Source organism: Ursus arctos, unplaced genomic scaffold (genome assembly GCF_023065955.2).
Source record: "Ursus arctos isolate Adak ecotype North America unplaced genomic scaffold, UrsArc2.0 scaffold_31, whole genome shotgun sequence".
Taxonomy (NCBI): Eukaryota; Metazoa; Chordata; class Mammalia; order Carnivora; family Ursidae; genus Ursus; species Ursus arctos.
This window is the reverse complement of record NW_026622997.1, coordinates 36,031,578-36,100,342: the sequence shown is the minus strand read 5'-3', so window position 1 is coordinate 36,100,342 and position 68,765 is coordinate 36,031,578.

Below are 68,765 nucleotides of genomic sequence, written 5' to 3'. Positions count from 1 at the left end.
AAACCGCCGGGTTGAGGGAAGGGTTCAGACTGTGCCTGGGCCCTGTGGTCTCTTCCAGGTCAGTGTATGGCATTTCCTTCCCCTTGCCACAGGCACCTGGGAGCATGTCTGCACGTGGAGAAAGACTTTCCCGTGGGAAGCCGGGTTTTGTCAAACGGGTCCCAGTGCTCTGCTCCTCTCTTTTCACTCCTGCTGCCAGAAGCCCAGGGAGGATGGGAGGGCTTAGAACATGGCTGGGCACTGTGGTTTCTTCCAGAGAAGTGGAGGGCATTTGCTTTACCTTGCCACAACCACTTGGGATAGGGTCTGCACCTCAGGAAAACTGTCTCCGTGGGAAGCCGGCTTTTTGCAAAGGGGTCTCAGGGCCGTGGGCCTCGGCTGTCCCTCCGGCTCCCCAAAGCACAGGGACGAGGTGAGGGGTTTAGACCATGCCTGGGCAATGTTGTTTCTTACACCTGGGTGTGTGGCATTTTGTTGAGCTGGCTACCCCCTCTTGGGATTGGTTTTCCACAGCAAGCGCCTATTGTTCGTCGGAAGCCGTTTTTGCCTCAGGGGTCTCCGGGCTGTGTTCGTTGGGGTTGAACTCCTGCTAGCAAAACCGCCTGGTTGAGGGAAGGGTTCAGACTGTGCCTGGGCCCTGTGGTCTCTTCCAGGTCAGTGTATGGCATTTCCTTCCCCTTGCCACAGGCACCTGGGAGCATGTCTGCACGTGGAGAAAGACTTTCCCGTGGGAAGCCGGGTTTTGTCAAACGGGTCCCAGTGCTCTACTCCTCTCTTTTCACTCCTGCTGTCAGAAGCCCAGGGAGGATGGGAGGGCTTAGAACATGGCTGGGCACTGTGGTTTCTTCCAGAGAAGTGGAGGGCATTTGCTTTACCTTGCCACAACCACTTGGGAGAGGGTCTGCACCTCAGGAAAACTGTCTCCGTGGGAAGCCGGCTTTTTGCAAAGGGGTCTCAGGGCCGTGGGCCTCGGCTGTAAATCCGGCTCCCCAAAGCACAGGGACGAGGTGAGGGGCTTAGACCATGCCTGGGCAATGTTGTTTCTTACACCTGGGTGTGTGGCATTTTGTTGAGCTGGCTACCCCCACTTGGGATAGGAGTTCCACAGCAAGCACCTATTGTTCGTCGGAAGCCGTTTTTGCCCCAGGGGTCTCCGGGCTGTGTTCGTTGGGGTTGAACTCCTGCTAGCAAAACCGCCGGGTTGAGGGAAGGGTTCAGACTGTGCCTGGGCCCTGTGGTCTCTTCCAGGTCAGTGTATGGCATTTCCTTCCCCTTGCCCCAGGCACCTGGGAGCATGTCTGCACGTGGAGAAAGACTTTCCCGTGGGAAGCAGGTTTTTGTCAAACGGGTCCCAGTGCTCTGCTCCTCTCTTTTCACTCCTGCTGCCAGAAACCCAGGGAGGATGGGAGGGCTTAGAACATGGCTGGGCACTGTGGTTTCTTCCAGAGAAGTGGAGGGCATTTGCTTTACCTTGCCACAACCACTTGGGATAGGGTCTGCACCTCAGGAAAACTGTTTCCGTGGGAAGCCGGCTTTTTGCAAAGGGGTCTCAGGGCCGTGGGCCTCGGGTGTCCCTCCGGCTCCCCAAAGCACAGGGACGAGGTGAGGGGCTTAGACCATGCCTGGGCAATGTTGTTTCTTACACCTGGGTGTGTGGCATATATTGAGCTGGCTACCCCCTCTTGGGATTGGTGTACCACAGCAAGCGCCTATTGTTCGTCGGAAGAAGTTTTTGCCTCAGGGGTCTCCGGGCTGTGTTCGTTGGGGTTGAACTCCTGCTAGCAAAACCGCCGGGTTGAGGGAAGGGTTCAGACTGTGCCTGGGCCCTGTGGTCTCTTCCAGGTCAGTGTATGGCATTTCCTTCCCCTTGCCACAGGCACCTGGGAGCATGTCTGCACGTGGAGAAAGACTTTCCCGTGGGAAGCCGGGTTTTGTCAAACGGGTCCCAGTGCTCTGCTCCTCTCTTTTCACTCCTGCTGTCAGAAGCCCAGGGAGGATGGGAGGGCTTAGAACATGGCTGGGCACTGTGGTTTCTTGCAGAGAAGTGGAGGGCATTTGCATTACCTTGCCACAACCACTTGGGATAGGGTCTGCACCTCAGGAAAACTGTCTCCGTGGGAAGCCGGCTTTTTGCAAAGGGGTCTCAGGGCCGTGGGCCTCGGCTGTCCCTCCGGCTCCCCAAAGCACAGGGACGAGGTGAGGGGCTTAGACCATGCCTGCGCAATGTTGTTTCTTACACCTGGCTGTGTGGCATTTTGTTGAGCTGGCTACCCCCACTTGGGATAGGAGTTCCACAGCAAGCACCTATTGTTCGTCGGAAGCCGTTTTTGACCCAGGGGTCTCCGGGCTGTGTTCGTTGGGGTTGAACTCCTGCTAGCAAAACCGCCGGGTTGAGCGAAGGGCTCAGACTGTGCCTGGGCCCTGTGGTCTCTTCCAGGTCAGTGTATGGCATTTCCTTCCCCTTGCCACAGGCACCTGGGAGCATGTCTGCACGTGGAGAAAGACTTTCCCGTGGGAAGCCGGTTTTTGTCAAACGGGTCCCAGTGCTCTGCTCCTCTCTTTTCACTCCTGCTGCCAGAAGCCCAGGGAGGATGGGAGGGCTTAGAACATGGCTGGGCACTGTGGTTTCTTCCAGAGAAGTGGAGGGCATTTGCTTTACCTTGCCACAACCACTTGGGATAGGGTCTGCACCTCAGGAAAACTGTTTCCGTGGGAAGCCGGCTTTTTGCAAAGGGGTCTCAGGGCCGTGGGCCTCGGCTGTCCCTCCGGCTCCCCAAAGCACAGGGACGAGGTGAGGAGCTTAGACCATGCCTGGGCAATGCTGTTTCTTACATCTGGGTGTGTGGCATTTTGTTGAGCTGGCTACCCCCTCTTGGGATTGGTGTTCCACAGCAAGCGCCTATTGTTCGTCGGAAGCCGTTTTTGCCTCAGGGCTATCCGGGCTGTGTTCGTTGGGGTTGAACTCCTGCTAGCAAAACCGCCGGGTTGAGCGAAGGGTTCAGACTGTGCCTGGGCCCTGTGGTCTCTTCCAGGTCAGTGTATGGCATTTCCTTCCCCTTGCCACAGGCACCTGGGAGCATGTCTGCACGTGGAGAAAGACTTTCCCGTGGGAAGCCGGGTTTTGTCAAACGGGTCCCAGTGCTCTGCTCCTCTCTTTTCACTCCTGCTTTCAGAAGCCCAGGGAGGATGGGAGGGCTTAGAACATGGCCGGGCACTGTGGTTTCTTCCAGAGAAGTGGAGGGCATTTGCTTTACCTTGCCACAACCACTTGGGATAGGGTCTGCACCTCAGGAAAACTGTCTCCGTGGGAAGCCGGCTTTTTGCAAAGGGGTCTCAGGGCCGTGGGCCTCGGGTGTCCCTCCGGCTCACCAAAGCACAGGGACGAGGTGAGGGGCTTAGACCATGCCTGGGCAATGTTGTTTCTTACACCTGGGTGTGTGGCATTTTGTTGAGCTGGCTACCCCCACTTGGGATAGGAGTTCCACAGCAAGCACCTATTGTTCGTCGGAAACCGTTTTTGCCCCTGGGGTCTCCGGGCTGTGTTCGTTGGGGTTGAACTCCTGCTAGCAAAACCGCCAGGTTGAGGGAAGGGTTCAGACTGTGCCTGGGCCCTGTGGTCTCTTCCAGGTCAGTGTATGGCATTTCCTTCCCCTTGCCCCAGGCACCTGGCAGCATGTCTGCACGTGGAGAAAGACTTTCCCGTGGGAAGCCGGTTTTTGTCAAACGGGTCCCAGTGCTCTGCTCCTCTCTTTTCACTCCTGCTGCCAGAAGCCCAGGGAGGATGGGAGGGCTTAGAACATGGCTGGGCACTGTGGTTTCTTCCAGAGAAGTGGAGGGCATTTGCTTTACCTTGCCACAACCACTTGGGATAGGGTCTGCACCTCAGGAAAACTGTTTCCGTGGGAAGCCGGCTTTTTGCAAAGGGGTCTCAGGGCCGTGGGCCTCGGGTGTCCCTCCGGCTCCCCAAAGCACAGGGACGAGGTGAGGGGCTTAGACCATGCCTGGGCAATGTTGTTTCTTACACCTGGGTGTGTGGCATTTTGTTGAGCTGCCTACCCCCTCTTGGGATTGGTGTTCCACAGCAAGCGCCTATTATTCGTCGGAAGCCGTTTTTGCCTCAGGGGTCTCCGGGCTGTGTTCGTTGGGGTTGAACTCCTGCTAGCAAAACCGCCGGGTTGAGGGAAGGGTTCAGACTGTGCCTGGGCCCTGTGGTCTCTTCCAGGTCAGTGTATGGCATTTCCTTCCCCTTGCCACAGGCACCTGGGAGCATGTCTGCACGTGGAGAAAGACTTTCCCGTGGGAAGCCGGGTTTTGTCAAACGGGTCCCAGTGCTCTGCTCCTCTCTTTTCACTCCTGCTGCCAGAAGCCCAGGGAGGATGGGAGGGCTTAGAACATGGCTGGGCACTGTGGTTTCTTGCAGAGAAGTGGAGGGCATTTGCATTACCTTGCCACAACCACTTGGGATAGGGTCTGCACCTCAGGAAAACTGTCTCCGTGGGAAGCCGGCTTTTTGCAAAGCGGTCTCAGGGCCGTGGGCCTCGGCTGTCCCTCCGGCTCCCCAAAGCACAGGGACGAGGTGAGGGGCTTAGACCATGCCTGGGCAATGTTGTTTCTTACACCTGGCTGTGTGGCATTTTGTTGAGCTGGCTACCCCCACTTGGGATAGGAGTTCCACAGCAAGCACCTATTGTTCGTCGGAAGCCGTTTTTGACCCAGGGGTCTCCGGGCTGTGTTCGTTGGGTTGGAACTCCTGCTAGCAAAACCGCCGGGTTGAGGGAAGGGTTCAGACTGTGCCTGGGCCCTGTGGTCTCTTCCAGGTCAGTGTATGGCATTTCCTTCCCCTTGCCCCAGGCACCAGGGAGCATGTCTGCACGTGGAGAAAGACTTTCCCGTGGGAAGCCGGGTTTTGTCAAACGGGTCCCAGTGCTCTGCTCCTCTCTTTTCACTCCTGCTGCCAGAAGCCCAGGGAGGATGGGAGGGCTTAGAACATGGCTGGGCACTGTGGTTTCTTCCAGAGAAGTGGAGGGCATTTGCTTTACCTTGCCACAACCACTTGGGATAGGGTGTGCACCTCAGGAAAACTGTCTCCGTGGGAAGCCGGCTTTTTGCAAAGGGGTCTCAGGGCCGTGGGCCTCGGCTGTCCCTCCGGCTCCCCAAAGCACAGGGACGAGGTGAGGGGCTTAGACCATGCCTGGGCAATGTTGTTACTTACACCTGGGTGTGTGGCATTTTGTTGAGCTGGCTACCCCCACTTGGGATTGGTTTTCCACAGCAAGCGCCTATTGTTCGTCGGAAGCCGTTTTTGCCCCAGGGGTCTCCGGGCTGTGTTCGTTGGGGTTGAACTCCTGCTAGCAAAACCGCCGGGTTGAGGGAAGGGTTCAGACTGTGCCTGGGCCCTGTGGTCTCTTCCAGGTCAGTGTATGGCATTTCCTTCCCCTTGCCCCAGGCACCTGGGAGCATGTCTGCACGTGGAGAAAGACTTTCCCGTGGGAAGCCGGGTTTTCTCAAACGGGTCCCAGTGCTCTGCTCCTCTCTTTTCATTCCTGCTGCCAGAAGCCCAGGGAGGATGGGAGGGCTTAGAACACGGCTGGGCACTGTGGTTTCTTCCAGAGAAGTGGAGGGCCTTTGCTTTACCTTGCCACAACCACTTGGGATAGGGTGTGCACCTCAGGAAAACTGTCTCCGTGGGAAGCCGGCTTTTTGCAAAGGGGTCTCAGGGCCGTGGGCCTCGGGTGTCCCTCCGGCTCCCCAAAGCACAGGGACGAGGTGAGGGGCTGAGACCATGCCTGGGCAATGTTGTTTCTTACTCCTTTTTGTGTGGCATTTTGTTGAGCTGGCTACCCCCTCTTGGGATTGGTTTTCCACAGCAAGCGCCTATTGTTCGTCGGAAGCCGTTTTTGCCTCAGGGGTCTCCGGGCTGTGTTCGTTGGGGTTGAACTCCTGCTAGGAAAACCGCCGGGTTGAGGGAAGGGTTCAGACTGTGCCTGGGCCCTGTGGTCTCTTCCAGGTCAGTGTATGGCATTTCCTTCCCCTTGCCCCAGGCACCTGGGAGCATGTCTGCACGTGGAGAAAGACTTTCCCGTGGGAAGCCGGGTTTTGTCAAACGGGTCCCAGTGCTCTGCTCCTCTCTTTTCACTCCTGCTGTCAGAAGCCCAGGGAGGATGGGAGGGCTTAGAACATGGCTGGGCACTGTGGTTTCTTCCAGAGAAGTGGAGGGCATTTGCTTTACCTTGCCACAACCACTTGGGATAGGGTCTGCACCTCAGGAAAACTGTCTCCGTGGGAAGCCGGCTTTTTGCAAAGGGGTCTCAGGGCCGTGGGCCTCGGCTGTCCCTCCGGCTCCCCAAAGCACAGGGACGAGGTGAGGGGCTTAGACCATGCCTGCGCAATGTTGTTTCTTACACCTGGGTGTGTGGCATTTTGTTGAGCTGGCTAACGCCACTTGGGATAGGAGTTCCACAGCAAGCACCTATTGTTCGTCGGAAGCCGTTTTTGCCCCAGGGGTCTCCGGGCTGTGTTCGTTGGGGTTGAACTCCTGCTAGCAAAACCGCCGGGTTGAGGGAAGGGTTCAAACTGTGCCTGGGCCCTGTGGTCTCTTCCAGGTCAGTGTATGGCATTTCCTTCCCCTTGCCCCAGGCACCTGGGAGCATGTCTGCACGTGGAGAAAGACTTTCCCGTGGGAAGCCGGGTTTTGTCAAACGGGTCCCAGTGCTCTGCTCCTCTCTTTTCACTCCTGCTGCCAGAAGCCCAGGGAGGATGGGAGGGCTTAGAACATGGCTGGGCACTGTGGTTTCTTCCAGAGAAGTGGAGGGCATTTGCTTTACCTTGCCACAACCACTTGGGATAGGGTCTGCACCTCAGGAAAACTGTTTCCGTGGGAAGCCGGCTTTTTGCAAAGGGGTCTCAGGGCCGTGGGCCTCGGGTGTCCCTCCGGCTCCCCAAAGCACAGGGACGAGGTGAGGGGCCTAGACCATGCCTGGGCAATGTTGTTTCTTACACCTGGGTGTGTGGCATTTTGTTGAGCTGGCTACCCCCTCTTGGGATTGGTGTTCCACAGCAAGCGCCTATTATTCGTCGGAAGCCGTTTTTGCCTCAGGGGTCTCCGGGCTGTGTTCCTTGGAGTTGAACTCCTGCTAGCAAAACCGCCGGGTTGAGGGAAGGGTTCAGACTGTGCCTGGGCCCTGTGGTCTCTTCCAGGTCAGTGTATGGCATTTCCTTCACCTTGCCCCAGGCACCTGGGAGCATGTCTGCACGTGGAGAAAGACTTTCCCGTGGGAAGCTGGTTTTTGTCAAACAGGTCCCAGTGCTCTGCTCCTCTCTTTTCACTCCTGCTGCCAGAAGCCCAGGGAGGATGGGAGGGCTTAGAACATGGCTGGGCACTGTGGTTTCTTCCAGAGAAGTGGAGGGCATTTGCTTTACCTTGCCACAACCACTTGGGATAGGGTCTGCACCTCAGGAAAACTGTCTCCGTGGGAAGCCGGCTTTTTGCAAAGGGGTCTCAGGGCCGTGGGCCTCGGCTGTCCCTCCGGCTCCCCAAAGCACAGGGACGAGGTGAGGGGCTTAGACCATGCCTGCGCAATGTTTCTTACACCTGGGTGTGTGGCATTTTGTTGAGCTGGCTAACGCCACTTGGGATAGGAGTTCCACAGCAAGCACCTATTGTTCGTCGGAAGCCGTTTTTGCCTCAGGGGTCTCCGGGCTGTGTTCGTTGGGGTTGAACTCCTGCTAGCAAAACCGCCGGGTTGAGGGAAGGGTTCAAACTGTGCCTGGGCCCTGTGGTCTCTTCCAGGTCAGTGTATGGCATTTCCTTCCCCTTGCCCCAGGCACCTGGGAGCATGTCTGCACGTGGAGAAAGACTTTCCCGTGGGAAGCCGGGTTTTGTCAAACGGGTCCCAGTGCTCTGCTCCTCTCTTTTCACTCCTGCTGCCAGAAGCCCAGGGAGGATGGGAGGGCTTAGAACATGGCTGGGCACTGTGGTTTCTTCCAGAGAAGTGGAGGGCATTTGCTTTACCTTGCCACAACCACTTGGGATAGGGTCTGCACCTCAGGAAAACTGTCTCCGTGGGAAGCCGGCTTTTTGCAAAGGGGTCTCAGGGCCGTGGGCCTCGGCTGTCCCTCCGGCTCCCCAAAGCACAGGGACGAGGTGAGGGGTTTAGACCATGCCTGGGCAATGTTGTTTCTTACACCTGGGTGTGTGGCATTTTGTTGAGCTGGCTACCCCCTCTTGGGATTGGTTTTCCACAGCAAGCGCCTATTGTTCGTCGGAAGCCGTTTTTGCCTCAGGGGTCTCCGGGCTGTGTTCGTTGGGGTTGAACTCCTGCTAGCAAAACCGCCGGGTTGAGGGAAGGGTTCAGACTGTGCCTGGGCCCTGTGGTCTCTTCCAGGTCAGTGTATGGCATTTCCTTCCCCTTGCCACAGGCACCTGGGAGCATGTCTGCACGTGGAGAAAGACTTTCCCGTGGGAAGCCGGGTTTTGTCAAACGGGTCCCAGTGCTCTACTCCTCTCTTTTCACTCCTGCTGTCAGAAGCCCAGGGAGGATGGGAGGGCTTAGAACATGGCTGGGCACTGTGGTTTCTTCCAGAGAAGTGGAGGGCATTTGCTTTACCTTGCCACAACCACTTGGGAGAGGGTCTGCACCTCAGGAAAACTGTCTCCGTGGGAAGCCGGCTTTTTGCAAAGGGGTCTCAGGGCCGTGGGCCTCGGCTGTCCCTCCGGCTCCCCAAAGCACAGGGACGAGGTGAGGGGCTTAGACCATGCCTGGGCAATGTTGTTTCTTACACCTGGGTGTGTGGCATTTTGTTGAGCTGGCTACCCCCACTTGGGATAGGAGTTCCACAGCAAGCACCTATTGTTCGTCGGAAGCCATTTTTGCCCCAGGGGTCTCCGGGCTGTGTTCGTTGGGGTTGAACTCCTGCTAGCAAAACCGCCGGGTTGAGGGAAGTGTTCAGACTGTGCCTGGGCCCTGTGGTCTCTTCCAGGTCAGTGTATGGCATTTCCTTCCCCTTGCCCCAGGCACCTGGGAGCATGTCTGCACGTGGAGAAAGACTTTCCCGTGGGAAGCCGGTTTTTGTCAAACGGGTCCCAGTGCTCTGCTCCTCTCTTTTCACTCCTGCTGCCAGAAACCCAGGGAGGATGGGAGGGCTTAGAACATGGCTGGGCACTGTGGTTTCTTCCAGAGAAGTGGAGGGCATTTGCATTACCTTGCCACAACCACTTGGGATAGGGTCTGCACCTCAGGAAAACTGTCTCCGTGGGAAGCCGGCTTTTTGCAAAGGGGTCTCAGGGCCGTGGGCCTCGGCTGTCCCTCCGGCTCCCCAAAGCACAGGGACGAGGTGAGGGGCTTAGACCATGCCTGGGCAATGCTGTTTCTTACATCTGGGTGTGTGGCATTTTGTTGAGCTGGCTACCCCCTCTTGGGATTGGTGTTCCACAGCAAGCGCCTATTGTTCGTCGGAAGCCGTTTTTGCCTCAGGGGTCTCCGGGCTGTGTTCGTTGGGGTTGAACTCCTGCTAGGAAAACCGCCGGGTTGAGGGAAGGGTTCAGACTGTGCCTGGGCCCTGTGGTCTCTTCCAGGTCAGTGTATGGCATTTCCTTCCCCTTGCCCCAGGCACCTGGGAGCATGTCTGCACGTGGAGAAAGACTTTCCCGTGGGAAGCCGGGTTTTGTCAAACGGGTCCCAGTGCTCTGCTCCTCTCTTTTCACTCCTGCTTTCAGAAGCCCAGGGAGGATGGGAGGGCTTAGAACATGGCTGGGCACTGTGGTTTCTTCCAGAGAAGTGGAGGGCATTTGCTTTACCTTGCCACAACCACTTGGGATAGGGTCTGCACCTCAGGAAAACTGTCTCCGTGGGAAGCCGGCTTTTTGCAAAGGGGTCTCAGGGCCGTGGGCCTCGGGTGTCCCTCCGGCTCACCAAAGCACAGGGACGAGGTGAGGGGCTTAGACCATGCCTGGGCAATGTTGTTTCTTACACCTGGGTGTGTGGCATTTTGTTGAGCTGGCTACCCCCACTTGGGATAGGAGTTCCACAGCAAGCACCTATTGTTCGTCGGAAACCGTTTTTGCCCCTGGGGTCTCCGGGCTGTGTTCGTTGGGGTTGAACTCCTGCTAGCAAAACCGCCGGGTTGAGGGAAGGGTTCAGACTGTGCCTGGGCCCTGTGGTCTCTTCCAGGTCAGTGTATGGCATTTCCTTCCCCTTGCCCCAGGCACCTGGCAGCATGTCTGCACGTGGAGAAAGACTTTCCCGTGGGAAGCCGGTTTTTGTCAAACGGGTCCCAGTGCTCTGCTCCTCTCTTTTCACTCCTGCTGCCAGAAGCCCAGGGAGGATGGGAGGGCTTAGAACATGGCTGGGCACTGTGGTTTCTTCCAGAGAAGTGGAGGGCATTTGCTTTACCTTGCCACAACCACTTGGGATAGGGTCTGCACCTCAGGAAAACTGTTTCCGTGGGAAGCCGGCTTTTTGCAAAGGGGTCTCAGGGCCGTGGGCCTCGGGTGTCCCTCCGGCTCCCCAAAGCACAGGGACGAGGTGAGGGGCTTAGACCATGCCTGGGCAATGTTGTTTCTTACACCTGGGTGTGTGGCATTTTGTTGAGCTGCCTACCCCCTCTTGGGATTGGTGTTCCACAGCAAGCGCCTATTATTCGTCGGAAGCCGTTTTTGCCTCAGGGGTCTCCGGGCTGTGTTCGTTGGGGTTGAACTCCTGCTAGCAAAACCGCCGGGTTGAGGGAAGGGTTCAGACTGTGCCTGGGCCCTGTGGTCTCTTCCAGGTCAGTGTATGGCATTTCCTTCCCCTTGCCCCAGGCACCTGGGAGCATGTCTGCACGTGGAGAAAGACTTTCCCGTGGGAAGCCGGGTTTTGTCAAACGGATCCCAGTGCTCTGCTCCTCTCTTTTCACTCCTGCTGCCAGAAGCCCAGGGAGGATGGGAGGGCTTAGAACATGGCTGGGCACTGTGGTTTCTTGCAGAGAAGTGGAGGGCATTTGCATTACCTTGCCACAACCACTTGGGATAGGGTCTGCACCTCAGGAAAACTGTCTCCGTGGGAAGCCGGCTTTTTGCAAAGGGGTCTCAGGGCCGTGGGCCTCGGCTGTCCCTCCGGCTCCCCAAAGCACAGGGACGAGGTGAGGGGCTTAGACCATGCCTGGGCAATGTTGTTTCTTACACCTGGGTGTGTGGCATTTTGTTGAGCTGGCTACCCCCACTTGGGATAGGAGTTCCACAGCAAGCACCTATTGTTCGTCGGAAGCCGTTTTTGACCCAGGGGTCTCCGGGCTGTGTTCGTTGGGGTTGAACTCCTGCTAGCAAAACCGCCGGGTTGAGGGAAGGGCTCAGACTGTGCCTGGGCCCTGTGGTCTCTTCCAGGTCAGTGTATGGCATTTCCTTCCCCTTGCCGCAGGCACCTGGGAGCATGTCTGCACGTGGAGAAAGACTTTCCCGTGGGAAGCCGGGTTTTGTCAAACGGGTCCCAGTGCTCTGCTCCTCTCTTTTCACTCCTGCTGCCAGAAGCCCAGGGAGGATGGGAGGGCTTAGAACATGGCTGGGCACTGTGGTTTCTTCCAGAGAAGTGGAGGGCATTTGCTTTACCTTGCCACAACCACTTGGGATAGGGTCTGCACCTCAGGAAAACTGTCTCCGTGGGAAGCCGGCTTTTTGCAAAGGGGTCTCAGGGCCGTGGGCCTCGGGTGTCCCTCCGGCTCCCCAAAGCACAGGGACGAGGTGAGGGGCTTAGACCATGCCTGGGCAATGCTGTTTCTTACATCTGGGTGTGTGGCATTTTGTTGAGCTGGCTACCCCCTCTTGGGATTGGTGTTCCACAGCAAGCGCCTATTGTTCGTCGGAAGCCGTTTTTGCCTCAGGGGTCTCCGGGCTGTGTTCGTTGGGGTGGAACTCCTGCTAGCAAAACCGCCGGGTTGAGGGAAGGGTTCAGACTGTGCCTGGGCCCTGTGGTCTCTTCCAGGTCAGTGTATGGCATTTCCTTCCCCTTGCCCCAGGCACCAGGGAGCATGTCTGCACGTGGAGAAAGACTTTCCCGTGGGAAGCCGGGTTTTGTCAAACGGGTCCCAGTGCTCTGCTCCTCTCTTTTCACTCCTGCTGCCAGAAGCCCAGGGAGGATGGGAGGGCTTAGAACATGGCTGGGCACTGTGGTTTCTTCCAGAGAAGTGGAGGGCATTTGCTTTACCTTGCCACAACCACTTGGGATAGGGTCTGCACCTCAGGAAAACTGTCTCCGTGGGAAGCCGGCTTTTTGCAAAGGGGTCTCAGGGCCGTGGGCCTCGGCTGTCCCTCCGGCTCCCCAAAGCACAGGGACGAGGTGAGGGGCTTAGACCATGCCTGCGCAATGTTGTTTCTTACACCTGGGTGTGTGGCATTTTGTTGAGCTGGCTAACGCCACTTGGGATAGGAGTTCCACAGCAAGCACCTATTGTTCGTCGGAAGCCGTTTTTGCCCCAGGGGTCTCCGGGCTGTGTTCCTTGGGGTTGAACTCCTGCTAGCAAAACCGCCGGGTTGAGGGAAGGGTTCAAACTGTGCCTGGGCCCTGTGGTCTCTTCCAGGTCAGTGTATGGCATTTCCTTCCCCTTGCCCCAGGCACCTGGGAGCATGTCTGCACGTGGAGAAAGACTTTCCCGTGGGAAGCCGGGTTTTGTCAAAAGGGTCCCAGTGCTCTGCTCCTCTCTTTTCACTCCTGTTGCCAGAAGCCCAGGGAGGATGGGAGGGCTTAGAACATGGCTGGGCACTGTGGTTTCTTCCAGAGAAGTGGAGGGCATTTGCTTTACCTTGCCACAACCACTTGGGATAGGGTCTGCACCTCAGGAAAACTGTCTCCGTGGGAAGCCGGCTTTTTGCAAAGGGGTCTCAGGGCCGTGGGCCTCGGCTGTCCCTCCGGCTCCCCAAAGCACAGGGACGAGGTGAGGGGCTTAGACCATGCCTGGGCAATGTTGTTTCTTACACCTGGGTGTGTGGCATTTTGTTGAGCTGGCTACCCCCTCTTAGGATTGGTTTTCCACAGCAAGCGCCTATTGTTCGTCGGAAGCCGTTTTTGCCTCAGGGGTCTCCGGGCTGTGTTCGTTGGGGTTGAACTCCTGCTAGCAAAACCGCCGGGTTGAGGGAAGTGTTCAGACTGTGCCTGGGCCCTGTGGTCTCTTCCAGGTCAGTGTATGGCATTTCCTTCCCCTTGCCACAGGCACCTGGGAGCATGTCTGCACGTGGAGAAAGACTTTCCCGTGGGAAGCCGGGTTTTGTCAAACGGGTCCCAGTGCTCTACTCCTCTCTTTTCACTCCTGCTGTCAGAAGCCCAGGGAGGATGGGAGGGCTTAGAACATGGCTGGGCACTGTGGTTTCTTCCAGAGAAGTGGAGGGCATTTGCTTTACCTTGCCACAACCACTTGGGATAGGGTCTGCACCTCAGGAAAACTGTCTCCGTGGGAAGCCGGCTTTTTGCAAAGGGGTCTCAGGGCCGTGGGCCTCGGCTGTCCCTCCGGCTCCCCAAAGCACAGGGACGAGGTGAGGGGCTTAGACCATGCCTGGGCAATGTTGTTTCTTACACCTGGGTGTGTGGCATTTTGTTGAGCTGGCTACCCCCACTTGGGATAGGAGTTCCACAGCAAGCACCTATTGTTCGTCGGAAGCCGTTTTTGCCCCAGGGGTCTCCGGGCTGTGTTCGTTGGGGTTGAACTCCTGCTAGCAAAACCGCCGGGTTGAGGGAAGGGTTCAGACTGTGCCTGGGCCCTGTGGTCTCTTCCAGGTCAGTGTATGGCATTTCCTTCCCCTTGCCCCAGGCACCTGGGAGCATGTCTGCACGTGGAGAAAGACTTTCCCGTGGGAAGCCGGTTTTTGTCAAACGGGTCCCAGTGCTCTGCTCCTCTCTTTTCACTCCTGCTGCCAGAAGCCCAGGGAGGATGGGAGGGCTTAGAACATGGCTGGGCACTGTGGTTTCTTCCAGAGAAGTGGAGGGCATTTGCTTTACCTTGCCACAACCACTTGGGATATGGTCTGCACCTCAGGAAAACTGTTTCCGTGGGAAGCCTGCTTTTTGCAAAGGGGTCTCAGGGCCGTGGGCCTCTGCTGTCCCTCCGGCTCCCCAAAGCACAGGGACGAGGTGAGGGGCTTAGACCATGCCTGGGCAATGTTGTTTCTTACACCTGGGTGTGTGGCATTTTGTTGAGCTGGCTACCCCCACTTGGGATAGGAGTTCCACAGCAAGCACCTATTGTTCGTCGGAAGCCGTTTTTGCCCCAGGGGTCTCCGGGCTGTGTTCGTTGGGGTTGAACTCCTGCTAGCAAAACCGCCGGGTTGAGGGAAGGGTTCAGACTGTGCCTGGGCTCTGTGGTCTCTTCCAGGTCAGTGTATGGCATTTCCTTCCCCTTGCGCCAGGCACCTGGGAGCATGTCTGCACGTGGAGAAAGACTTTCCCGTGGGAAGCCGGTTTTTGTCAAACGGGTCCCAGTGCTCTGCTCCTCTCTTTTCACTCCTGCTGCCAGAAACCCAGGGAGGATGGGAGGGCTTAGAACATGGCTGGGCACTGTGGTTTCTTCCAGAGAAGTGGAGGGCATTTGCTTTACCTTGCCACAACCACTTGGGATAGGGTCTGCACCTCAGGAAAACTGTTTCCGTGGGAAGCCGGCTTTTTGGAAAGGGGTCTCAGGGCCGTGGGCCTCGGGTGTCCCTCCGGCTCCCCAAAGCACAGGGACGAGGTGAGGGGCTTAGACCATGCCTGGGCAATGTTGTTTCTTACACCTGGGTGTGTGGCATTATATTGAGCTGGCTACCCCCTCTTGGGATTGGTGTACCACAGCAAGCGCCTATTGTTCGTCGGAAGCCGTTTTTGCCTCAGGGGTCTCCGGGCTGTGTTCGTTGGGGTTGAACTCCTGCTAGCAAAACCGCCGGGTTGAGGGAAGGGTTCAGACTGTGCCTGGGCCCTGTGGTCTCTTCCAGGTCAGTGTATGGCATTTCCTTCCCCTTGCCACAGGCACCTGGGAGCATGTCTGCACGTGGGGAAAGACTTTCCCGTGGGAAGCCGGGTTTTGTCAAACGGGTCCCAGTGCTCTGCTCCTCTCTTTTCACTCCTGCTGTCAGAAGCCCAGGGAGGATGGGAGGGCTTAGAACATGGCTGGGCACTGTGGTTTCTTCCAGAGAAGTGGAGGGCATTTGCTTTACCTTGCCACAACCACTTGGGATAGGGTGTGCACCTCAGGAAAACTGTCTCCGTGGGAAGCCGGCTTTTTGCAAAGGGGTCTCAGGGCCGTGGGCCTCGGCTGTCCCTCCGGCTCCCCAAAGCACAGGGACGAGGTGAGGGGCTTAGACCATGCCTGGGCAATGTTGTTTCTTACACCTGGGTGTGTGGCATTTTGTTGAGCTGGCTACCTCCACTTGGGATAGGAGTTCCACAGCAAGCACCTATTGTTCGTCTGAAGACGTTTTTGCCCCAGGGGTCTCCGGGCTGTGTTCGTTGGGGTTGAACTCCTGCTAGCAAAACCACCGGGTTGAGGGAAGGGTTCAGACTGTGCCTGGGCCCTGTGGTCTCTTCCAGGTCAGTGTATGGCATTTCCTTCCCCTTGCCCCAGGCACCTGGGGGCATGTCTGCACGTGGAGAAAGACTTTCCCGTGGGAAGCCGGGTTTTCTCAAACGGGTCACAGTGCTCTGCTCCTCTCTTTTCACTCCTGCTGTCAGAAGCCCAGGGAGGATGGGAGGGCTTAGAACATGGCTGGGCACTGTGGTTTCTTCCAGAGAAGTGGAGGGCATTTGCTTTACCTTGCCACAACCAGTTGGGATAGGGTCTGCCCCTCAGGAAAACTCTCTCCGTGGGAAGCCGGCTTTTTGCAAAGGGGTCTCAGGGCCGTGGGCCTCGGCTGTCCCTCCGGCTCCCCAAAGCACAGGGACGAGGTGAGGGGCTTAGACCATGCCTGCGCAATGTTGTTTCTTACACCTGGGTGTGTGGCATTTTGTTGAGCTGGCTAACCCCACTTGGGATAGGAGTTCCACAGCAAGCACCTATTGTTCGTCGGAAGCCGTTTTTGCCCCAGGGGTCTCCGGGCTGTGTTCGTTGGGGTTGAACTCCTGCTAGCAAAACCGCCGGGTTGAGGGAAGGGTTCAGACTGTGCCTGGGCCCTGTGGTCTCTTCCAGGTCAGTGTATGGCATTTCCTTCCCCTTGCCACAGGCACCTGGGAGCATGTCTGCACGTGGAGGAAGACTTTCCCGTGGGAAGCCGGGTTTTGTCAAACGGGTCCCAGTGCTCTGCTCCTCTCTTTTCACTCCTGCTGTCAGAAGCCCAGGGAGGATGGGAGGGCTTAGAACATGGCTGGGCACTGTGGTTTCTTCCAGAGAAGTGGAGGGCATTTGCTTTACCTTGCCACAACCACATGGGATAGGGTGTGCACCTCAGGAAAACTGTCTCCGTGGGAAGCCGGCTTTTTGCAAAGGGGTCTCAGGGCCGTGGGCCTCGGCTGTCCCTCCGGCTCCCCAAAGCACAGGGACGAGGTGAGGGGCTTAGACCATGCCTGGGCAATGTTGTTTCTTACACCTGGGTGTGTGGCATTTTGTTGAGCTGGCTACCTCCACTTGGGATAGGAGTTCCACAGCAAGCACCTATTGTTCGTCTGAAGACGTTTTTGCCCCAGGGGTCTCCGGGCTGTGTTCGTTGGGGTTGAACTCCTGCTAGCAAAACCGCCGGGTTGAGGGAAGGGTTCAGACTGTGCCTGGGCCCTGTGGTCTCTTCCAGGTCAGTGTATGGCATTTCCTTCCCCTTGCCCCAGGCACCTGGGGGCATGTCTGCACGTGGAGAAAGACTTTCCCGTGGGAAGCCGGGTTTTCTCAAACGGGTCACAGTGCTCTGCTCCTCTCTTTTCACTCCTGCTGTCAGAAGCCCAGGGAGGATGGGAGGGCTTAGAACATGGCTGGGCACTGTGGTTTCTTCCAGAGAAGTGGAGGGCATTTGCTTTACCTTGCCACAACCAGTTGGGATAGGGTCTGCACCTCAGGAAAACTCTCTCCGTGGGAAGCCGGCTTTTTGCAAAGGGGTCTCAGGGCCGTGGGCCTCGGCTGTCCCTCCGGCTCCCCAAAGCACAGGGACGAGGTGAGGGGCTTAGACCATGCCTGCGCAATGTTGTTTCTTACACCAGGGTGTGTGGCATTTTGTTGAGCTGGCTAACCCCACTTGGGATAGGAGTTCCACAGCAAGCACCTATTGTTCGTCGGAAGCCGTTTTTGCCCCAGGGGTCTCCGGGCTGTGTTCGTTGGGGTTGAACTCCTGCTAGCAAAACCGCCGGATTGAGGGAAGTGTTCAGACTGTGCCTGGGCCCTGTGGTCTCTTCCAGGTCAGTGTATGGCATTTCCTTCCCCTTGCCACAGGCACCTGGGAGCATGTCTGCACGTGGAGAAAGACTTTCCCGTGGGAAGCCGGGTTTTGTCAAACGGGTCCCAGTGCTCTGCTCCTCTCTTTTCACTCCTGCTGCCAGAAGCCCAGGGAGGATGGGAGGGCTTAGAACATGGCTGGGCACTGTGGTTTCTTCCAGAGAAGTGGAGGGCATTTGCATTACCTTGCCACAACCACTTGGGATAGGGTCTGCACCTCAGGAAAACTGTCTCCGTGGGAAGCCGGCTTTTTGCAAAGGGGTCTCAGGGCCGTGGGCCTCGGCTGTCCCTCCGGCTCCCCAAAGCACAGGGACGAGGTGAGGGGCTTAGACCATGCCTGGGCAATGCTGTTTCTTACATCTGGGTGTGTGGCATTTTGTTGAGCTGGCTACCCCCTCTTGGGATTGGTGTTCCACAGCAAGCGCCTATTGTTCGTCGGAAGCCGTTTTTGCCTCAGGGCTATCCGGGCTGTGTTCGTTGGGGTTGAACTCCTGCTAGCAAAATCGCCGGGTTGAGGGAAGGGTTCAGACTGTGCCTGGGCCCTGTGGTCTCTTCCAGGTCAGTGTATGGCATTTCCTTCCCCTTGCCACAGGCACCTGGGAGCATGTCTGCACGTGGAGAAAGACTTTCCCGTGGGAAGCCGGGTTTTGTCAAACGGGTCCCAGTGCTCTGCTCCTCTCTTTTCACTCCTGCTTTCAGAAGCCCAGGGAGGATGGGAGGGCTTAGAACATGGCTGGGCACTGTGGTTTCTTCCAGAGAAGTGGAGGGCATTTGCTTTACCTTGCCACAACCACTTGGGATAGGGTCTGCACCTCAGGAAAACTGTCTCCGTGGGAAGCCGGCTTTTTGCAAAGGGGTCTCAGGGCCGTGGGCCTCGGGTGTCCCTCCGGCTCACCAAAGCACAGGGACGAGGTGAGGGGCTTAGACCATGCCTGGGCAATGTTGTTTCTTACACCTGGGTGTGTGGCATTTTGTTGAGCTGCCTACCCCCACTTGGGATAGGAGTTCCACAGCAAGCACCTATTGTTCGTCGGAAGCCGTTTTTGCCCCTGGGGTCTCCGGGCTGTGTTCGTTGGGGTTGAACTCCTGCTAGCAAAACCGCCGGGTTGAGGGAAGGGTTCAGACTGTGCCTGGGCCCTGTGGTCTCTTCCAGGTCAGTGTATGGCATTTCCTTCCCCTTGCCCCAGGCACCTGGGAGCATGTCTGCACGTGGAGAAAGACTTTCCCGTGGGAAGCCGGTTTTTGTCAAACGGGTCCCAGTGCTCTGCTCCTCTCTTTTCACTCCTGCTGCCAGAAGCCCAGGGAGGATGGGAGGGCTTAGAACATGGCTGGGCACTGTGGTTTCTTCCAGAGAAGTGGAGGGCATTTGCTTTACCTTGCCACAACCACTTGGGATAGGGTCTGCACCTCAGGAAAACTGTTTCCGTGGGAAGCCGGCTTTTTGCAAAGGGGTCTCAGGGCCGTGGGCCTCGGGTGTCCCTCCGGCTCCCCAAAGCACAGGGACGAGGTGAGGGGCTTAGACCATGCCTGGGCAATGTTGTTTCTTACACCTGGGTGTGTGCCATTTTGTTGAGCTGGCTACCCCCTCTTGGGATTGGTGTTCCACAGCAAGCGCCTATTATTCGTCGGAAGCCGTTTTTGCCTCAGGGGTCTCCGGGCTGTGTTCGTTGGGGTTGAACTCCTGCTAGCAAAACCGCCGGGTTGAGGGAAGGGTTCAGACTGTGCCTGGGCCATGTGGTCTCTTCCAGGTCAGTGTATGGCATTTCCTTCCCCTTGCCCCAGGCACCTGGGAGCATGTCTGCACGTGGAGAAAGACTTTCCCGTGGGAAGCCGGTTTTTGTCAAACGGGTCCCAGTGCTCTGCTCCTCTCTTTTCACTCCTGCTGCCAGAAGCCCAGGGAGGATGGGAGGGCTTAGAACATGGCTGGGCACTGTGGTTTCTTCCAGAGAAGTGGAGGGCATTTGCTTTACCTTGCCACAACCACTTGGGATAGGGTCTGCACCTCAGGAAAAATGTTTCCGTGGGAAGCCGGCTTTTTGCAAAGGGGTCTCAGGGCCGTGGGCCTCGGCTGTCCCTCCGGCTCCCCAAAGCACAGGGACGAGGTGAGGGGCTTAGACCATGCCTGCGCAATGTTGTTTCTTACACCTGGGTGTGTGGCATTTTGTTGAGCTGGCTAACCCCACTTGGGATAGGAGTTCCACAGCAAGCACCTATTGTTCGTCGGAAGCCGTTTTTGCCCCAGGGGTCTCCGGGCTGTGTTCGTTGGGGTTGAACTCCTGCTAGCAAAACCGCCGGGTTGAGGGAAGGGTTCAGACTGTGCCTGGGCTCTGTGGTCTCTTCCAGGTCAGTGTATGGCATTTCCTTCCCCTTGCGCCAGGCACCTGGGAGCATGTCTGCACGTGGAGAAAGACTTTCCCGTGGGAAGCCGGTTTTTGTCAAACGGGTCCCAGTGCTCTGCTCCTCTCTTTTCACTCCTGCTGCCAGAAACCCAGGGAGGATGGGAGGGCTTAGAACATGGCTGGGCACTGTGGTTTCTTCCAGAGAAGTGGAGGGCATTTGCTTTACCTTGCCACAACCACTTGGGATAGGGTCTGCACCTCAGGAAAACTGTTTCCGTGGGAAGCCGGCTTTTTGCAAAGGGGTCTCAGGGCCGTGGGCCTCGGGTGTCCCTCCGGCTCCCCAAAGCACAGGGACGAGGTGAGGGGCTTAGACCATGCCTGGGCAATGTTGTTTCTTACACCTGGGTGTGTGGCATTATATTGAGCTGGCTACCCCCTCTTGGGATTGGTGTACCACAGCAAGCGCCTATTGTTCGTCGGAAGCCGTTTTTGCCTCAGGGGTCTCCGGGCTGTGTTCGTTGGGGTTGAACTCCTGCTAGCAAAATCGCCGGGTTGAGGGAAGGGTTCAGACTGTGCCTGGGCCCTGTGGTCTCTTCCAGGTCAGTGTATGGCATTTCCTTCCCCTTGCCACAGGCACCTGGGAGCATGTCTGCACGTGGAGAAAGACTTTCCCGTGGGAAGCCGGGTTTTGTCAAACGGGTCCCAGTGCTCTGCTCCTCTCTTTTCACTCCTGCTTTCAGAAGCCCAGGGAGGATGGGAGGGCTTAGAACATGGCTGGGCACTGTGGTTTCTTCCAGAGAAGTGGAGGGCATTTGCTTTACCTTGCCACAACCACTTGGGATAGGGTCTGCACCTCAGGAAAACTGTCTCCGTGGGAAGCCGGCTTTTTGCAAAGGGGTCTCAGGGCCGTGGGCCTCGGGTGTCCCTCCGGCTCACCAAAGCACAGGGACGAGGTGAGGGGCTTAGACCATGCCTGGGCAATGTTGTTTCTTACACCTGGGTGTGTGGCATTTTGTTGAGCTGGCTACCCCCACTTGGGATAGGAGTTCCACAGCAAGCACCTATTGTTCGTCGGAAGCCGTTTTTTCCCCAGGGGTCTCCGGGCTGTGTTCGTTGGGGTTGAACTCCTGCTAGCAAAACCGCCGGGTTGAGGGAAGGGTTCAGACTGTGCCTGGGCTCTGTGGTCTCTTCCAGGTCAGTGTATGGCATTTCCTTCCCCTTGCGCCAGGCACCTGGGAGCATGTCTGCACGTGGAGAAAGACTTTCCCGTGGGAAGCCGGTTTTTGTCAAACGGGTCCCAGTGCTCTGCTCCTCTCTTTTCACTCCTGCTGCCAGAAACCCAGGGAGGATGGGAGGGCTTAGAACATGGCTGGGCACTGTGGTTTCTTCCAGAGAAGTGGAGGGCATTTGCTTTACCTTGCCACAACCACTTGGGATAGGGTCTGCACCTCAGGAAAACTGTTTCCGTGGGAAGCCGGCTTTTTGCAAAGGGGTCTCAGGGCCGTGGGCCTCGGGTGTCCCTCCGGCTCCCCAAAGCACAGGGACGAGGTGAGGGGCTTAGACCTTGCCTGGGCAATGTTGTTTCTTACACCTGGGTGTGTGGCATTATATTGAGCTGGCTACCCCCTCTTGGGATTGGTGTACCACAGCAAGCGCCTATTGTTCGTCGGAAGCCGTTTTTGCCTCAGGGGTCTCCGGGCTGTGTTCGTTGGGGTTGAACTCCTGCTAGCAAAACCGCCGGGTTGAGGGAAGGGTTCAGACTGTGCCTGGGCCCTGTGGTCTCTTCCAGGTCAGTGTATGGCATTTCCTTCCCCTTGCCACAGGCACCTGGGAGCATGTCTGCACGTGGAGGAAGACTTTCCCGTGGGAAGCCGGGTTTTGTCAAACGGGTCCCAGTGCTCTGCTCCTCTCTTTTCACTCCTGCTGTCAGAAGCCCAGGGAGGATGGGAGGGCTTAGAACATGGCTGGGCACTGTGGTTTCTTCCAGAGAAGTGGAGGGCATTTGCTTTACCTTGCCACAACCACTTGGGATAGGGTGTGCACCTCAGGAAAACTGTCTCCGTGGGAAGCCGGCTTTTTGCAAAGGGGTCTCAGGGCCGTGGGCCTCGGCTGTCCCTCCGGCTCCCCAAAGCACAGGGACGAGGTGAGGGGCTTAGACCATGCCTGGGCAATGTTGTTTCTTACACCTGGGTGTGTGGCATTTTGTTGAGCTGGCTACCTCCACTTGGGATAGGAGTTCCACAGCAAGCACCTATTGTTCGTCTGAAGACGTTTTTGCCCCAGGGGTCTCCGGGCTGTGTTCGTAGGGGTTGAACTCCTGCTAGCAAAACCGCCGGGTTGAGGGAAGGGTTCAGACTGTGCCTGGGCCCTGTGGTCTCTTCCAGGTCAGTGTATGGCATTTCCTTCCCCTTGCCCCAGGCACCTGGGGGCATGTCTGCACGTGGAGAAAGACTTTCCCGTGGGAAGCCGGGTTTTCTCAAACGGGTCACAGTGCTCTGCTCCTCTCTTTTCACTCCTGCTGTCAGAAGCCCAGGGAGGATGGGAGGGCTTAGAACATGGCTGGGCACTGTGGTTTCTTCCAGAGAAGTGGAGGGCATTTGCTTTACCTTGCCACAACCAGTTGGGATAGGGTCTGCACCTCAGGAAAACTCTCTCCGTGGGAAGCCGGCTTTTTGCAAAGGGGTCTCAGGGCCGTGGGCCTCGGCTGTCCCTCCGGCTCCCCAAAGCACAGGGACGAGGTGAGGGGCTTAGACCATGCCTGCGCAATGTTGTTTCTTACACCAGGGTGTGTGGCATTTTGTTGAGCTGGCTAACCCCACTTGGGATAGGAGTTCCACAGCAAGCACCTATTGTTCGTCGGAAGCCGTTTTTGCCCCAGGGGTCTCCGGGCTGTGTTCGTTGGGGTTGAACTCCTGCTAGCAAAACCGCCGGATTGAGGGAAGTGTTCAGACTGTGCCTGGGCCCTGTGGTCTCTTCCAGGTCAGTGTATGGCATTTCCTTCCCCTTGCCACAGGCACCTGGGAGCATGTCTGCACGTGGAGAAAGACTTTCCCGTGGGAAGCCGGGTTTTGTCAAACGGGTCCCAGTGCTCTGCTCCTCTCTTTTCACTCCTGCTGCCAGAAGCCCAGGGAGGATGGGAGGGCTTAGAACATGGCTGGGCACTGTGGTTTCTTCCAGAGAAGTGGAGGGCATTTGCATTACCTTGCCACAACCACTTGGGATAGGGTCTGCACCTCAGGAAAACTGTCTCCGTGGGAAGCCGGCTTTTTGCAAAGGGGTCTCAGGGCCGTGGGCCTCGGCTGTCCCTCCGGCTCCCCAAAGCACAGGGACGAGGTGAGGGGCTTAGACCATGCCTGGGCAATGCTGTTTCTTACATCTGGGTGTGTGGCATTTTGTTGAGCTGGCTACCCCCTCTTGGGATTGGTGTTCCACAGCAAGCGCCTATTGTTCGTCGGAAGCCGTTTTTGCCTCAGGGCTAACCGGGCTGTGTTCGTTGGGGTTGAACTCCTGCTAGCAAAATCGCCGGGTTGAGGGAAGGGTTCAGACTGTGCCTGGGCCCTGTGGTCTCTTCCAGGTCAGTGTATGGCATTTCCTTCCCCTTGCCACAGGCACCTGGGAGCATGTCTGCACGTGGAGAAAGACTTTCCCGTGGGAAGCCGGGTTTTGTCAAACGGGTCCCAGTGCTCTGCTCCTCTCTTTTCACTCCTGCTTTCAGAAGCCCAGGGAGGATGGGAGGGCTTAGAACATGGCTGGGCACTGTGGTTTCTTCCAGAGAAGTGGAGGGCATTTGCTTTACCTTGCCACAACCACTTGGGATATGGTCTGCACCTCAGGAAAACTGTTTCCGTGGGAAGCCTGCTTTTTGCAAAGGGGTCTCAGGGCCGTGGGCCTCTGCTGTCCCTCCGGCTCCCCAAAGCACAGGGACGAGGTGAGGGGCTTAGACCATGCCTGGGCAATGTTGTTTCTTACACCTGGGTGTGTGGCATTTTGTTGAGCTGGCTACCCCCACTTGGGATAGGAGTTCCACAGCAAGCACCTATTGTTCGTCGGAAGCCGTTTTTGCCCCAGGGGTCTCCGGGCTGTGTTCGTTGGGGTTGAACTCCTGCTAGCAAAACCGCCGGGTTGAGGGAAGGGTTCAGACTGTGCCTGGGCTCTGTGGTCTCTTCCAGGTCAGTGTATGGCATTTCCTTCCCCTTGCGCCAGGCACCTGGGAGCATGTCTGCACGTGGAGAAAGACTTTCCCGTGGGAAGCCGGTTTTTGTCAAACGGGTCCCAGTGCTCTGCTCCTCTCTTTTCACTCCTGCTGCCAGAAACCCAGGGAGGATGGGAGGGCTTAGAACATGGCTGGGCACTGTGGTTTCTTCCAGAGAAGTGGAGGGCATTTGCTTTACCTTGCCACAACCACTTGGGATAGGGTCTGCACCTCAGGAAAACTGTTTCCGTGGGAAGCCGGCTTTTTGGAAAGGGGTCTCAGGGCCGTGGGCCTCGGGTGTCCCTCCGGCTCCCCAAAGCACAGGGACGAGGTGAGGGGCTTAGACCATGCCTGGGCAATGTTGTTTCTTACACCTGGGTGTGTGGCATTATATTGAGCTGGCTACCCCCTCTTGGGATTGGTGTACCACAGCAAGCGCCTATTGTTCGTCGGAAGCCGTTTTTGCCTCAGGGGTCTCCGGGCTGTGTTCGTTGGGGTTGAACTCCTGCTAGCAAAACCGCCGGGTTGAGGGAAGGGTTCAGACTGTGCCTGGGCCCTGTGGTCTCTTCCAGGTCAGTGTATGGCATTTCCTTCCCCTTGCCACAGGCACCTGGGAGCATGTCTGCACGTGGGGAAAGACTTTCCCGTGGGAAGCCGGGTTTTGTCAAACGGGTCCCAGTGCTCTGCTCCTCTCTTTTCACTCCTGCTGTCAGAAGCCCAGGGAGGATGGGAGGGCTTAGAACATGGCTGGGCACTGTGGTTTCTTCCAGAGAAGTGGAGGGCATTTGCTTTACCTTGCCACAACCACTTGGGATAGGGTGTGCACCTCAGGAAAACTGTCTCCGTGGGAAGCCGGCTTTTTGCAAAGGGGTCTCAGGGCCGTGGGCCTCGGCTGTCCCTCCGGCTCCCCAAAGCACAGGGACGAGGTGAGGGGCTTAGACCATGCCTGGGCAATGTTGTTTCTTACACCTGGGTGTGTGGCATTTTGTTGAGCTGGCTACCTCCACTTGGGATAGGAGTTCCACAGCAAGCACCTATTGTTCGTCTGAAGACGTTTTTGCCCCAGGGGTCTCCGGGCTGTGTTCGTTGGGGTTGAACTCCTGCTAGCAAAACCACCGGGTTGAGGGAAGGGTTCAGACTGTGCCTGGGCCCTGTGGTCTCTTCCAGGTCAGTGTATGGCATTTCCTTCCCCTTGCCCCAGGCACCTGGGGGCATGTCTGCACGTGGAGAAAGACTTTCCCGTGGGAAGCCGGGTTTTCTCAAACGGGTCACAGTGCTCTGCTCCTCTCTTTTCACTCCTGCTGTCAGAAGCCCAGGGAGGATGGGAGGGCTTAGAACATGGCTGGGCACTGTGGTTTCTTCCAGAGAAGTGGAGGGCATTTGCTTTACCTTGCCACAACCAGTTGGGATAGGGTCTGCCCCTCAGGAAAACTCTCTCCGTGGGAAGCCGGCTTTTTGCAAAGGGGTCTCAGGGCCGTGGGCCTCGGCTGTCCCTCCGGCTCCCCAAAGCACAGGGACGAGGTGAGGGGCTTAGACCATGCCTGCGCAATGTTGTTTCTTACACCTGGGTGTGTGGCATTTTGTTGAGCTGGCTAACCCCACTTGGGATAGGAGTTCCACAGCAAGCACCTATTGTTCGTCGGAAGCCGTTTTTGCCCCAGGGGTCTCCGGGCTGTGTTCGTTGGGGTTGAACTCCTGCTAGCAAAACCGCCGGGTTGAGGGAAGGGTTCAGACTGTGCCTGGGCCCTGTGGTCTCTTCCAGGTCAGTGTATGGCATTTCCTTCCCCTTGCCACAGGCACCTGGGAGCATGTCTGCACGTGGAGGAAGACTTTCCCGTGGGAAGCCGGGTTTTGTCAAACGGGTCCCAGTGCTCTGCTCCTCTCTTTTCACTCCTGCTGTCAGAAGCCCAGGGAGGATGGGAGGGCTTAGAACATGGCTGGGCACTGTGGTTTCTTCCAGAGAAGTGGAGGGCATTTGCTTTACCTTGCCACAACCACATGGGATAGGGTGTGCACCTCAGGAAAACTGTCTCCGTGGGAAGCCGGCTTTTTGCAAAGGGGTCTCAGGGCCGTGGGCCTCGGCTGTCCCTCCGGCTCCCCAAAGCACAGGGACGAGGTGAGGGGCTTAGACCATGCCTGGGCAATGTTGTTTCTTACACCTGGGTGTGTGGCATTTTGTTGAGCTGGCTACCTCCACTTGGGATAGGAGTTCCACAGCAAGCACCTATTGTTCGTCTGAAGACGTTTTTGCCCCAGGGGTCTCCGGGCTGTGTTCGTTGGGGTTGAACTCCTGCTAGCAAAACCGCCGGGTTGAGGGAAGGGTTCAGACTGTGCCTGGGCCCTGTGGTCTCTTCCAGGTCAGTGTATGGCATTTCCTTCCCCTTGCCCCAGGCACCTGGGGGCATGTCTGCACGTGGAGAAAGACTTTCCCGTGGGAAGCCGGGTTTTCTCAAACGGGTCACAGTGCTCTGCTCCTCTCTTTTCACTCCTGCTGTCAGAAGCCCAGGGAGGATGGGAGGGCTTAGAACATGGCTGGGCACTGTGGTTTCTTCCAGAGAAGTGGAGGGCATTTGCTTTACCTTGCCACAACCAGTTGGGATAGGGTCTGCACCTCAGGAAAACTCTCTCCGTGGGAAGCCGGCTTTTTGCAAAGGGGTCTCAGGGCCGTGGGCCTCGGCTGTCCCTCCGGCTCCCCAAAGCACAGGGACGAGGTGAGGGGCTTAGACCATGCCTGCGCAATGTTGTTTCTTACACCAGGGTGTGTGGCATTTTGTTGAGCTGGCTAACCCCACTTGGGATAGGAGTTCCACAGCAAGCACCTATTGTTCGTCGGAAGCCGTTTTTGCCCCAGGGGTCTCCGGGCTGTGTTCGTTGGGGTTGAACTCCTGCTAGCAAAACCGCCGGATTGAGGGAAGTGTTCAGACTGTGCCTGGGCCCTGTGGTCTCTTCCAGGTCAGTGTATGGCATTTCCTTCCCCTTGCCACAGGCACCTGGGAGCATGTCTGCACGTGGAGAAAGACTTTCCCGTGGGAAGCCGGGTTTTGTCAAACGGGTCCCAGTGCTCTGCTCCTCTCTTTTCACTCCTGCTGCCAGAAGCCCAGGGAGGATGGGAGGGCTTAGAACATGGCTGGGCACTGTGGTTTCTTCCAGAGAAGTGGAGGGCATTTGCATTACCTTGCCACAACCACTTGGGATAGGGTCTGCACCTCAGGAAAACTGTCTCCGTGGGAAGCCGGCTTTTTGCAAAGGGGTCTCAGGGCCGTGGGCCTCGGCTGTCCCTCCGGCTCCCCAAAGCACAGGGACGAGGTGAGGGGCTTAGACCATGCCTGGGCAATGCTGTTTCTTACATCTGGGTGTGTGGCATTTTGTTGAGCTGGCTACCCCCTCTTGGGATTGGTGTTCCACAGCAAGCGCCTATTGTTCGTCGGAAGCCGTTTTTGCCTCAGGGCTATCCGGGCTGTGTTCGTTGGGGTTGAACTCCTGCTAGCAAAATCGCCGGGTTGAGGGAAGGGTTCAGACTGTGCCTGGGCCCTGTGGTCTCTTCCAGGTCAGTGTATGGCATTTCCTTCCCCTTGCCACAGGCACCTGGGAGCATGTCTGCACGTGGAGAAAGACTTTCCCGTGGGAAGCCGGGTTTTGTCAAACGGGTCCCAGTGCTCTGCTCCTCTCTTTTCACTCCTGCTTTCAGAAGCCCAGGGAGGATGGGAGGGCTTAGAACATGGCTGGGCACTGTGGTTTCTTCCAGAGAAGTGGAGGGCATTTGCTTTACCTTGCCACAACCACTTGGGATAGGGTCTGCACCTCAGGAAAACTGTCTCCGTGGGAAGCCGGCTTTTTGCAAAGGGGTCTCAGGGCCGTGGGCCTCGGGTGTCCCTCCGGCTCACCAAAGCACAGGGACGAGGTGAGGGGCTTAGACCATGCCTGGGCAATGTTGTTTCTTACACCTGGGTGTGTGGCATTTTGTTGAGCTGCCTACCCCCACTTGGGATAGGAGTTCCACAGCAAGCACCTATTGTTCGTCGGAAGCCGTTTTTGCCCCTGGGGTCTCCGGGCTGTGTTCGTTGGGGTTGAACTCCTGCTAGCAAAACCGCCGGGTTGAGGGAAGGGTTCAGACTGTGCCTGGGCCCTGTGGTCTCTTCCAGGTCAGTGTATGGCATTTCCTTCCCCTTGCCCCAGGCACCTGGGAGCATGTCTGCACGTGGAGAAAGACTTTCCCGTGGGAAGCCGGTTTTTGTCAAACGGGTCCCAGTGCTCTGCTCCTCTCTTTTCACTCCTGCTGCCAGAAGCCCAGGGAGGATGGGAGGGCTTAGAACATGGCTGGGCACTGTGGTTTCTTCCAGAGAAGTGGAGGGCATTTGCTTTACCTTGCCACAACCACTTGGGATAGGGTCTGCACCTCAGGAAAACTGTTTCCGTGGGAAGCCGGCTTTTTGCAAAGGGGTCTCAGGGCCGTGGGCCTCGGGTGTCCCTCCGGCTCCCCAAAGCACAGGGACGAGGTGAGGGGCTTAGACCATGCCTGGGCAATGTTGTTTCTTACACCTGGGTGTGTGCCATTTTGTTGAGCTGGCTACCCCCTCTTGGGATTGGTGTTCCACAGCAAGCGCCTATTATTCGTCGGAAGCCGTTTTTGCCTCAGGGGTCTCCGGGCTGTGTTCGTTGGGGTTGAACTCCTGCTAGCAAAACCGCCGGGTTGAGGGAAGGGTTCAGACTGTGCCTGGGCCATGTGGTCTCTTCCAGGTCAGTGTATGGCATTTCCTTCCCCTTGCCCCAGGCACCTGGGAGCATGTCTGCACGTGGAGAAAGACTTTCCCGTGGGAAGCCGGTTTTTGTCAAACGGGTCCCAGTGCTCTGCTCCTCTCTTTTCACTCCTGCTGCCAGAAGCCCAGGGAGGATGGGAGGGCTTAGAACATGGCTGGGCACTGTGGTTTCTTCCAGAGAAGTGGAGGGCATTTGCTTTACCTTGCCACAACCACTTGGGATAGGGTCTGCACCTCAGGAAAAATGTTTCCGTGGGAAGCCGGCTTTTTGCAAAGGGGTCTCAGGGCCGTGGGCCTCGGCTGTCCCTCCGGCTCCCCAAAGCACAGGGACGAGGTGAGGGGCTTAGACCATGCCTGCGCAATGTTGTTTCTTACACCTGGGTGTGTGGCATTTTGTTGAGCTGGCTAACCCCACTTGGGATAGGAGTTCCACAGCAAGCACCTATTGTTCGTCGGAAGCCGTTTTTGCCCCAGGGGTCTCCGGGCTGTGTTCGTTGGGGTTGAACTCCTGCTAGCAAAACCGCCGGGTTGAGGGAAGGGTTCAGACTGTGCCTGGGCTCTGTGGTCTCTTCCAGGTCAGTGTATGGCATTTCCTTCCCCTTGCGCCAGGCACCTGGGAGCATGTCTGCACGTGGAGAAAGACTTTCCCGTGGGAAGCCGGTTTTTGTCAAACGGGTCCCAGTGCTCTGCTCCTCTCTTTTCACTCCTGCTGCCAGAAACCCAGGGAGGATGGGAGGGCTTAGAACATGGCTGGGCACTGTGGTTTCTTCCAGAGAAGTGGAGGGCATTTGCTTTACCTTGCCACAACCACTTGGGATAGGGTCTGCACCTCAGGAAAACTGTTTCCGTGGGAAGCCGGCTTTTTGCAAAGGGGTCTCAGGGCCGTGGGCCTCGGGTGTCCCTCCGGCTCCCCAAAGCACAGGGACGAGGTGAGGGGCTTAGACCATGCCTGGGCAATGTTGTTTCTTACACCTGGGTGTGTGGCATTATATTGAGCTGGCTACCCCCTCTTGGGATTGGTGTACCACAGCAAGCGCCTATTGTTCGTCGGAAGCCGTTTTTGCCTCAGGGGTCTCCGGGCTGTGTTCGTTGGGGTTGAACTCCTGCTAGCAAAATCGCCGGGTTGAGGGAAGGGTTCAGACTGTGCCTGGGCCCTGTGGTCTCTTCCAGGTCAGTGTATGGCATTTCCTTCCCCTTGCCACAGGCACCTGGGAGCATGTCTGCACGTGGAGAAAGACTTTCCCGTGGGAAGCCGGGTTTTGTCAAACGGGTCCCAGTGCTCTGCTCCTCTCTTTTCACTCCTGCTTTCAGAAGCCCAGGGAGGATGGGAGGGCTTAGAACATGGCTGGGCACTGTGGTTTCTTCCAGAGAAGTGGAGGGCATTTGCTTTACCTTGCCACAACCACTTGGGATAGGGTCTGCACCTCAGGAAAACTGTCTCCGTGGGAAGCCGGCTTTTTGCAAAGGGGTCTCAGGGCCGTGGGCCTCGGGTGTCCCTCCGGCTCACCAAAGCACAGGGACGAGGTGAGGGGCTTAGACCATGCCTGGGCAATGTTGTTTCTTACACCTGGGTGTGTGGCATTTTGTTGAGCTGGCTACCCCCACTTGGGATAGGAGTTCCACAGCAAGCACCTATTGTTCGTCGGAAGCCGTTTTTGCCCCTGGGGTCTCCGGGCTGTGTTCGTTGGGGTTGAACTCCTGCTAGCAAAACCGCCGGGTTGAGGGAAGGGTTCAGACTGTGCCTGGGCCCTGTGGTCTCTTCCAGGTCAGTGTATGGCATTTCCTTCCCCTTGCCCCAGGCACCTGGGAGCATGTCTGCACGTGGAGAAAGACTTTCCCGTGGGAAGCCGGTTTTTGTCAAACGGGTCCCAGTGCTCTGCTCCTCTCTTTTCACTCCTGCTGCCAGAAGCCCAGGGAGGATGGGAGGGCTTAGAACATGGCTGGGCACTGTGGTTTCTTCCAGAGAAGTGGAGGGCATTTGCTTTACCTTGCCACAACCACTTGGGATAGGGTCTGCACCTCAGGAAAACTGTTTCCGTGGGAAGCCGGCTTTTTGCAAAGGGGTCTCAGGGCCGTGGGCCTCGGCTGTCCCTCCGGCTCCCCAAAGCACAGGGACGAGGTGAGGGGCTTAGACCATGCCTGCGCAATGTTGTTTCTTACACCTGGGTGTGTGGCATTTTGTTGAGCTGGCTAACCCCACTTGGGATAGGAGTTCCACAGCAAGCACCTATTGTTCGTCGGAAGCCGTTTTTGCCCCAGGGGTCTCCGGGCTGTGTTCGTTGGGGTTGAACTCCTGCTAGCAAAACCGCCGGGTTGAGGGAAGGGTTCAGACTGTGCCTGGGCCCTGTGGTCTCTTCCAGGTCAGTGTATGGCATTTCCTTCCCCTTGCCACAGGCACCTGGGAGCATGTCTGCACGTGGAGAAAGACTTTCCCGTGGGAAGCCGGGTTTTGTCAAACGGGTCCCAGTGCTCTGCTCCTCTCTTTTCACTCCTGCTGCCAGAAGCCCAGGGAGGATGGGAGGGCTTAGAACATGGCTGGGCACTGTGGTTTCTTGCAGAGAAGTGGAGGGCATTTGCATTACCTTGCCACAACCACTTGGGATAGGGTCTGCACCTCAGGAAAACTGTCTCCGTGGGAAGCCGGCTTTTTGCAAAGGGGTCTCAGGGCCGTGGGCCTCGGGTGTCCCTCCGGCTCCCCAAAGCACAGGGACGAGGTGAGGGGCTTAGACCATGCCTGGGCAATGTTGTTTCTTACACCTGGCTGTGTGGCATTTTGTTGAGCTGGCTACCCCCACTTGGGATAGGAGTTCCACAGCAAGCACCTATTGTTCGTCGGAAGCCGTTTTTGACCCAGGGGTCTCCGGGCTGTGTTCGTTGGGTTTGAACTCCTGCTAGCAAAACCGCCGGGTTGAGGGAAGGGCTCAGACTGTGCCTGGGCCCTGTGGTCTCTTCCAGGTCAGTGTATGGCATTTCCTTCCCCTTGCCACAGGCACCTGGGAGCATGTCTGCACGTGGAGAAAGACTTTCCCGTGGGAAGCCGGGTTTTGTCAAACGGGTCCCAGTGCTCTGCTCCTCTCTTTTCACTCCTGCTGCCAGAAGCCCAGGGAGGATGGGAGGGCTTAGAACATGGCTGGGCACTGTGGTTTCTTCCAGAGAAGTGGAGGGCATTTGCTTTACCTTGCCACAACCACTTGGGATAGGGTCTGCACCTCAGGAAAACTGTCTCCGTGGGAAGCCGGCTTTTTGCAAAGGGGTCTCAGGGCCGTGGGCCTCGGGTGTCCCTCCGGCTCCCCAAAGCACAGGGACGAGGTGAGGGGCTTAGACCATGCCTGGGCAATGCTGTTTCTTACATCTGGGTGTGTGGCATTTTGTTGAGCTGGCTACCCCCTCTTGGGATTGGTGTTCCACAGCAAGCGCCTATTGTTCGTCGGAAGCCGTTTTTGCCTCAGGGGTCTCCGGGCTGTGTTCGTTGGGGTGGAACTCCTGCTAGCAAAACCGCCGGGTTGAGGGAAGGGTTCAGACTGTGCCTGGGCCCTGTGGTCTCTTCCAGGTCAGTGTATGGCATTTCCTTCCCCTTGCCCCAGGCACCAGGGAGCATGTCTGCACGTGGAGAAAGACTTTCCCGTGGGAAGCCGGGTTTTGTCAAACGGGTCCCAGTGCTCTGCTCCTCTCTTTTCACTCCTGCTGCCAGAAGCCCAGGGAGGATGGGAGGGCTTAGAACATGGCTGGGCACTGTGGTTTCTTCCAGAGAAGTGGAGGGCATTTGCTTTACCTTGCCACAACCACTTGGGATAGGGTCTGCACCTCAGGAAAACTGTCTCCGTGGGAAGCCGGCTTTTTGCAAAGGGGTGTCAGGGCCGTGGGCCTCGGCTGTCCCTCCGGCTCCCCAAAGCACAGGGACGAGGTGAGGGGCTTAGACCATGCCTGCGCAATGTTGTTTCTTACACCTGGGTGTGTGGCATTTTGTTGAGCTGGCTAACGCCACTTGGGATAGGAGTTCCACAGCAAGCACCTATTGTTCGTCGGAAGCCGTTTTTGCCCCAGGGGTCTCCGGGCTGTGTTCGTTGGGGTTGAACTCCTGCTAGCAAAACCGCCGGGTTGAGGGAAGGGTTCAGACTGTGCCTGGGCCCTGTGGTCTCTTCCAGGTCAGTGTATGGCATTTCCTTCCCTTTGCCACAGGCACCTGGGAGCATGTCTGCACGTGGAGAAAGACTTTCCCGTGGGAAGCCGGGTTTTGTCAAACGGGTCCCAGTGCTCTGCTCCTCTCTTTTCACTCCTGCTGTCAGAAGCCCAGGGAGGATGGGAGGGCTTAGAACATGGCTGGGCACTGTGGTTTCTTCCAGAGAAGTGGAGGGCATTTGCTTTACCTTGCCACAACCACTTGGGATAGGGTGTGCACCTCAGGAAAACTGTCTCCGTGGGAAGCCGGCTTTTTGCAAAGGGGTCTCAGGGCCGTGGGCCTCGGCTGTCCCTCCGGCTCCCCAAAGCACAGGGACGAGGTGAGGGGCTTAGACCATGCCTGGGCAATGTTGTTTCTTACACCTGGGTGTGTGGCATTTTGTTGAGCTGGCTACCTCCACTTGGGATAGGAGTTCCACAGCAAGCACCTATTGTTCGTCTGAAGACGTTTTTGCCCCAGGGGTCTCCGGGCTGTGTTCGTTGGGGTTGAACTCCTGCTAGCAAAACCGCCGGGTTGAGGGAAGGGTTCAGACTGTGCCTGGGCCCTGTGGTCTCTTCCAGGTCAGTGTATGGCATTTCCTTCGCCTTGCCCCAGGCACCTGGGGGCATGTCTGCACGTGGAGAAAGACTTTCCCGTGGGAAGCCGGGTTTTCTCAAACGGGTCCCAGTGCTCTGCTCCTCTCTTTTCACTCCTGCTGCCAGAAGCCCAGGGAGGATGGGAGGGCTTAGAACATGGCTGGGCACTGTGGTTTCTTCCAGAGAAGTGGAGGGCATTTGCTTTACCTTGCCACAACCAGTTGGGATAGGGTCTGCACCTCAGGAAAACTGTCTCCGTGGGAAGCCGGCTTTTTGCAAAGGGGTCTCAGGGCCGTGGGCCTCGGCTGTCCCTCCGGCTCCCCAAAGCACAGGGACGAGGTGAGGAGCTTAGACCATGCCTGGGCAATGCTGTTTCTTACATCTGGGTGTGTGGCATTTTGTTGAGCTGGCTACCCCCTCTTGGGATTGGTGTTCCACAGCAAGCGCCTATTGTTCGTCGGAAGCCGTTTTTGCCTCAGGGCTATCCGGGCTGTGTTCGTTGGGGTTGAACTCCTGCTAGGAAAACCGCCGGGTTGAGGGAAGGGTTCAGACTGTGCCTGGGCCCTGTGGTCTCTTCCAGGTCAGTGTATGGCATTTCCTTCCCCTTGCCACAGGCACCTGGGAACATGTCTGCACGTGGAGAAAGACTTTCCCGTGGGAAGCCGGGTTTTGTCAAACGGGTCCCAGTGCTCTGCTCCTCTCTTTTCACTCCTGCTTTCAGAAGCCCAGGGAGGATGGGAGGGCTTAGAACATGGCTGGGCACTGTGGTTTCTTCCAGAGAAGTGGAGGGCATTTGCTTTACCTTGCCACAACCACTTGGGATAGGGTCTGCACCTCAGGAAAACTGTCTCCGTGGGAAGCCGGCTTTTTGCAAAGGGGTCTCAGGGCCGTGGGCCTCGGCTGTCCCTCCGGCTCACCAAAGCACAGGGACGAGGTGAGGGGCTTAGACCATGCCTGCGCAATGTTGTTTCTTACACCTGGGTGTGTGGCATTTTGTTGAGCTGGCTACCCCCACTTGGGATAGGAGTTCCACAGCAAGCACCTATTGTTCGTCGGAAGCCGTTTTTGCCCCTGGGGTCTCCGGACTGTGTTCGTTGGGGTTGAACTCCTGCTAGCAAAACCGCCGGGTTGAGGGAAGGGTTCAGACTGTGCCTGGGCCCTGTGGTCTCTTCCAGGTCAGTGTATGGCATTTCCTTCCCCTTGCCCCAGGCACCTGGGAGCATGTCTGCACGTGGAGAAAGACTTTCCCGTGGGAAGCCGGTTTTTGTCAAACGGGTCCCAGTGCTCTGCTCCTCTCTTTTCACTCCTGCTGCCAGAAGCCCAGGGAGGATGGGAGGGCTTAGAACATGGCTGGGCACTGTGGTTTCTTCCAGAGAAGTGGAGGGCATTTGCTTTACCTTGCCACAACCACTTGGGATAGGGTCTGCACCTCAGGAAAACTGTTTCCGTGGGAAGCCGGCTTTTTGCAAAGGGGTCTCAGGGCCGTGGGCCTCGGGTGTCCCTCCGGCTCCCCAAAGCACAGGGACGAGGTGAGGGGCTTAGACCATGCCTGGGCAATGTTGTTTCTTACACCTGGGTGTGTGGCATTTTGTTGAGCTGGCTACCCCCTCTTGGGATTGGTGTTCCACAGCAAGCGCCTATTATTCGTCGGAAGCCGTTTTTGCCTCAGGGGTCTCCGGGCTGTGTTCGTTGGAGTTGAACTCCTGCTAGCAAAACCGCCGGGTTGAGGGAAGGGTTCAGACTGTGCCTGGGCCCTGTGGTCTCTTCCAGGTCAGTGTATGGCATTTCCTTCACCTTGCCCCAGGCACCTGGGAGCATGTCTGCACGTGGAGAAAGACTTTCCCGTGGGAAGCTGGTTTTTGTCAAACAGGTCCCAGTGCTCTGCTCCTCTCTTTTCACTCCTGCTGCCAGAAGCCCAGGGAGGATGGGAGGGCTTAGAACATGGCTGGGCACTGTGGTTTCTTCCAGAGAAGTGGAGGGCATTTGCTTTACCTTGCCACAACCACTTGGGATAGGGTCTGCACCTCAGGAAAACTGTCTCCGTGGGAAGCCGGCTTTTTGCAAAGGGGTCTCAGGGCCGTGGGCCTCGGCTGTCCCTCCGGCTCCCCAAAGCACAGGGACGAGGTGAGGGGCTTAGACCATGCCTGCGCAATGTTTCTTACACCTGGGTGTGTGGCATTTTGTTGAGCTGGCTAACGCCACTTGGGATAGGAGTTCCACAGCAAGCACCTATTGTTCGTCGGAAGCCGTTTTTGCCCCAGGGGTCTCCGGGCTGTGTTCGTTGGGGTTGAACTCCTGCTAGCAAAACCGCCGGGTTGAGGGAAGGGTTCAAACTGTGCCTGGGCCCTGTGGTCTCTTCCAGGTCAGTGTATGGCATTTCCTTCCCCTTGCCCCAGGCACCTGAGAGCATGTCTGCACGTGGAGAAAGACTTTCCCGTGGGAAGCCGGGTTTTGTCAAACGGGTCCCAGTGCTCTGCTCCTCTCTTTTCACTCCTGCTGCCAGAAGCCCAGGGAGGATGGGAGGGCTTAGAACATGGCTGGGCACTGTGGTTTCTTCCAGAGAAGTGGAGGGCATTTGCTTTACCTTGCCACAACCACTTGGGATAGGGTCTGCACCTCAGGAAAACTGTCTCCGTGGGAAGCCGGCTTTTTGCAAAGGGGTCTCAGGGCCGTGGGCCTCGGCTGTCCCTCCGGCTCCCCAAAGCACAGGGACGAGGTGAGGGGTTTAGACCATGCCTGGGCAATGTTGTTTCTTACACCTGGGTGTGTGGCATTTTGTTGAGCTGGCTACCCCCTCTTGGGATTGGTTTTCCACAGCAAGCGCCTATTGTTCGTCGGAAGCCGTTTTTGCCTCAGGGGTCTCCGGGCTGTGTTCGTTGGGGTTGAACTCCTGCTAGCAAAACCGCCGGGGTGAGGGAAGGGTTCAGACTGTGCCTGGGCCCTGTGGTCTCTTCCAGGTCAGTGTATGGCATTTCCTTCCCCTTGCCACAGGCACCTGGGAGCATGTCTGCACGTGGAGAAAGACTTTCCCGTGGGAAGCCGGGTTTTGTCAAACGGGTCCCAGTGCTCTACTCCTCTCTTTTCACTCCTGCTGTCAGAAGCCCAGGGAGGATGGGAGGGCTTAGAACATGGGTGGGCACTGTGGTTTCTTCCAGAGAAGTGGAGGGCATTTGCTTTACCTTGCCACAACCACTTGGGATAGGGTCTGCACCTCAGGAAAACTGTCTCCGTGGGAAGCCGGCTTTTTGCAAAGGGGTCTCAGGGCCGTGGGCCTCGGCTGTCCCTCCGGCTCCCCAAAGCACAGGGACGAGGTGAGGGGCTTAGACCATGCCTGGGCAATGTTGTTTCTTACACCTGGGTGTGTGGCATTTTGTTGAGCTGGCTACCCCCACTTGGGATAGGAGTTCCACAGCAAGCACCTATTGTTCGTCGGAAGCCGTTTTTGCCCCAGGGGTCTCCGGGCTGTGTTCGTTGGGGTTGAACTCCTGCTAGCAAAACCGCCGGGTTGAGGGAAGGGTTCAGACTGTGCCTGGGCCCTGTGGTCTCTTCCAGGTCAGTGTATGGCATTTCCTTCCCCTTGCCCCAGGCACCTGGGAGCATGTCTGCACGTGGAGAAAGACTTTCCCGTGGGAAGCCGGTTTTTGTCAAACGGGTCCCAGTGCTCTGCTCCTCTCTTTTCACTCCTGCTGCCAGAAGCCCAGGGAGGATGGGAGGGCTTAGAACATGGCTGGGCACTGTGGTTTCTTCCAGAGAAGTGGAGGGCATTTGCATTACCTTGCCACAACCACTTGGGATAGGGTCTGCACCTCAGGAAAACTGTCTCCGTGGGAAGCCGGCTTTTTGCAAAGGGGTCTCAGGGCCGTGGGCCTCGGCTGTCCCTCCGGCTCCCCAAAGCACAGGGACGAGGTGAGGGGCTTAGACCATGCCTGGGCAATGCTGTTTCTTACATCTGGGTGTGTGGCATTTTGTTGAGCTGGCTACCCCCTCTTGGGATTGGTGTTCCACAGCAAGCGCCTATTGTTCGTCGGAAGCCGTTTTTGCCTCAGGGGTCTCCGGGCTGTGTTCGTTGGGGTGGAACTCCTGCTAGCAAAACCGCCGGGTTGAGGGAAGGGTTCAGACTGTGCCTGGGCCCTGTGGTCTCTTCCAGGTCAGTGTATGGCATTTCCTTCCCCTTGCCCCAGGCACCAGGGAGCATGTCTGCACGTGGAGAAAGACTTTCCCGTGGGAAGCCGGGTTTTGTCAAACGGGTCCCAGTGCTCTGCTCCTCTCTTTTCACTCCTGCTGCCAGAAGCCCAGGGAGGATGGGAGGGCTTAGAACATGGCTGGGCACTGTGGTTTCTTCCAGAGAAGTGGAGGGCATTTGCTTTACCTTGCCACAACCACTTGGGATAGGGTCTGCACCTCAGGAAAACTGTCTCCGTGGGAAGCCGGCTTTTTGCAAAGGGGTCTCAGGGCCGTGGGCCTCGGCTGTCCCTCCGGCTCCCCAAAGCACAGGGACGAGGTGAGGGGCTTAGACCATGCCTGCGCAATGTTGTTTCTTACACCTGGGTGTGTGGCATTTTGTTGAGCTGGCTAACGCCACTTGGGATAGGAGTTCCACAGCAAGCACCTATTGTTCGTCGGAAGCCGTTTTTGCCCCAGGGGTCTCCGGGCTGTGTTCGTTGGGGTTGAACTCCTGCTAGCAAAACCGCCGGGTTGAGGGAAGGGTTCAAACTGTGCCTGGGCCCTGTGGTCTCTTCCAGGTCAGTGTATGGCATTTCCTTCCCCTTGCCCCAGGCACCTGGGAGCATGTCTGCACGTGGAGAAAGACTTTCCCGTGGGAAGCCGGGTTTTGTCAAACGGGTCCCAGTGCTCTGCTCCTCTCTTTTCACTCCTGTTGCCAGAAGCCCAGGGAGGATGGGAGGGCTTAGAACATGGCTGGGCACTGTGGTTTCTTCCAGAGAAGTGGAGGGCATTTGCTTTACCTTGCCACAACCACTTGGGATAGGGTCTGCACCTCAGGAAAACTGTCTCCGTGGGAAGCCGGCTTTTTGCAAAGGGGTCTCAGGGCCGTGGGCCTCGGCTGTCCCTCCGGCTCCCCAAAGCACAGGGACGAGGTGAGGGGCTTAGACCATGCCTGGGCAATGTTGTTTCTTACACCTGGGTGTGTGGCATTATATTGAGCTGGCTACCCCCTCTTGGGATTGGTGTACCACAGCAAGCGCCTATTGTTCGTCGGAAGCCGTTTTTGCCTCAGGGGTCTCCGGGCTGTGTTCGTTGGGGTTGAACTCCTGCTAGCAAAACCGCCGGGTTGAGGGAAGGGTTCAGACTGTGCCTGGGCCCTGTGGTCTCTTCCAGGTCAGTGTATGGCATTTCCTTCCCCTTGCCACAGGCACCTGGGAGCATGTCTGCACGTGGAGGAAGACTTTCCCGTGGGAAGCCGGGTTTTGTCAAACGGGTCCCAGTGCTCTGCTCCTCTCTTTTCACTCCTGCTGTCAGAAGCCCAGGGAGGATGGGAGGGCTTAGAACATGGCTGGGCACTGTGGTTTCTTCCAGAGAAGTGGAGGGCATTTGCTTTACCTTGCCACAACCACTTGGGATAGGGTGTGCACCTCAGGAAAACTGTCTCCGTGGGAAGCCGGCTTTTTGCAAAGGGGTCTCAGGGCCGTGGGCCTCGGCTGTCCCTCCGGCTCCCCAAAGCACAGGGACGAGGTGAGGGGCTTAGACCATGCCTGGGCAATGTTGTTTCTTACACCTGGGTGTGTGGCATTTTGTTGAGCTGGCTACCTCCACTTGGGATAGGAGTTCCACAGCAAGCACCTATTGTTCGTCTGAAGACGTTTTTGCCCCAGGGGTCTCCGGGCTGTGTTCGTTGGGGTTGAACTCCTGCTAGCAAAACCGCCGGGTTGAGGGAAGGGTTCAGACTGTGCCTGGGCCCTGTGGTCTCTTCCAGGTCAGTGTATGGCATTTCCTTCCCCTTGCCCCAGGCACCTGGGGGCATGTCTGCACGTGGAGAAAGACTTTCCCGTGGGAAGCCGGGTTTTCTCAAACGGGTCACAGTGCTCTGCTCCTCTCTTTTCACTCCTGCTGTCAGAAGCCCAGGGAGGATGGGAGGGCTTAGAACATGGCTGGGCACTGTGGTTTCTTCCAGAGAAGTGGAGGGCATTTGCTTTACCTTGCCACAACCAGTTGGGATAGGGTCTGCACCTCAGGAAAACTCTCTCCGTGGGAAGCCGGCTTTTTGCAAAGGGGTCTCAGGGCCGTGGGCCTCGGCTGTCCCTCCGGCTCCCCAAAGCACAGGGACGAGGTGAGGGGCTTAGACCATGCCTGCGCAATGTTGTTTCTTACACCAGGGTGTGTGGCATTTTGTTGAGCTGGCTAACCCCACTTGGGATAGGAGTTCCACAGCAAGCACCTATTGTTCGTCGGAAGCCGTTTTTGCCCCAGGGGTCTCCGGGCTGTGTTCGTTGGGGTTGAACTCCTGCTAGCAAAACCGCCGGATTGAGGGAAGTGTTCAGACTGTGCCTGGGCCCTGTGGTCTCTTCCAGGTCAGTGTATGGCATTTCCTTCCCCTTGCCACAGGCACCTGGGAGCATGTCTGCACGTGGAGAAAGACTTTCCCGTGGGAAGCCGGGTTTTGTCAAACGGGTCCCAGTGCTCTGCTCCTCTCTTTTCACTCCTGCTGCCAGAAGCCCAGGGAGGATGGGAGGGCTTAGAACATGGCTGGGCACTGTGGTTTCTTCCAGAGAAGTGGAGGGCATTTGCATTACCTTGCCACAACCACTTGGGATAGGGTCTGCACCTCAGGAAAACTGTCTCCGTGGGAAGCCGGCTTTTTGCAAAGGGGTCTCAGGGCCGTGGGCCTCGGCTGTCCCTCCGGCTCCTAAAAAGCACAGGGACGAGGTGAGGGGCTTAGACCATGCCTGGGCAATGCTGTTTCTTACATCTGGGTGTGTGGCATTTTGTTGAGCTGGCTACCCCCTCTTGGGATTGGTGTTCCACAGCAAGCGCCTATTGTTCGTCGGAAGCCGTTTTTGCCTCAGGGCTATCCGGGCTGTGTTCGTTGGGGTTGAACTCCTGCTAGCAAAATCGCCGGGTTGAGGGAAGGGTTCAGACTGTGCCTGGGCCCTGTGGTCTCTTCCAGGTCAGTGTATGGCATTTCCTTCCCCTTGCCACAGGCACCTGGGAGCATGTCTGCACGTGGAGAAAGACTTTCCCGTGGGAAGCCGGGTTTTGTCAAACGGGTCCCAGTGCTCTGCTCCTCTCTTTTCACTCCTGCTTTCAGAAGCCCAGGGAGGATGGGAGGGCTTAGAACATGGCTGGGCACTGTGGTTTCTTCCAGAGAAGTGGAGGGCATTTGCTTTACCTTGCCACAACCACTTGGGATAGGGTCTGCACCTCAGGAAAACTGTCTCCGTGGGAAGCCGGCTTTTTGCAAAGGGGTCTCAGGGCCGTGGGCCTCGGGTGTCCCTCCGGCTCACCAAAGCACAGGGACGAGGTGAGGGGCTTAGACCATGCCTGGGCAATGTTGTTTCTTACACCTGGGTGTGTGCCATTTTGTTGAGCTGGCTACCCCCTCTTGGGATTGGTGTTCCACAGCAAGCGCCTATTATTCGTCGGAAGCCGTTTTTGCCTCAGGGGTCTCCGGGCTGTGTTCGTTGGGGTTGAACTCCTGCTAGCAAAACCGCCGGGTTGAGGGAAGGGTTCAGACTGTGCCTGGGCCCTGTGGTCTCTTCCAGGTCAGTGTATGGCATTTCCTTCCCCTTGCCCCAGGCACCTGGGAGCATGTCTGCACGTGGAGAAAGACTTTCCCGTGGGAAGCCGGTTTTTGTCAAACGGGTCCCAGTGCTCTGCTCCTCTCTTTTCACTCCTGCTTTCAGAAGCCCAGGGAGGATGGGAGGGCTTAGAACATGGCTGGGCACTGTGGTTTCTTCCAGAGAAGTGGAGGGCATTTGCTTTACCTTGCCACAACCACTTGGGATAGGGTCTGCACCTCAGGAAAACTGTCTCCGTGGGAAGCCGGCTTTTTGCAAAGGGGTCTCAGGGCCGTGGGCCTCGGGTGTCCCTCCGGCTCACCAAAGCACAGGGACGAGGTGAGGGGCTTAGACCATGCCTGGGCAATGTTGTTTCTTACACCTGGGTGTGTGCCATTTTGTTGAGCTGGCTACCCCCTCTTGGGATTGGTGTTCCACAGCAAGCGCCTATTATTCGTCGGAAGCCGTTTTTGCCTCAGGGGTCTCCGGGCTGTGTTCGTTGGGGTTGAACTCCTGCTAGCAAAACCGCCGGGTTGAGGGAAGGGTTCAGACTGTGCCTGGGCCCTGTGGTCTCTTCCAGGTCAGTGTATGGCATTTCCTTCCCCTTGCCCCAGGCACCTGGGAGCATGTCTGCACGTGGAGAAAGACTTTCCCGTGGGAAGCCGGTTTTTGTCAAACGGGTCCCAGTGCTCTGCTCCTCTCTTTTCACTCCTGCTGCCAGAAGCCCAGGGAGGATGGGAGGGCTTAGAACATGGCTGGGCACTGTGGTTTCTTCCAGAGAAGTGGAGGGCATTTGCTTTACCTTGCCACAACCACTTGGGATAGGGTCTGCACCTCAGGAAAAATGTTTCCGTGGGAAGCCGGCTTTTTGCAAAGGGGTCTCAGGGCCGTGGGCCTCGGCTGTCCCTCCGGCTCCCCAAAGCACAGGGACGAGGTGAGGGGCTTAGACCATGCCTGCGCAATGTTGTTTCTTACACCTGGGTGTGTGGCATTTTGTTGAGCTGGCTAACCCCACTTGGGATAGGAGTTCCACAGCAAGCACCTATTGTTCGTCGGAAGCCGTTTTTGCCCCAGGGGTCTCCGGGCTGTGTTCGTTGGGGTTGAACTCATGCTAGCAAAACCGCCGGGTTGAGGGAAGGGTTCAGACTGTGCCTGGGCCCTGTGGTCTCTTCCAGGTCAGTGTATGGCATTTCCTTCCCCTTGCCCCAGGCACCTGGGAGCATGTCTGCACGTGGAGAAAGACTTTCCCGTGGGAAGCCGGTTTTTGTCAAACGGGTCCCAGTGCTCTGCTCCTCTCTTTTCACTCCTGCTGCCAGAAGCCCAGGGAGGATGGGAGGGCTTAGAACATGGCTGGGCACTGTGGTTTCTTCCAGAGAAGTGGAGGGCATTTGCTTTACCTTGCCACAACCACTTGGGATAGGGTCTGCACCTCAGGAAAACTGTTTCCGTGGGAAGCCGGCTTTTTGCAAAGGGGTCTCAGGGCCGTGGGCCTCGGGTGTCCCTCCGGCTCCCCAAAGCACAGGGACGAGGTGAGGGGCTTAGACCATGCCTGGGCAATGTTGTTTCTTACACCTGGGTGTGTGCCATTTTGTTGAGCTGGCTACCCCCTCTTGGGATTGGTGTTCCACAGCAAGCGCCTATTATTCGTCGGAAGCCGTTTTTGCCTCAGGGGTCTCCGGGCTGTGTTCGTTGGGGTTGAACTCCTGCTAGCAAAACCGCCGGGTTGAGGGAAGGGTTCAGACTGTGCCTGGGCCCTGTGGTCTCTTCCAGGTCAGTGTATGGCATTTCCTTCCCCTTGCCCCAGGCACCTGGGAGCATGTCTGCACGTGGAGAAAGACTTTCCCGTGGGAAGCCGGTTTTTGTCAAACGGGTCCCAGTGCTCTGCTCCTCTCTTTTCACTCCTGCTGCCAGAAGCCCAGGGAGGATGGGAGGGCTTAGAACATGGCTGGGCACTGTGGTTTCTTCCAGAGAAGTGGAGGGCATTTGCTTTACCTTGCCACAACCACTTGGGATAGGGTCTGCACCTCAGGAAAAATGTTTCCGTGGGAAGCCGGCTTTTTGCAAAGGGGTCTCAGGGCCGTGGGCCTCGGCTGTCCCTCCGGCTCCCCAAAGCACAGGGACGAGGTGAGGGGCTTAGACCATGCCTGCGCAATGTTGTTTCTTACACCTGGGTGTGTGGCATTTTGTTGAGCTGGCTAACCCCACTTGGGATAGGAGTTCCACAGCAAGCACCTATTGTTCGTCGGAAGCCGTTTTTGCCCCAGGGGTCTCCGGGCTGTGTTCGTTGGGGTTGAACTCCTGCTAGCAAAACCGCCGGGTTGAGGGAAGGGTTCAGACTGTGCCTGGGCCCTGTGGTCTCTTCCAGGTCAGTGTATGGCATTTCCTTCCCCTTGCCACAGGCACCTGGGAGCATGTCTGCACGTGGAGAAAGACTTTCCCGTGGGAAGCCGGGTTTTGTCAAACGGGTCCCAGTGCTCTGCTCCTCTCTTTTCACTCCTGCTGCCAGAAGCCCAGGGAGGATGGGAGGGCTTAGAACATGGCTGGGCACTGTGGTTTCTTGCAGAGAAGTGGAGGGCATTTGCATTACCTTGCCACAACCACTTGGGATAGGGTCTGCACCTCAGGAAAACTGTCTCCGTGGGAAGCCGGCTTTTTGCAAAGGGGTCTCAGGGCCGTGGGCCTCGGGTGTCCCTCCGGCTCCCCAAAGCACAGGGACGAGGTGAGGGGCTTAGACCATGCCTGGGCAATGTTGTTTCTTACACCTGGCTGTGTGGCATTTTGTTGAGCTGGCTACCCCCACTTGGGATAGGAGTTCCACAGCAAGCACCTATTGTTCGTCGGAAGCCGTTTTTGACCCAGGGGTCTCCGGGCTGTGTTCGTTGGGGTTGAACTCCTGCTAGCAAAACCGCCGGGTTGAGGGAAGGGCTCAGACTGTGCCTGGGCCCTGTGGTCTCTTCCAGGTCAGTGTATGGCATTTCCTTCCCCTTGCCACAGGCACCTGGGAGCATGTCTGCACGTGGAGAAAGACTTTCCCGTGGGAAGCCGGGTTTTGTCAAACGGGTCCCAGTGCTCTGCTCCTCTCTTTTCACTCCTGCTGCCAGAAGCCCAGGGAGGATGGGAGGGCTTAGAACATGGCTGGGCACTGTGGTTTCTTCCAGAGAAGTGGAGGGCATTTGCTTTACCTTGCCACAACCACTTGGGATAGGGTCTGCACCTCAGGAAAACTGTCTCCGTGGGAAGCCGGCTTTTTGCAAAGGGGTCTCAGGGCCGTGGGCCTCGGGTGTCCCTCCGGCTCCCCAAAGCACAGGGACGAGGTGAGGGGCTTAGACCATGCCTGGGCAATGCTGTTTCTTACATCTGGGTGTGTGGCATTTTGTTGAGCTGGCTACCCCCTCTTGGGATTGGTGTTCCACAGCAAGCGCCTATTGTTCGTCGGAAGCCGTTTTTGCCTCAGGGGTCTCCGGGCTGTGTTCGTTGGGGTGGAACTCCTGCTAGCAAAACCGCCGGGTTGAGGGAAGGGTTCAGACTGTGCCTGGGCCCTGTGGTCTCTTCCAGGTCAGTGTATGGCATTTCCTTCCCCTTGCCCCAGGCACCAGGGAGCATGTCTGCACGTGGAGAAAGACTTTCCCGTGGGAAGCCGGGTTTTGTCAAACGGGTCCCAGTGCTCTGCTCCTCTCTTTTCACTCCTGCTGCCAGAAGCCCAGGGAGGATGGGAGGGCTTAGAACATGGCTGGGCACTGTGGTTTCTTCCAGAGAAGTGGAGGGCATTTGCTTTACCTTGCCACAACCACTTGGGATAGGGTCTGCACCTCAGGAAAACTGTCTCCGTGGGAAGCCGGCTTTTTGCAAAGGGGTGTCAGGGCCGTGGGCCTCGGCTGTCCCTCCGGCTCCCCAAAGCACAGGGACGAGGTGAGGGGCTTAGACCATGCCTGCGCAATGTTGTTTCTTACACCTGGGTGTGTGGCATTTTGTTGAGCTGGCTAACGCCACTTGGGATAGGAGTTCCACAGCAAGCACCTATTGTTCGTCGGAAGCCGTTTTTGCCCCAGGGGTCTCCGGGCTGTGTTCCTTGGGGTTGAACTCCTGCTAGCAAAACCGCCGGGTTGAGGGAAGGGTTCAAACTGTGCCTGGGCCCTGTGGTCTCTTCCAGGTCAGTGTATGGCATTTCCTTCCCCTTGCCCCAGGCACCTGGGAGCATGTCTGCACGTGGAGAAAGACTTTCCCGTGGGAAGCCGGGTTTTGTCAAACGGGTCCCAGTGCTCTGCTCCTCTCTTTTCACTCCTGTTGCCAGAAGCCCAGGGAGGATGGGAGGGCTTAGAACATGGCTGGGCACTGTGGTTTCTTCCAGAGAAGTGGAGGGCATTTGCTTTACCTTGCCACAACCACTTGGGATAGGGTCTGCACCTCAGGAAAACTGTCTCCGTGGGAAGCCGGCTTTTTGCAAAGGGGTCTCAGGGCCGTGGGCCTCGGCTGTCCCTCCGGCTCCCCAAAGCACAGGGACGAGGTGAGGGGCTTAGACCATGCCTGGGCAATGTTGTTTCTTACACCTGGGTGTGTGGCATTTTGTTGAGCTGGCTACCCCCTCTTGGGATTGGTTTTCCACAGCAAGCGCCTATTGTTCATCGGAAGCCGTTTTTGCCTCAGGGGTCTCCGGGCTGTGTTCGTTGGGGTTGAACTCCTGCTAGCAAAACCGCCGGGTTGAGGGAAGGGTTCAGACTGTGCCTGGGCCCTGTGGTCTCTTCCAGGTCAGTGTATGGCATTTCCTTCCCCTTGCCACAGGCACCTGGGAGCATGTCTGCACGTGGAGAAAGACTTTCCCGTGGGAAGCCGGGTTTTGTCAAACGGGTCCCAGTGCTCTACTCCTCTCTTTTCACTCCTGCTGTCAGAAGCCCAGGGAGGATGGGAGGGCTTAGAACATGGCTGGGCACTGTGGTTTCTTCCAGAGAAGTGGAGGGCATTTGCTTTACCTTGCCACAACCACTTGGGATAGGGTCTGCACCTCAGGAAAACTGTCTCCGTGGGAAGCCGGCTTTTTGCAAAGGGGTCTCAGGGCCGTGGGCCTCGGCTGTCCCTCCGGCTCCCCAAAGCACAGGGACGAGGTGAGGGGCTTAGACCATGCCTGGGCAATGTTGTTTCTTACACCTGGGTGTGTGGCATTTTGTTGAGCTGGCTACCCCCACTTGGGATAGGAGTTCCACAGCAAGCACCTATTGTTCGTCGGAAGCCGTTTTTGCCCCAGGGGTCTCCGGGCTGTGTTCGTTGGGGTTGAACTCCTGCTAGCAAAACCGCCGGGTTGAGGGAAGGGTTCAGACTGTGCCTGGGCCCTGTGGTCTCTTCCAGGTCAGTGTATGGCATTTCCTTCCCCTTGCCCCAGGCACCTGGGAGCATGTCTGCACGTGGAGAAAGACTTTCCCGTGGGAAGCCGGTTTTTGTCAAACGGGTCCCAGTGCTCTGCTCCTCTCTTTTCACTCCTGCTGCCAGAAGCCCAGGGAGGATGGGAGGGCTTAGAACATGGCTGGGCACTGTGGTTTCTTCCAGAGAAGTGGAGGGCATTTGCTTTACCTTGCCACAACCACTTGGGATATGGTCTGCACCTCAGGAAAACTGTTTCCGTGGGAAGCCGGCTTTTTGCAAAGGGGTCTCAGGGCCGTGGGCCTCTGCTGTCCCTCCGGCTCCCCAAAGCACAGGGACGAGGTGAGGGGCTTAGACCATGCCTGGGCAATGTTGTTTCTTACACCTGGGTGTGTGGCATTATATTGAGCTGGCTACCCCCTCTTGGGATTGGTGTACCACAGCAAGCGCCTATTGTTCGTCGGAAGCCGTTTTTGCCTCAGGGGTCTCCGGGCTGTGTTCGTTGGGGTTGAACTCCTGCTAGCAAAACCGCCGGGTTGAGGGAAGGGTTCAGACTGTGCCTGGGCCCTGTGGTCTCTTCCAGGTCAGTGTATGGCATTTCCTTCCCCTTGCCACAGGCACCTGGGAGCATGTCTGCACGTGGAGAAAGACTTTCCCGTGGGAAGCCGGGTTTTGTCAAACGGGTCCCAGTGCTCTGCTCCTCTCTTTTCACTCCTGCTGTCAGAAGCCCAGGGAGGATGGGAGGGCTTAGAACATGGCTGGGCACTGTGGTTTCTTCCAGAGAAGTGGAGGGCATTTGCTTTACCTTGCCACAACCACTTGGGATAGGGTGTGCACCTCAGGAAAACTGTCTCCGTGGGAAGCCGGCTTTTTGCAAAGGGGTCTCAGGGCCGTGGGCCTCGGCTGTCCCTCCGGCTCCCCAAAGCACAGGGACGAGGTGAGGGGCTTAGACCATGCCTGGGCAATGTTGTTTCTTACACCTGGGTGTGTGGCATTTTGTTGAGCTGGCTACCTCCACTTGGGATAGGAGTTCCACAGCAAGCACCTATTGTTCGTCTGAAGACGTTTTTGCCCCAGGGGTCTCCGGGCTGTGTTCGTTGGGGTTGAACTCCTGCTAGCAAAACCACCGGGTTGAGGGAAGGGTTCAGACTGTGCCTGGGCCCTGTGGTCTCTTCCAGGTCAGTGTATGGCATTTCCTTCCCCTTGCCCCAGGCACCTGGGGGCATGTCTGCACGTGGAGAAAGACTTTCCCGTGGGAAGCCGGGTTTTCTCAAACGGGTCCCAGTGCTCTGCTCCTCTCTTTTCACTCCTGCTGTCAGAAGCCCAGGGAGGATGGGAGGGCTTAGAACATGGCTGGGCACTGTGGTTTCTTCCAGAGAAGTGGAGGGCATTTGCTTTACCTTGCCACAACCAGTTGGGATAGGGTCTGCACCTCAGGAAAACTGTCTCCGTGGGAAGCCGGCTTTTTGCAAAGGGGTCTCAGGGCCGTGGGCCTCGGCTGTCCCTCCGGCTCCCCAAAGCACAGGGACGAGGTGAGGGGCTTAGACCATGCCTGCGCAATGTTGTTTCTTACACCTGGGTGTGTGGCATTTTGTTGAGCTGGCTAACCCCACTTGGGATAGGAGTTCCACAGCAAGCACCTATTGTTCGTCGGAAGCCGTTTTTGCCCCAGGGGTCTCCGGGCTGTGTTCGTTGGGGTTGAACTCCTGCTAGCAAAACCGCCGGGTTGAGGGAAGGGTTCAGACTGTGCCTGGGCCCTGTGGTCTCTTCCAGGTCAGTGTATGGCATTTCCTTCCCCTTGCCACAGGCACCTGGGAGCATGTCTGCACGTGGAGAAAGACTTTCCCGTGGGAAGCCGGGTTTTGTCAAACGGGTCCCAGTGCTCTGCTCCTCTCTTTTCACTCCTGCTGCCAGAAGCCCAGGGAGGATGGGAGGGCTTAGAACATGGCTGGGCACTGTGGTTTCTTGCAGAGAAGTGGAGGGCATTTGCATTACCTTGCCACAACCACTTGGGATAGGGTCTGCACCTCAGGAAAACTGTCTCCGTGGGAAGCCGGCTTTTTGCAAAGGGGTCTCAGGGCCGTGGGCCTCGGGTGTCCCTCCGGCTCCCCAAAGCACAGGGACGAGGTGAGGGGCTTAGACCATGCCTGGGCAATGTTGTTTCTTACACCTGGCTGTGTGGCATTTTGTTGAGCTGGCTACCCCCACTTGGGATAGGAGTTCCACAGCAAGCACCTATTGTTCGTCGGAAGCCGTTTTTGACCCAGGGGTCTCCGGGCTGTGTTCGTTGGGGTTGAACTCCTGCTAGCAAAACCGCCGGGTTGAGGGAAGGGCTCAGACTGTGCCTGGGCCCTGTGGTCTCTTCCAGGTCAGTGTATGGCATTTCCTTCCCCTTGCCACAGGCACCTGGGAGCATGTCTGCACGTGGAGAAAGACTTTCCCGTGGGAAGCCGGGTTTTGTCAAACGGGTCCCAGTGCTCTGCTCCTCTCTTTTCACTCCTGCTGCCAGAAGCCCAGGGAGGATGGGAGGGCTTAGAACATGGCTGGGCACTGTGGTTTCTTCCAGAGAAGTGGAGGGCATTTGCTTTACCTTGCCACAACCACTTGGGATAGGGTCTGCACCTCAGGAAAACTGTCTCCGTGGGAAGCCGGCTTTTTGCAAAGGGGTCTCAGGGCCGTGGGCCTCGGGTGTCCCTCCGGCTCCCCAAAGCACAGGGACGAGGTGAGGGGCTTAGACCATGCCTGGGCAATGCTGTTTCTTACATCTGGGTGTGTGGCATTTTGTTGAGCTGGCTACCCCCTCTTGGGATTGGTGTTCCACAGCAAGCGCCTATTGTTCGTCGGAAGCCGTTTTTGCCTCAGGGGTCTCCGGGCTGTGTTCGTTGGGGTGGAACTCCTGCTAGCAAAACCGCCGGGTTGAGGGAAGGGTTCAGACTGTGCCTGGGCCCTGTGGTCTCTTCCAGGTCAGTGTATGGCATTTCCTTCCCCTTGCCCCAGGCACCAGGGAGCATGTCTGCACGTGGAGAAAGACTTTCCCGTGGGAAGCCGGGTTTTGTCAAACGGGTCCCAGTGCTCTGCTCCTCTCTTTTCACTCCTGCTGCCAGAAGCCCAGGGAGGATGGGAGGGCTTAGAACATGGCTGGGCACTGTGGTTTCTTCCAGAGAAGTGGAGGGCATTTGCTTTACCTTGCCACAACCACTTGGGATAGGGTCTGCACCTCAGGAAAACTGTCTCCGTGGGAAGCCGGCTTTTTGCAAAGGGGTGTCAGGGCCGTGGGCCTCGGCTGTCCCTCCGGCTCCCCAAAGCACAGGGACGAGGTGAGGGGCTTAGACCATGCCTGCGTAATGTTGTTTCTTACACCTGGGTGTGTGGCATTTTGTTGAGCTGGCTAACGCCACTTGGGATAGGAGTTCCACAGCAAGCACCTATTGTTCGTCGGAAGCCGTTTTTGCCCCAGGGGTCTCCGGGCTGTGTTCGTTGGGGTTGAACTCCTGCTAGCAAAACCGCCGGGTTGAGGGAAGGGTTCAAACTGTGCCTGGGCCCTGTGGTCTCTTCCAGGTCAGTGTATGGCATTTCCTTCCCCTTGCCCCAGGCACCTGGGAGCATGTCTGCACGTGGAGAAAGACTTTCCCGTGGGAAGCCGGGTTTTGTCAAACGGGTCCCAGTGCTCTGCTCCTCTCTTTTCACTCCTGTTGCCAGAAGCCCAGGGAGGATGGGAGGGCTTAGAACATGGCTGGGCACTGTGGTTTCTTCCAGAGAAGTGGAGGGCATTTGCTTTACCTTGCCACAACCACTTGGGATAGGGTCTGCACCTCAGGAAAACTGTCTCCGTGGGAAGCCGGCTTTTTGCAAAGGGGTCTCAGGGCCGTGGGCCTCGGCTGTCCCTCCGGCTCCCCAAAGCACAGGGACGAGGTGAGGGGCTTAGACCATGCCTGGGCAATGTTGTTTCTTACACCTGGGTGTGTGGCATTTTGTTGAGCTGGCTACCCCCTCTTGGGATTGGTTTTCCACAGCAAGCGCCTATTGTTCATCGGAAGCCGTTTTTGCCTCAGGGGTCTCCGGGCTGTGTTCGTTGGGGTTGAACTCCTGCTAGCAAAACCGCCGGGTTGAGGGAAGGGTTCAGACTGTGCCTGGGCCCTGTGGTCTCTTCCAGGTCAGTGTATGGCATTTCCTTCCCCTTGCCACAGGCACCTGGGAGCATGTCTGCACGTGGAGAAAGACTTTCCCGTGGGAAGCCGGGTTTTGTCAAACGGGTCCCAGTGCTCTACTCCTCTCTTTTCACTCCTGCTGTCAGAAGCCCAGGGAGGATGGGAGGGCTTAGAACATGGCTGGGCACTGTGGTTTCTTCCAGAGAAGTGGAGGGCATTTGCTTTACCTTGCCACAACCACTTGGGATAGGGTCTGCACCTCAGGAAAACTGTCTCCGTGGGAAGCCGGCTTTTTGCAAAGGGGTCTCAGGGCCGTGGGCCTCGGCTGTCCCTCCGGCTCCCCAAAGCACAGGGACGAGGTGAGGGGCTTAGACCATGCCTGGGCAATGTTGTTTCTTACACCTGGGTGTGTGGCATTTTGTTGAGCTGGCTACCCCCACTTGGGATAGGAGTTCCACAGCAAGCACCTATTGTTCGTCGGAAGCCGTTTTTGCCCCAGGGGTCTCCGGGCTGTGTTCGTTGGGGTTGAACTCCTGCTAGCAAAACCGCCGGGTTGAGGGAAGGGTTCAGACTGTGCCTGGGCCCTGTGGTCTCTTCCAGGTCAGTGTATGGCATTTCCTTCCCCTTGCCCCAGGCACCTGGGAGCATGTCTGCACGTGGAGAAAGACTTTCCCGTGGGAAGCCGGTTTTTGTCAAACGGGTCCCAGTGCTCTGCTCCTCTCTTTTCACTCCTGCTGCCAGAAGCCCAGGGAGGATGGGAGGGCTTAGAACATGGCTGGGCACTGTGGTTTCTTCCAGAGAAGTGGAGGGCATTTGCTTTACCTTGCCACAACCACTTGGGATATGGTCTGCACCTCAGGAAAACTGTTTCCGTGGGAAGCCGGCTTTTTGCAAAGGGGTCTCAGGGCCGTGGGCCTCTGCTGTCCCTCCGGCTCCCCAAAGCACAGGGACGAGGTGAGGGGCTTAGACCATGCCTGGGCAATGTTGTTTCTTACACCTGGGTGTGTGGCATTTTGTTGAGCTGGCTACCCCCACTTGGGATAGGAGTTCCACAGCAAGCACCTATTGTTCGTCGGAAGCCGTTTTTGCCCCAGGGGTCTCCGGGCTGTGTTCGTTGGGGTTGAACTCCTGCTAGCAAAATCGCCGGGTTGAGGGAAGGGTTCAGACTGTGCCTGGGCTCTGTGGTCTCTTCCAGGTCAGTGTATGGCATTTCCTTCCCCTTGCGCCAGGCACCTGGGAGCATGTCTGCACGTGGAGAAAGACTTTCCCGTGGGAAGCCGGTTTTTGTCAAACGGGTCCCAGTGCTCTGCTCCTCTCTTTTCACTCCTGCTGCCAGAAACCCAGGGAGGATGGGAGGGCTTAGAACATGGCTGGGCACTGTGGTTTCTTCCAGAGAAGTGGAGGGCATTTGCTTTACCTTGCCACAACCACTTGGGATAGGGTCTGCACCTCAGGAAAACTGTTTCCGTGGGAAGCCGGCTTTTTGGAAAGGGGTCTCAGGGCCGTGGGCCTCGGGTGTCCCTCCGGCTCCCCAAAGCACAGGGACGAGGTGAGGGGCTTAGACCATGCCTGGGCAATGTTGTTTCTTACACCTGGGTGTGTGGCATTATATTGAGCTGGCTACCCCCTCTTGGGATTGGTGTACCACAGCAAGCGCCTATTGTTCGTCGGAAGCCGTTTTTGCCTCAGGGGTCTCCGGGCTGTGTTCGTTGGGGTTGAACTCCTGCTAGCAAAACCGCCGGGTTGAGGGAAGGGTTCAGACTGTGCCTGGGCCCTGTGGTCTCTTCCAGGTCAGTGTATGGCATTTCCTTCCCCTTGCCACAGGCACCTGGGAGCATGTCTGCACGTGGAGAAAGACTTTCCCGTGGGAAGCCGGGTTTTGTCAAACGGGTCCCAGTGCTCTGCTCCTCTCTTTTCACTCCTGCTGTCAGAAGCCCAGGGAGGATGGGAGGGCTTAGAACATGGCTGGGCACTGTGGTTTCTTCCAGAGAAGTGGAGGGCATTTGCTTTACCTTGCCACAACCACTTGGGATAGGGTGTGCACCTCAGGAAAACTGTCTCCGTGGGAAGCCGGCTTTTTGCAAAGGGGTCTCAGGGCCGTGGGCCTCGACTGTCCCTCCGGCTCCCCAAAGCACAGGGACGAGGTGAGGGGCTTAGACCATGCCTGGGCAATGTTGTTTCTTACACCTGGGTGTGTGGCATTTTGTTGAGCTGGCTACCTCCACTTGGGATAGGAGTTCCACAGCAAGCACCTATTGTTCGTCTGAAGACGTTTTTGCCCCAGGGGTCTCCGGGCTGTGTTCGTTGGGGTTGAACTCCTGCTAGCAAAACCACCGGGTTGAGGGAAGGGTTCAGACTGTGCCTGGGCCCTGTGGTCTCTTCCAGGTCAGTGTATGGCATTTCCTTCCCCTTGCCCCAGGCACCTGGGGGCATGTCTGCACGTGGAGAAAGACTTTCCCGTGGGAAGCCGGGTTTTCTCAAACGGGTCCCAGTGCTCTGCTCCTCTCTTTTCACTCCTGCTGTCAGAAGCCCAGGGAGGATGGGAGGGCTTAGAACATGGCTGGGCACTGTGGTTTCTTCCAGAGAAGTGGAGGGCATTTGCTTTACCTTGCCACAACCAGTTGGGATAGGGTCTGCACCTCAGGAAAACTGTCTCCGTGGGAAGCCGGCTTTTTGCAAAGGGGTCTCAGGGCCGTGGGCCTCGGCTGTCCCTCCGGCTCCCCAAAGCACAGGGACGAGGTGAGGGGCTTAGACCATGCCTGCGCAATGTTGTTTCTTACACCTGGGTGTGTGGCATTTTGTTGAGCTGGCTAACCCCACTTGGGATAGGAGTTCCACAGCAAGCACCTATTGTTCGTCGGAAGCCGTTTTTGCCCCAGGGGTCTCCGGGCTGTGTTCGTTGGGGTTGAACTCCTGCTAGCAAAACCGCCGGGTTGAGGGAAGGGTTCAGACTGTGCCTGGGCCCTGTGGTCTCTTCCAGGTCAGTGTATGGCATTTCCTTCCCCTTGCCACAGGCACCTGGGAGCATGTCTGCACGTGGAGAAAGACTTTCCCGTGGGAAGCCGGGTTTTGTCAAACGGGTCCCAGTGCTCTGCTCCTCTCTTTTCACTCCTGCTGCCAGAAGCCCAGGGAGGATGGGAGGGCTTAGAACATGGCTGGGCACTGTGGTTTCTTCCAGAGAAGTGGAGGGCATTTGCATTACCTTGCCACAACCACTTGGGATAGGGTCTGCACCTCAGGAAAACTGTCTCCGTGGGAAGCCGGCTTTTTGCAAAGGGGTCTCAGGGCCGTGGGCCTCGGCTGTCCCTCCGGCTCCCCAAAGCACAGGGACGAGGTGAGGGGCTTAGACCATGCCTGGGCAATGCTGTTTCTTACATCTGGGTGTGTGGCATTTTGTTGAGCTGGCTACCCCCTCTTGGGATTGGTGTTCCACAGCAAGCGCCTATTGTTCGTCGGAAGCCGTTTTTGCCTCAGGGCTATCCGGGCTGTGTTCGTTGGGGTTGAACTCCTGCTAGCAAAATCGCCGGGTTGAGGGAAGGGTTCAGACTGTGCCTGGGCCCTGTGGTCTCTTCCAGGTCAGTGTATGGCATTTCCTTCCCCTTGCCCCAGGCACCTGGGAGCATGTCTGCACGTGGAGAAAGACTTTCCCGTGGGAAGCCGGGTTTTGTCAAACGGGTCCCAGTGCTCTGCTCCTCTCTTTTCACTCCTGCTGCCAGAAACCCAGGGAGGATGGGAGGGCTTAGAACATGGCTGGGCACTGTGGTTTCTTCCAGAGAAGTGGAGGGCATTTGCTTTACCTTGCCACAACCACTTGGGATAGGGTCTGCACCTCAGGAAAACTGTTTCCGTGGGAAGCCGGCTTTTTGCAAAGGGGTCTCAGGGCCGTGGGCCTCGGGTGTCCCTCCGGCTCCCCAAAGCACAGGGACGAGGTGAGGGGCTTAGACCATGCCTGGGCAATGTTGTTTCTTACACCTGGGTGTGTGCCATTTTGTTGAGCTGGCTACCCCCTCTTGGGATTGGTGTTCCACAGCAAGCGCCTATTATTCGTCGGAAGCCGTTTTTGCCTCAGGGGTCTCCGGGCTGTGTTCGTTGGGGTTGAACTCCTGCTAGCAAAACCGCCGGGTTGAGGGAAGGGTTCAGACTGTGCCTGGGCCCTGTGGTCTCTTCCAGGTCAGTGTATGGCATTTCCTTCCCCTTGCCCCAGGCACCTGGGAGCATGTCTGCACGTGGAGAAAGACTTTCCCGTGGGAAGCCGGTTTTTGTCAAACGGGTCCCAGTGCTCTGCTCCTCTCTTTTCACTCCTGCTGCCAGAAGCCCAGGGAGGATGGGAGGGCTTAGAACATGGCTGGGCACTGTGGTTTCTTCCAGAGAAGTGGAGGGCATTTGCTTTACCTTGCCACAACCACTTGGGATAGGGTCTGCACCTCAGGAAAAATGTATCCGTGGGAAGCCGGCTTTTTGCAAAGGGGTCTCAGGGCCGTGGGCCTCGGCTGTCCCTCCGGCTCCCCAAAGCACAGGGACGAGGTGAGGGGCTTAGACCATGCCTGCGCAATGTTGTTTCTTACACCTGGGTGTGTGGCATTTTGTTGAGCTGGCTAACCCCACTTGGGATAGGAGTTCCACAGCAAGCACCTATTGTTCGTCGGAAGCCGTTTTTGCCCCAGGGGTCTCCGGGCTGTGTTCGTTGGGGTTGAACTCCTGCTAGCAAAACCGCCGGGTTGAGGGAAGGGTTCAGACTGTGCCTGGGCCCTGTGGTCTCTTCCAGGTCAGTGTATGGCATTTCCTTCCCCTTGCCCCAGGCACCTGGGAGCATGTCTGCACGTGGAGAAAGACTTTCCCGTGGGAAGCCGGGTTTTGTCAAACGGGTCCCAGTGCTCTGCTCCTCTCTTTTCACTCCTGCTGCCAGAAGCCCAGGGAGGATGGGAGGGCTTAGAACATGGCTGGGCACTGTGGTTTCTTGCAGAGAAGTGGAGGGCATTTGCATTACCTTGCCACAACCACTTGGGATAGGGTCTGCACCTCAGGAAAACTGTCTCCGTGGGAAGCCGGCTTTTTGCAAAGGGGTCTCAGGGCCGTGGGCCTCGGCTGTCCCTCCGGCTCCCCAAAGCACAGGGACGAGGTGAGGGGCTTAGACCATGCCTGGGCAATGTTGTTTCTTACACCTGGCTGTGTGGCATTTTGTTGAGCTGGCTACCCCCACTTGGGATAGGAGTTCCACAGCAAGCACCTATTGTTGGTCGGAAGCCGTTTTTGACCCAGGGGTCTCCGGGCTGTGTTCGTTGGGGTTGAACTCCTGCTAGCAAAACCGCCGGGTTGAGGGAAGGGCTCAGACTGTGCCTGGGCCCTGTGGTCTCTTCCAGGTCAGTGTATGGCATTTCCTTCCCCTTGCCACAGGCACCTGGGAGCATGTCTGCACGTGGAGAAAGACTTTCCCGTGGGAAGCCGGGTTTTGTCAAACGGGTCCCAGTGCTCTGCTCCTCTCTTTTCACTCCTGCTTTCAGAAGCCCAGGGAGGATGGGAGGGCTTAGAACATGGCTGGGTACTGTGGTTTCTTCCAGAGAAGTGGAGGGCATTTGCTTTACCTTGCCACAACCACTTGGGATAGGGTCTGCACCTCAGGAAAACTGTCTCCGTGGGAAGCCGGCTTTTTGCAAAGGGGTCTCAGGGCCGTGGGCCTCGGGTGTCCCTCCGGCTCACCAAAGCACAGGGACGAGGTGAGGGGCTTAGACCATGCCTGGGCAATGTTGTTTCTTACACCTGGGTGTGTGGCATTTTGTTGAGCTGGCTACCCCCACTTGGGATAGGAGTTCCACAGCAAGCACCTATTGTTCGTCGGAAGCCGTTTTTGCCCCTGGGGTCTCCGGGCTGTGTTCGTTGGGGTTGAACTCCTGCTAGCAAAACCGCCGGGTTGAGGGAAGGGTTCAGACTGTGCCTGGGCCCTGTGGTCTCTTCCAGGTCAGTGTATGGCATTTCCTTCCCCTTGCCCCAGGCACCTGGGAGCATGTCTGCACGTGGAGAAAGACTTTCCCGTGGGAAGCCGGTTTTTGTCAAACGGGTCCCAGTGCTCTGCTCCTCTCTTTTCACTCCTGCTGCCAGAAGCCCAGGGAGGATGGGAGGGCTTAGAACATGGCTGGGCACTGTGGTTTCTTCCAGAGAAGTGGAGGGCATTTGCTTTACCTTGCCACAACCACTTGGGATAGGGTCTGCACCTCAGGAAAACTGTTTCCGTGGGAAGCCGGCTTTTTGCAAAGGGGTCTCAGGGCCGTGGGCCTCGGGTGTCCCTCCGGCTCCCCAAAGCACAGGGACGAGGTGAGGGGCTTAGACCATGCCTGGGCAATGTTGTTTCTTACACCTGGGTGTGTGCCATTTTGTTGAGCTGGCTACCCCCTCTTGGGATTGGTGTTCCACAGCAAGCGCCTATTATTCGTCGGAAGCCGTTTTTGCCTCAGGGGTCTCCGGGCTGTGTTCGTTGGGGTTGAACTCCTGCTAGCAAAACCGCCGGGTTGAGGGAAGGGTTCAGACTGTGCCTGGGCCCTGTGGTCTCTTCCAGGTCAGTGTATGGCATTTCCTTCCCCTTGCCCCAGGCACCTGGGAGCATGTCTGCACGTGGAGAAAGACTTTCCCGTGGGAAGCCGGTTTTTGTCAAACGGGTCCCAGTGCTCTGCTCCTCTCTTTTCACTCCTGCTGCCAGAAGCCCAGGGAGGATGGGAGGGCTTAGAACATGGCTGGGCACTGTGGTTTCTTCCAGAGAAGTGGAGGGCATTTGCTTTACCTTGCCACAACCACTTGGGATAGGGTCTGCACCTCAGGAAAAATGTTTCCGTGGGAAGCCGGCTTTTTGCAAAGGGGTCTCAGGGCCGTGGGCCTCGGCTGTCCCTCCGGCTCCCCAAAGCACAGGGACGAGGTGAGGGGCTTAGACCATGCCTGGGCAATGTTGTTTCTTACACCTGGGTGTGTGGCATTTTGTTGAGCTGGCTACCCCCTCTTGGGATTGGTGTTCCACAGCAAGCGCCTATTATTCGTCGGAAGCCGTTTTTGCCCCAGGGGTCTCCGGGCTGTGTTCGTTGGGGTTGAACTCCTGCTAGCAAAACCGCCGGGTTGAGGGAAGGGTTCAGACTGTGCCTGGGCCCTGTGGTCTCTTCCAGGTCAGTGTATGGCATTTCCTTCCCCTTGCCCCAGGCACCTGGGAGCATGTCTGCACGTGGAGAAAGACTTTCCCGTGGGAAGCCGGTTTTTGTCAAACGGGTCCCAGTGCTCTGCTCCTCTCTTTTCACTCCTGCTGCCAGAAGCCCAGGGAGGATGGGAGGGCTTAGAACATGGCTGGGCACTGTGGTTTCTTCCAGAGAAGTGGAGGGCATTTGCTTTACCTTGCCACAACCACTTGGGATAGGGTCTGCACCTCAGGAAAACTGTTTCCGTGGGAAGCCGGCTTTTTGCAAAGGGGTCTCAGGGCCGTGGGCCTCGGCTGTCCCTCCGGCTCCCCAAAGCACAGGGACGAGGTGAGGGGCTTAGACCATGCCTGGGCAATGTTGTTTCTTACACCTGGGTGTGTGGCATTTTGTTGAGCTGGCTACCCCCACTTGGGATAGGAGTTCCACAGCAAGCACCTATTGTTCGTCGGAAGCCGTTTTTTCCCCAGGGGTCTCCGGGCTGTGTTCGTTGGGGTTGAACTCCTGCTAGCAAAACCGCCGGGTTGAGGGAAGGGTTCAGACTGTGCCTGGGCTCTGTGGTCTCTTCCAGGTCAGTGTATGGCATTTCCTTCCCCTTGCGCCAGGCACCTGGGAGCATGTCTGCACGTGGAGAAAGACTTTCCCGTGGGAAGCCGGTTTTTGTCAAACGGGTCCCAGTGCTCTGCTCCTCTCTTTTCACTCCTGCTGCCAGAAACCCAGGGAGGATGGGAGGGCTTAGAACATGGCTGGGCACTGTGGTTTCTTCCAGAGAAGTGGAGGGCATTTGCTTTACCTTGCCACAACCACTTGGGATAGGGTCTGCACCTCAGGAAAACTGTTTCCGTGGGAAGCCGGCTTTTTGCAAAGGGGTCTCAGGGCCGTGGGCCTCGGGTGTCCCTCCGGCTCCCCAAAGCACAGGGACGAGGTGAGGGGCTTAGACCTTGCCTGGGCAATGTTGTTTCTTACACCTGGGTGTGTGGCATTATATTGAGCTGGCTACCCCCTCTTGGGATTGGTGTACCACAGCAAGCGCCTATTGTTCGTCGGAAGCCGTTTTTGCCTCAGGGGTCTCCGGGCTGTGTTCGTTGGGGTTGAACTCCTGCTAGCAAAACCGCCGGGTTGAGGGAAGGGTTCAGACTGTGCCTGGGCCCTGTGGTCTCTTCCAGGTCAGTGTATGGCATTTCCTTCCCCTTGCCACAGGCACCTGGGAGCATGTCTGCACGTGGAGGAAGACTTTCCCGTGGGAAGCCGGGTTTTGTCAAACGGGTCCCAGTGCTCTGCTCCTCTCTTTTCACTCCTGCTGTCAGAAGCCCAGGGAGGATGGGAGGGCTTAGAACATGGCTGGGCACTGTGGTTTCTTCCAGAGAAGTGGAGGGCATTTGCTTTACCTTGCCACAACCACTTGGGATAGGGTGTGCACCTCAGGAAAACTGTCTCCGTGGGAAGCCGGCTTTTTGCAAAGGGGTCTCAGGGCCGTGGGCCTCGGCTGTCCCTCCGGCTCCCCAAAGCACAGGGACGAGGTGAGGGGCTTAGACCATGCCTGGGCAATGTTGTTTCTTACACCTGGGTGTGTGGCATTTTGTTGAGCTGGCTACCTCCACTTGGGATAGGAGTTCCACAGCAAGCACCTATTGTTCGTCTGAAGACGTTTTTGCCCCAGGGGTCTCCGGGCTGTGTTCGTAGGGGTTGAACTCCTGCTAGCAAAACCGCCGGGTTGAGGGAAGGGTTCAGACTGTGCCTGGGCCCTGTGGTCTCTTCCAGGTCAGTGTATGGCATTTCCTTCCCCTTGCCCCAGGCACCTGGGGGCATGTCTGCACGTGGAGAAAGACTTTCCCGTGGGAAGCCGGGTTTTCTCAAACGGGTCACAGTGCTCTGCTCCTCTCTTTTCACTCCTGCTGTCAGAAGCCCAGGGAGGATGGGAGGGCTTAGAACATGGCTGGGCACTGTGGTTTCTTCCAGAGAAGTGGAGGGCATTTGCTTTACCTTGCCACAACCAGTTGGGATAGGGTCTGCACCTCAGGAAAACTCTCTCCGTGGGAAGCCGGCTTTTTGCAAAGGGGTCTCAGGGCCGTGGGCCTCGGCTGTCCCTCCGGCTCCCCAAAGCACAGGGACGAGGTGAGGGGCTTAGACCATGCCTGCGCAATGTTGTTTCTTACACCAGGGTGTGTGGCATTTTGTTGAGCTGGCTAACCCCACTTGGGATAGGAGTTCCACAGCAAGCACCTATTGTTCGTCGGAAGCCGTTTTTGCCCCAGGGGTCTCCGGGCTGTGTTCGTTGGGGTTGAACTCCTGCTAGCAAAACCGCCGGATTGAGGGAAGTGTTCAGACTGTGCCTGGGCCCTGTGGTCTCTTCCAGGTCAGTGTATGGCATTTCCTTCCCCTTGCCACAGGCACCTGGGAGCATGTCTGCACGTGGAGAAAGACTTTCCCGTGGGAAGCCGGGTTTTGTCAAACGGGTCCCAGTGCTCTGCTCCTCTCTTTTCACTCCTGCTGCCAGAAGCCCAGGGAGGATGGGAGGGCTTAGAACATGGCTGGGCACTGTGGTTTCTTCCAGAGAAGTGGAGGGCATTTGCATTACCTTGCCACAACCACTTGGGATAGGGTCTGCACCTCAGGAAAACTGTCTCCGTGGGAAGCCGGCTTTTTGCAAAGGGGTCTCAGGGCCGTGGGCCTCGGCTGTCCCTCCGGCTCCCCAAAGCACAGGGACGAGGTGAGGGGCTTAGACCATGCCTGGGCAATGCTGTTTCTTACATCTGGGTGTGTGGCATTTTGTTGAGCTGGCTACCCCCTCTTGGGATTGGTGTTCCACAGCAAGCGCCTATTGTTCGTCGGAAGCCGTTTTTGCCTCAGGGCTAACCGGGCTGTGTTCGTTGGGGTTGAACTCCTGCTAGCAAAATCGCCGGGTTGAGGGAAGGGTTCAGACTGTGCCTGGGCCCTGTGGTCTCTTCCAGGTCAGTGTATGGCATTTCCTTCCCCTTGCCACAGGCACCTGGGAGCATGTCTGCACGTGGAGAAAGACTTTCCCGTGGGAAGCCGGGTTTTGTCAAACGGGTCCCAGTGCTCTGCTCCTCTCTTTTCACTCCTGCTTTCAGAAGCCCAGGGAGGATGGGAGGGCTTAGAACATGGCTGGGCACTGTGGTTTCTTCCAGAGAAGTGGAGGGCATTTGCTTTACCTTGCCACAACCACTTGGGATAGGGTCTACACCTCAGGAAAACTGTCTCCGTGGGAAGCCGGCTTTTTGCAAAGGGGTCTCAGGGCCGTGGGCCTCGGGTGTCCCTCCGGCTCACCAAAGCACAGGGACGAGGTGAGGGGCTTAGACCATGCCTGGGCAATGTTGTTTCTTACACCTGGGTGTGTGGCATTTTGTTGAGCTGGCTACCCCCACTTGGGATAGGAGTTCCACAGCAAGCACCTATTGTTCGTCGGAAGCCGTTTTTGCCCCTGGGGTCTCCGGGCTGTGTTCGTTGGGGTTGAACTCCTGCTAGCAAAACCGCCGGGTTGAGGGAAGGGTTCAGACTGTGCCTGGGCCCTGTGGTCTCTTCCAGGTCAGTGTATGGCATTTCCTTCCCCTTGCCCCAGGCACCTGGGAGCATGTCTGCACGTGGAGAAAGACTTTCCCGTGGGAAGCCGGTTTTTGTCAAACGGGTCCCAGTGCTCTGCTCCTCTCTTTTCACTCCTGCTGCCAGAAGCCCAGGGAGGATGGGAGGGCTTAGAACATGGCTGGGCACTGTGGTTTCTTCCAGAGAAGTGGAGGGCATTTGCTTTACCTTGCCACAACCACTTGGGATAGGGTCTGCACCTCAGGAAAACTGTTTCCGTGGGAAGCCGGCTTTTTGCAAAGGGGTCTCAGGGCCGTGGGCCTCGGGTGTCCCTCCGGCTCCCCAAAGCACAGGGACGAGGTGAGGGGCTTAGACCATGCCTGGGCAATGTTGTTTCTTACACCTGGGTGTGTGCCATTTTGTTGAGCTGGCTACCCCCTCTTGGGATTGGTGTTCCACAGCAAGCGCCTATTATTCGTCGGAAGCCGTTTTTGCCTCAGGGGTCTCCGGGCTGTGTTCGTTGGGGTTGAACTCCTGCTAGCAAAACCGCCGGGTTGAGGGAAGGGTTCAGACTGTGCCTGGGCCCTGTGGTCTCTTCCAGGTCAGTGTATGGCATTTCCTTCCCCTTGCCCCAGGCACCTGGGAGCATGTCTGCACGTGGAGAAAGACTTTCCCGTGGGAAGCCGGTTTTTGTCAAACGGGTCCCAGTGCTCTGCTCCTCTCTTTTCACTCCTGCTGCCAGAAGCCCAGGGAGGATGGGAGGGCTTAGAACATGGCTGGGCACTGTGGTTTCTTCCAGAGAAGTGGAGGGCATTTGCTTTACCTTGCCACAACCACTTGGGATAGGGTCTGCACCTCAGGAAAAATGTTTCCGTGGGAAGCCGGCTTTTTGCAAAGGGGTCTCAGGGCCGTGGGCCTCGGCTGTCCCTCCGGCTCCCCAAAGCACAGGGACGAGGTGAGGGGCTTAGACCATGCCTGCGCAATGTTGTTTCTTACACCTGGGTGTGTGGCATTTTGTTGAGCTGGCTAACCCCAACTGGGATAGGAGTTCCACAGCAAGCACCTATTGTTCGTCGGAAGCCGTTTTTGCCCCAGGGGTCTCCGGGCTGTGTTCGTTGGGGTTGAACTCCTGCTAGCAAAACCGCCGGGTTGAGGGAAGGGTTCAGACTGTGCCTGGGCTCTGTGGTCTCTTCCAGGTCAGTGTATGGCATTTCCTTCCCCTTGCGCCAGGCACCTGGGAGCAGGTCTGCACGTGGAGAAAGACTTTCCCGTGGGAAGCCGGTTTTTGTCAAACGGGTCCCAGTGCTCTGCTCCTCTCTTTTCACTCCTGCTGCCAGAAACCCAGGGAGGATGGGAGGGCTTAGAACATGGCTGGGCACTGTGGTTTCTTCCAGAGAAGTGGAGGGCATTTGCTTTACCTTGCCACAACCACTTGGGATAGGGTCTGCACCTCAGGAAAACTGTTTCCGTGGGAAGCCGGCTTTTTGCAAAGGGGTCTCAGGGCCGTGGGCCTCGGGTGTCCCTCCGGCTCCCCAAAGCACAGGGACGAGGTGAGGGGCTTAGACCATGCCTGGGCAATGTTGTTTCTTACACCTGGGTGTGTGGCATTATATTGAGCTGGCTACCCCCTCTTGGGATTGGTGTACCACAGCAAGCGCCTATTGTTCGTCGGAAGCCGTTTTTGCCTCAGGGGTCTCCGGGCTGTGTTCGTGGGGGTTGAACTCCTGCTAGCAAAACCGCCGGGTTGAGGGAAGGGTTCAGACTGTGCCTGGGCCCTGTGGTCTCTTCCAGGTCAGTGTATGGCATTTCCTTCCCCTTGCCACAGGCACCTGGGAGCATGTCTGCACGTGGAGAAAGACTTTCCCGTGGGAAGCCGGGTTTTGTCAAACGGGTCCCAGTGCTCTGCTCCTCTCTTTTCACTCCTGCTGTCAGAAGCCCAGGGAGGATGGGAGGGCTTAGAACATGGCTGGGCACTGTGGTTTCTTCCAGAGAAGTGGAGGGCATTTGCTTTACCTTGCCACAACCACTTGGGATAGGGTGTGCACCTCAGGAAAACTGTCTCCGTGGGAAGCCGGCTTTTTGCAAAGGGGTCTCAGGGCCGTGGGCCTCGGCTGTCCCTCCGGCTCCCCAAAGCACAGGGACGAGGTGAGGGGCTTAGACCATGCCTGGGCAATGTTGTTTCTTACACCTGGGTGTGTGGCATTTTGTTGAGCTGGCTACCTCCACTTGGGATAGGAGTTCCACAGCAAGCACCTATTGTTCGTCTGAAGACGTTTTTACCCCAGGGGTCTCCGGGCTGTGTTCGTTGGGGTTGAACTCCTGCTAGCAAAACCGCCGGGTTGAGGGAAGGGTTCAGACTGTGCCTGGGCCCTGTGGTCTCTTCCAGGTCAGTGTATGGCATTTCCTTCCCCTTGCCCCAGGCACCTGGGGGCATGTCTGCACGTGGAGAAAGACTTTCCCGTGGGAAGCCGGGTTTTCTCAAACGGGTCACAGTGTTCTGCTCCTCTCTTTTCACTCCTGCTGTCAGAAGCCCAGGGAGGATGGGAGGGCTTAGAACATGGCTGGGCACTGTGGTTTCTTCCAGAGAAGTGGAGGGCATTTGCTTTACCTTGCCACAACCAGTTGGGATAGGGTCTGCACCTCAGGAAAACTCTCTCCGTGGGAAGCCGGCTTTTTGCAAAGGGGTCTCAGGGCCGTGGGCCTCGGCTGTCCCTCCGGCTCCCCAAAGCACAGGGACGAGGTGAGGGGCTTAGACCATGCCTGCGCAATGTTGTTTCTTACACCTGGGTGTGCGGCATTTTGTTGAGCTGGCTAACCCCACTTGGGATAGGAGTTCCACAGCAAGCACCTATTGTTCGTCGGAAGCCGTTTTTGCCCCAGGGGTCTCCGGGCTGTGTTCGTTGGGGTTGAACTCCTGCTAGCAGAACCGCCGGGTTGAGGGAAGGGTTCAGACTGTGCCTGGGCCCTGTGGTCTCTTCCAGGTCAGTGTATGGCATTTCCTTCCCCTTGCCCCAGGCACCTGGGAGCATGTCTGCACGTGGAGAAAGACTTTCCCGTGGGAAGCCGGGTTTTGTCAAACGGGTCCCAGTGCTCTGCTCCTCTCTTTTCACTCCTGCTGCCAGAAGCCCAGGGAGGATGGGAGGGCTTAGAACATGGCTGGGCACTGTGTTTTCTTCCAGAGAAGTGGAGGGCATTTGCATTACCTTGCCACAACCACTTGGGATAGGGTCTGCACCTCAGGAAAACTGTCTCCGTGGGAAGCCGGCTTTTTGCAAAGGGGTCTCAGGGCCGTGGGCCTCGGCTGTCCCTCCGGCTCCCCAAAGCACAGGGACGAGGTGAGGGGCTTAGACCATGCCTGGGCAATGTTGTTTCTTACACCTGGGTGTGTGGCATTTTGTTGAGCTGGCTACCCCCACTTGGGATAGGAGTTCCACAGCAAGCACCTATTGTTCGTCGGAAGCCGTTTTTGCCCCAGGGGTCTCCGGGCTGTGTTCGTTGGGGTTGAACTCCTGCTAGCAAAACCGCCGGGTTGAGGGAAGGGTTCAGACTGTGCCTGGGCCCTGTGGTCTCTTCCAGGTCAGTGTATGGCATTTCCTTCCCCTTGCCCCAGGCACCTGGGAGCATGTCTGCACGTGGAGAAAGACTTTCCCGTGGGAAGCCGGTTTTTGTCAAACGGGTCCCAGTGCTCTGCTCCTCTCTTTTCACTCCTGCTGCCAGAAACCCAGGGAGGATGGGAGGGCTTAGAACATGGCTGGGCACTGTGGTTTCTTCCAGAGAAGTGGAGGGCATTTGCTTTACCTTGCCACAACCACTTGGGATAGGGTCTGCACCTCAGGAAAACTGTTTCCGTGGGAAGCCGGCTTTTTGCAAAGGGGTCTCAGGGCCGTGGGCCTCGGCTGTCCCTCCGGCTCCCCAAAGCACAGGGACGAGGTGAGGGGCTTAGACCATGCCTGGGCAATGTTGTTTCTTACACCTGGGTGTGTGGCATTTTGTTGAGCTGGCTACCCCCACTTGGGATAGGAGTTCCACAGCAAGCACCTATTGTTCGTCGGAAGCCGTTTTTTCCCCAGGGGTCTCCGGGCTGTGTTCGTTGGGGTTGAACTCCTGCTAGCAAAACCGCCGGGTTGAGGGAAGGGTTCAGACTGTGCCTGGGCTCTGTGGTCTCTTCCAGGTCAGTGTATGGCATTTCCTTCCCCTTGCGCCAGGCACCTGGGAGCATGTCTGCACGTGGAGAAAGACTTTCCCGTGGGAAGCCGGTTTTTGTCAAACGGGTCCCAGTGCTCTGCTCCTCTCTTTTCACTCCTGCTGCCAGAAACCCAGGGAGGATGGGAGGGCTTAGAACATGGCTGGGCACTGTGGTTTCTTCCAGAGAAGTGGAGGGCATTTGCTTTACCTTGCCACAACCACTTGGGATAGGGTCTGCACCTCAGGAAAACTGTTTCCGTGGGAAGCCGGCTTTTTGCAAAGGGGTCTCAGGGCCGTGGGCCTCGGGTGTCCCTCCGGCTCCCCAAAGCACAGGGACGAGGTGAGGGGCTTAGACCTTGCCTGGGCAATGTTGTTTCTTACACCTGGGTGTGTGGCATTATATTGAGCTGGCTACCCCCTCTTGGGATTGGTGTACCACAGCAAGCGCCTATTGTTCGTCGGAAGCCGTTTTTGCCTCAGGGGTCTCCGGGCTGTGTTCGTTGGGGTTGAACTCCTGCTAGCAAAACCGCCGGGTTGAGGGAAGGGTTCAGACTGTGCCTGGGCCCTGTGGTCTCTTCCAGGTCAGTGTATGGCATTTCCTTCCCCTTGCCACAGGCACCTGGGAGCATGTCTGCACGTGGAGGAAGACTTTCCCGTGGGAAGCCGGGTTTTGTCAAACGGGTCCCAGTGCTCTGCTCCTCTCTTTTCACTCCTGCTGTCAGAAGCCCAGGGAGGATGGGAGGGCTTAGAACATGGCTGGGCACTGTGGTTTCTTCCAGAGAAGTGGAGGGCATTTGCTTTACCTTGCCACAACCACTTGGGATAGGGTGTGCACCTCAGGAAAACTGTCTCCGTGGGAAGCCGGCTTTTTGCAAAGGGGTCTCAGGGCCGTGGGCCTCGGCTGTCCCTCCGGCTCCCCAAAGCACAGGGACGAGGTGAGGGGCTTAGACCATGCCTGGGCAATGTTGTTTCTTACACCTGGGTGTGTGGCATTTTGTTGAGCTGGCTACCTCCACTTGGGATAGGAGTTCCACAGCAAGCACCTATTGTTCGTCTGAAGACGTTTTTGCCCCAGGGGTCTCCGGGCTGTGTTCGTAGGGGTTGAACTCCTGCTAGCAAAACCGCCGGGTTGAGGGAAGGGTTCAGACTGTGCCTGGGCCCTGTGGTCTCTTCCAGGTCAGTGTATGGCATTTCCTTCCCCTTGCCCCAGGCACCTGGGGGCATGTCTGCACGTGGAGAAAGACTTTCCCGTGGGAAGCCGGGTTTTCTCAAACGGGTCACAGTGCTCTGCTCCTCTCTTTTCACTCCTGCTGTCAGAAGCCCAGGGAGGATGGGAGGGCTTAGAACATGGCTGGGCACTGTGGTTTCTTCCAGAGAAGTGGAGGGCATTTGCTTTACCTTGCCACAACCAGTTGGGATAGGGTCTGCACCTCAGGAAAACTCTCTCCGTGGGAAGCCGGCTTTTTGCAAAGGGGTCTCAGGGCCGTGGGCCTCGGCTGTCCCTCCGGCTCCCCAAAGCACAGGGACGAGGTGAGGGGCTTAGACCATGCCTGCGCAATGTTGTTTCTTACACCAGGGTGTGTGGCATTTTGTTGAGCTGGCTAACCCCACTTGGGATAGGAGTTCCACAGCAAGCACCTATTGTTCGTCGGAAGCCGTTTTTGCCCCAGGGGTCTCCGGGCTGTGTTCGTTGGGGTTGAACTCCTGCTAGCAAAACCGCCGGATTGAGGGAAGTGTTCAGACTGTGCCTGGGCCCTGTGGTCTCTTCCAGGTCAGTGTATGGCATTTCCTTCCCCTTGCCACAGGCACCTGGGAGCATGTCTGCACGTGGAGAAAGACTTTCCCGTGGGAAGCCGGGTTTTGTCAAACGGGTCCCAGTGCTCTGCTCCTCTCTTTTCACTCCTGCTGCCAGAAGCCCAGGGAGGATGGGAGGGCTTAGAACATGGCTGGGCACTGTGGTTTCTTCCAGAGAAGTGGAGGGCATTTGCATTACCTTGCCACAACCACTTGGGATAGGGTCTGCACCTCAGGAAAACTCTCTCCGTGGGAAGCCGGCTTTTTGCAAAGGGGTCTCAGGGCCGTGGGCCTCGGCTGTCCCTCCGGCTCCCCAAAGCACAGGGACGAGGTGAGGGGCTTAGACCATGCCTGGGCAATGCTGTTTCTTACATCTGGGTGTGTGGCATTTTGTTGAGCTGGCTACCCCCTCTTGGGATTGGTGTTCCACAGCAAGCGCCTATTGTTCGTCGGAAGCCGTTTTTGCCTCAGGGCTAACCGGGCTGTGTTCGTTGGGGTTGAACTCCTGCTAGCAAAATCGCCGGGTTGAGGGAAGGGTTCAGACTGTGCCTGGGCCCTGTGGTCTCTTCCAGGTCAGTGTATGGCATTTCCTTCCCCTTGCCACAGGCACCTGGGAGCATGTCTGCACGTGGAGAAAGACTTTCCCGTGGGAAGCCGGGTTTTGTCAAACGGGTCCCAGTGCTCTGCTCCTCTCTTTTCACTCCTGCTTTCAGAAGCCCAGGGAGGATGGGAGGGCTTAGAACATGGCTGGGCACTGTGGTTTCTTCCAGAGAAGTGGAGGGCATTTGCTTTACCTTGCCACAACCACTTGGGATAGGGTCTACACCTCAGGAAAACTGTCTCCGTGGGAAGCCGGCTTTTTGCAAAGGGGTCTCAGGGCCGTGGGCCTCGGGTGTCCCTCCGGCTCACCAAAGCACAGGGACGAGGTGAGGGGCTTAGACCATGCCTGGGCAATGTTGTTTCTTACACCTGGGTGTGTGGCATTTTGTTGAGCTGGCTACCCCCACTTGGGATAGGAGTTCCACAGCAAGCACCTATTGTTCGTCGGAAGCCGTTTTTGCCCCTGGGGTCTCCGGGCTGTGTTCGTTGGGGTTGAACTCCTGCTAGCAAAACCGCCGGGTTGAGGGAAGGGTTCAGACTGTGCCTGGGCCCTGTGGTCTCTTCCAGGTCAGTGTATGGCATTTCCTTCCCCTTGCCCCAGGCACCTGGGAGCATGTCTGCACGTGGAGAAAGACTTTCCCGTGGGAAGCCGGTTTTTGTCAAACGGGTCCCAGTGCTCTGCTCCTCTCTTTTCACTCCTGCTGCCAGAAGCCCAGGGAGGATGGGAGGGCTTAGAACATGGCTGGGCACTGTAGTTTCTTCCAGAGAAGTGGAGGGCATTTGCTTTACCTTGCCACAACCACTTGGGATAGGGTCTGCACCTCAGGAAAACTGTTTCCGTGGGAAGCCGGCTTT